This window comes from Rhinatrema bivittatum, chromosome 13 (genome assembly GCF_901001135.1).
Source record: "Rhinatrema bivittatum chromosome 13, aRhiBiv1.1, whole genome shotgun sequence".
NCBI classification, from domain to species: Eukaryota; Metazoa; Chordata; class Amphibia; order Gymnophiona; family Rhinatrematidae; genus Rhinatrema; species Rhinatrema bivittatum.
Genome location: NC_042627.1, coordinates 21,017,689 through 21,089,777, shown reverse-complemented (window position 1 = coordinate 21,089,777; position 72,089 = coordinate 21,017,689). Strand labels below are relative to the sequence as shown.

Below are 72,089 nucleotides of genomic sequence, written 5' to 3'. Positions count from 1 at the left end.
ATTTTGTACCCAAAGTATAACTCGTATGCCTTCTTAATGAGTGCAGTCATACTCCTTTTCTGTGCTTTCAGAGTAAACTCACCACAGATGTAACAAAACGTGTCACGGCTATTACGACATTGGCGCAACATTTCATAAAGTATATGAAACTAAATCCACAAGCTTTAAACTCAACAGTTTTAGCGCTAAGATTCGCTCATTCACACAGACGTTGCATAGGAGACTACTCATTGCTGCTGCTTATATAAGGGCTGCATCATCAAGGAAACAAGTTGGAATCTTGCAGCCGAGCTAGGGCTTGCCCAAGCAAGTGCTGGCATGATCAGGCAGAGTTTCTTGGTGTATTTTTTAAAAGGTTAGTCTGATACTTTGCTTATGGCCGTCAAAAATACGACATGAATTTTAAAAATCATAAAAACTACTGTCCAGCAAGAAAATATATGTACGCGAGATGAAGTTTTGAAATTTCACAATTATTATAACACAAAATTGTCCGTTTCTCAAAAACCTTACGTGATGTACAAATTTTGAAGTAATATCTGTGATCAACATCAAAAAAATCTATTTGGAACACCAAAAAGCCTGAAGGAAACAAAAACTTTGTTTACCAGTTTAATGTTCCATACATGTGTGTTACCCTTGCGCTTCAGGACAGGGACACTTACAAACCAGGCTGGACTCTCTGGATGGGTGTTTAAATTAAAGTTTACTTTGAGTTCAAAATAATCAAGAGGTGTAGCAAACAAGATGCCCCATTACATCCAGGGTCTTTAGATTTACATGAGCCAAGATTTAATTGATCTCTAACACTGTGGATGTGTCCCTCCAGGTAGGGAGTGTGAAACTGGCTTATCCTCCATGACCGGGAATAAGTGTCCCAAGAGGGCTGGGGGGGGGGAGGGGGTCCTAACCTTGATGGATACCCCACCCAGTATCGGAGGTCCTCGAAGAATCCCATACTCCAACCTGGAAGTGTCCCGTGTCCCGGGGTGGAAACTCTGTTTTGGGTCTCCAGCTGTCTGATTTTCGACCTCCAAACTCCTCTTCAAAACAGATGCAGCTTTCTGAGAGGAAAGGCCAGCCACTGAGAGCAATCCTTCCACCTTTGGGCAAAGAAGCGTGGCAGAAACAGCTTCCTTCCTTTTTGGTAAAAAAAACCAAACAAACAAAAAACCTAAATCTCTGATCAAGACACTTCTCTCTGTACAGGCATGCGGCCTTAGGGTTGCCAGTTTTTCCATGGAGCAGGACCAGACAGTGGCTGCTGTCATACTCTCAGGCTAATGCTATATTGTGCGCTGAGCCTAGCGCACAGGTAACGAGCTCTTGGTCGTGTGTTTTGGACGTGCTAGCCTGACACCCGATGCAGTAAGGGGATTAGCGCATAGATGAGGCTATTAGCTATTAACCCCGATGCACAAAATCACTATGTGCTTGATGCACGCACATGTTTTAACAGGAAAACCTAATGCCAGACCCAGCATCCCGATTCTAACTAGGAGGAACCACAGGAAGCAGCATTGATTTTTTTCTTAGGCAGCTTGTGCCTGCCAGGCCTTGGTTCGACTCTCCTCTTCCTCTGCCACTCCCAGGAGGACAGCACAAAGCAGCAAACAAGTGCAGCACAGCTGTGGGAGAGGTAGAGGAGACAGGAAACAGAGAGTAGGATTAAATGGGCAATTTTCTCAGTGGAAGGGAGTGGACAGTGGAGTGCCTCAGGGATCTGTATTGGGACCCTTACTTTTCAATATATTTATAAATGATCTGGAAAGAAATACGACGAGTGAGATAATCAGATTTGCAGATGACACAAAATTGTTCAGAGTAGTTAAATCACAAGCAGATTGTGATAAATTGCAGGAAGACCTTGTGAGACTGGAAAATTGGGCATACAAATGGCAGATGAAATTTAATGTGGATAAGTGCAAGGTGATGCATATAGGGAAAAATAACCCATGCTATAATTACACAATGTTGGGTTCCATATTAGGTGCTACAACCCATGAAAGAGATCTAGGTGTCATAGTGGATAACACATTGAAATCGTCGGTTCAGTGTGCTGCAGCAGTCTAAAAAGCAAACAGAATATTAGGAATTATTAGGAAGGGAATGGTGAATAAAACGGAAAATGTCATAATGCCTCTGTATCGCTCCATGGTGAGACCGCACCTTGAATACTGTGTACAATTCTGGTCGCCGCATCTCAAAAAAGATATAATTGCGATGGAGAAGGTACAGAGAAAGGCTACCAAAATGATAAGGGGAATGGAACAACTCCCCTATGAGGAAAGACTAAAGAGGTTAGGACTTTTCAGCTTGGAGAAGAGACGACTGAGGGGGGATATGATAGAGGTGTTTAAAATCATGAGAGGTCTAGAACGGGTAGATGTGAGTTGGTTATTTACTCTTTCGGATAGTAGAAAGACTAGGGGGTATTCCATGAAGTTAGCATGGGGCACATTTAAAACTAATCGGAGAAAGTTCTTTTTTACTCAACGCACAATTAAACTCTGGAATTTGTTGCCAGAGAATGTGGTTAGTGCAGTTAGTATAGCTGTGTTTAAAAAAGGATTGGATAAGTTCTTGGAGGAGAAGTCCATTACCTGCTATTAAGTTTACTTAGAGAATAGCCACTGCCATTAGCAATGGTAACATGGAATAGACTTAGTTTTTGGGTACTTGCTAGGTTCTTATGGCCTGGATTGGCCACTGTTGGAAACAGGATGCTGGGCTTGATGGACCCTTGGTCTGACCCAGTATGGCATTTTCTTATGTTCTTATGGTCAAACCGAGCTCTGAAAAAGGCAGGTGATTGTAGCACTGCCAGGCTGCCACCACTGATTTGCCCCTGGCCTTGCCTGATCGGGTTTTACAGTGTCCGGTTACCCTTGTAACCGGACACTGTACAACAGGCTGCATAACCAGGTAGTTGGTTACCCTATGCAGCGGCCTCCTCTTGGACTGGGCAAAGAGGCACACAGCTCCCTCCTGACCCACCGAGCAGGGGGATTCTCAGGGCAAAACTGTGAGAAAGCATCAGAAAAACTGCAAAGATCCTTCTTCCTTTCTCTCTCTCTCCCTCCCCCTACAGTCCACTTCTGGGGACCTGGCAGGGCAGTGTCTCTCCCTCTCTGTGCTAAGCTGAGGGCCTGACTTGGAGGGCACACTGAAAACAACTCCTTCTCCTTTGACATGAAATCTACACTGCCGCCCTCTCACAAGCAGGGCCGGCGGAAGCACTAGGCGAACTAGGCGGTCGCCTAGGGCGCCAGCTTCCCGGGGGCGGCACTGCCCCGGTAAAATTGAGAGCCACGCTCAGCCGCTGCCCCAGTAAAATTAAAAGAGCTGCATTAAGCCACCGCCCCCCCCGATAAAAATAAAAGAGCCGCTGCTGGCAGCCCGCCCCAAAAGACCCATCTGACCTCCCCCAGCGGTTCTCAACCAGTGAGCCGCGCGCTCCCGGTCTCTCCCTTCCCTGCTGCAGTTGCCGCCGGGCTATCAGCACGTTCAAGCCCAGCGGGAACGGCAGCGGTGCAAAAAAAAAAAAAAAAGCTGTGGCATCCGCGGCTGCCCTTTTCTTCTTCCCGCCTCCCCCCCTTTGAACCGGAACAGGAAGTGATGCGCGGGAAGAAGAAAGAGCCGTGCAGCATGAAAAAAATAGCGGCGACAGCAGCATCGGCCCCCGAGCAATTGAAGCAGCCGGTAATCGGGAAAGGAGTCAGCAGCACGAGCCTCCCGCGGCCGATGGGATTCTTCCTTTTTGGCCTGCGGGGGCTGGAGGAGGAGGCTGTTGCAGCTACCATTTGTGCTGGGGGGGGGGGGGGGAGGAAGTGAGTGAGAGAAAGAGAGAGAAGCAGCCTGCCTGTGTGTAAGTGAGAGAATGTATTTGATCGAGAGCATGTGTGTGAGTGAGAGAAACTGGTCAGAGAGCTGATGTATGTGTATATGTGAGAGACAATGAAAGTGACTGCTCAAGGAGATGACTGATGTGTGAGAGTGTGAGACAGTCAGGGATGTGACTGATGTGTGTGTGTGAAAGAGAGAAAAAGCATGGAAGTGAGAACTCTAGGTATGTGAGAAAGCATGGGAGTAAGAAGCCTAGTGTTGTGGGGGTGTATGTGAAAGAAAGCATTGGAGTGAGAAGCCTGATTATGTGAGAGAGAGCATGGGAGTGGGAAGCCTGTGTGTGTGTGCATGCATGAGAGAGAGACTGGTTGGTAAGGTGACGGTGTGACTGGTGTGTATGTGAATGTGAGAGAGAGAGAATGTGATTCAGGGAATGAGAAGTCTGTGCACCTGGAGAGCGAGCATGGAAATGAGAGAGAGACTGGTGTATGTGTGTGTGTAACAGAGAGAAAGTGATTATGGGAATGAGAAGTCTGTGCATGTGAAGAGAGTGAGCATGGGAGTGAGAACCTGGGTGTGTGTGAGACACAGCATGGGAGGGAGAAGCCTGTATATGTAAGACAGAACAGGTGACTGGTGTGTGTTTGTGTGTATGTGAGAGAGAGAAAGAAAGTGATTATGGGAATGAGAAGCCTGTGCATGTGAAGAGTGAGCATGGGAGTGAGAAAGCTGGGAGTGTGTGAGATACAGCATGGGAGTGAGAAGCCTGTATATCTGAAAGAGAACATGGGAGTGGGAAGCCTGTGTGTGTGTATGCATGAGAGAGATCAGGTGACTGGTGTTTGTGTATGTGTGTGAGAGAAAGAAAGTAATTATGGGAATGAGAAGCCTGTGCATGTGGAGAGGACAAGCATGGGAGTGAGAGACTGGTGAGTGTGTGTGAGAAAGAGAAAGTGATTATGAGACTGAGAAGCCCGTATATGTAAGTAGAACACAGGAGTGGGAAGCCTGTGTGTGTGTATGGCATGAGAGAAACTGTTCAGGAAGGTGACTGGTGTGTTTGTCAAAGACTGTTTGGGAGATGATTGGTGTGTGAGAGACAGAAACTGGTCATGGGGGCATGACTGGTATGGTGTGGTGTGTGAGAGACATGGGCCTTAAGGAAGAGGACCATGAGTATAGAGCTTAGCCACTACTGCTGCTTCTGGTGTGTGCTACAGCCTGCATGGAAGAGGAGTAGGAGAGCTGCTGGAGGGGGTAAGTAAAGATGGCTTTTTAAGTTTATTTTTCTTGATTGACTGCCATTTTAATTATTTAATATTATGTGATGTGTCTGCTTTTTTTGTTTGAGCAACAAGTATAGCTTTGGTTTATGTTTATTTTATTTATTTTTATTTATTTATTTATAAAAGTTTCTATACCGTCGATAAGACAAATCATCTCAATGGTTTACATGGCATAAAAATGTCAAATAAGTGTTCTGTTATAAATACAGACTTCATTATTTTCATTAATGCACAATGTAAGTTAATTGTGCGTGGAGGCGGGGGGGGGGGGGGGGGCGGCATAGCTGACGTTTCACCTAGGGTGCCTAATACCCTTGCACTGGCCCTGCTCACAAGGGCCCACCCCTTGTGGTTTGGGAGATCATCGTCCATAGGCAGCCTGTGGGGGAGGGCCGGAGCAGGAATGCCTTCTCCATTCAAGCTGATATAAATCCTAAGGGCTAGGAGCTATGGCCAATTAGTGGCTGACCAAAGGTCCAGCCACACCTGGTTTTCTTTAACTTCTTCTCGACCATTATATTCTGTGATTTGTAGCACAGGGGAATTTCTTAGAGGAAACCAAAACCAATTCTGCCATGAGATAAGGTTTAAAAACAAGAGGCCCGAATCATTCTGGCTTAGTCCATGTACTAATTTAAATAAATGCCCAGCCCTATTCAATAAAAACAGTCCCTTCCCCTCCCTTTCCCCTCCCTTTCCTCACACTCATCTAGTATCTCTTTCCCCTGGTTTTAACATTTCCCACTGTGTCATTCAACATTAATGGATCATAAAAAGGGAAAACACCCTGCCCCCTCCCTTGCTACTCACAATTAAACACATTTTCCCCACACATCTTCTACTACATAAACCAAAAAAGGCCACAGCTAAGCATTCTAGAAATCCATTCACCTTACGATTCTCAGAGTAACACTGCCCCCTGCTGGTTCAAACGCGGACGTGTCAGCAACTGAGACTTAAAAACAGATCGGCCGATGCAATAATTGTCTCCCATATAACGGGTGTTCATGATTGAGCACCCGCTCTAACGCGCGCCCAGCCACCTCTCCTGGTCACGCGATGCATTATTTAAATTTATTTATTTTATTTATTTATGTATTTATTTATTTTTATATACCGACATTCAATCTCAATTGAGATATCACACCGGTTTACATTCAGGCACTGTAGGTATTTCTCTATCCCCAGAGAGCTTACAATCTAAGTTTTTGTACCTGAGGCAATGAAGGGTAAAGTGACTTGCCCAAGGTCACAAGGAGCAACAGCAGGACTCGAACCCTGGTCTCCTGGTTCATAGTCCACTGCTCTAACCACACGGGGTCGTGCTGAAAAGGATGCGCTAGGGATAAGTTGTGCATCCCTAGCGTGTCCATGGCATCAGGTGCCCAGGAGGAGCGGCTGTGCGCTGGCTAACCTAACCTGATTGCCGGAAAAAAAAAATGTTTTTATGCTGCTTCATGAGGTTCGTCCTAGTTAGAATCAGGATGCTGGGACTGGCATTAAGTTTTCCTATTAAAGCATGTGCATCAGGCACACAGTGATTTTTTTTGCATCGGGGCTAATAGCCTCATCTACGCGCTAATCCCCTTATTGCATCGGGTGTCAGGCTAGCGCGTCCAAAACACACATCCAAGAGCTCGTTACCTGTGCGCTAGGCTCTGCGCACGATATAGCATTAGCCTGAGAGTATGACAGCAGCTAAACACTGCAAGGCCAGTCTCCTCTACTCCTTTTCCATTCCTATTGCAGTATCACAGAACCTACTTGATCTCAGCTGCTTTCACAGCCTCAGAGCTAGGGATCCTCTGTGCCTATCCCATGTTTTGGTTTTTTTTTTAAATTTCTATCACTCTTCTGGCCTCCATTACTACTCAGGAAGTTTTTCTCCATGCCTCCAAAACCCTTTCAGTGAAGAAATATATCCTTATGTTGAGAAATACTGATCCAGGCTGCCTTTATACCCTTTCAGCAATATATTCTGATCCCCTTGTTCTAGAGCTTCTTTTCCACCAAAAAATGCAAACACTGCAGCTGCTGGCAGACAATGATAGACGTAGTGCAGGACGCCGGATCTCCCGTGATTCCACAGCCACATATTTCAGCCCTTGCCACGGAATTGGCCAATCATTGCCAAATTGCTATGGGAAACCAGGAGCCAGGGTACATCAGGAGAAGCAGCAGCAGTGGTGGTGGGAAATAGCAACATTTTTCCTTTTCTCCCCGGTCTCCTCATTCACCCTCAAAGGTAAGAGGTCAGCAGCACCTCAAGCTTTGTCCTCTGCTGCTGCCAGGACTGCACTGAATGGCAGAGGAGGAGGATGCGGCCTGAGGTGCGATTAATGCCATTGTCCTCCTCCCATTCCTGAGCTGACATGGGAGGGTGAGGGATGTGAATGAGGGAGACTGAGGGGAGCATGGAAGTAGGGAGAGCAAGGGGATTACAGGGGGGTGGGAGAAAGTGAATGATGGACAGGGAGGGGATTGGAGGGATGAGTTGAGTGTCCGAGGGAGAGCAAGAGGATCACAGAGGTTGGGTGGCAGAGTAAGAGAAGGAAATGGCTGAGGGATTGCAGGGGCTGTGAGAGAATGGCATTGAGAAAGTGAAGAAGGAAATGGAGGAGGGAGAGTGAACAAGGGATTTTGGTAGGTGCAAATGGAGGGAGGAGCCTGGAAGGGGGTGTAGTGTGGTGGAGCGAGAGAAGATTCAGTGTCAGAAGGAAATGGGATCTTCCCTACTTTCCTCTTGTGATCTCATATCTCCTTGTTGTTGAGCCAGGATACCTCTGTCTTTTGTCTCTCCCTTTCCTCCTCCTCCAAAGAACCAAGTAAATTAACCAGACAAGAAATATCAGAAAAAAACTTTTTATAAAGTAAAAGATAAAATTAGCATTATGTAAATCAATTCAAATTTATGCAAATATGCCTCAGAATCTCTACACTTGAGCTGCCTCAGGAAAGTAGGTGGTCTGATCCAGTCTGCCCAATTTCATTCTTGCTGCAGTGCCACAGACCCAGTCGATCTTTGGTTTCCCCTTCACTTCTGTTACTATTTTGTCTTTACCTCGCAGTGGGAGGCCATTCCATGCATCCTGCACTCTTTCAATGAAGAAACATTTTCGGATATTGCTCTGGCCTCTAAAAACCCTCGTGGGGGGGGGGGGGGGGGGGGGATCTCCTATTGAGACTTTGCCTTCTGAAGGTTTGCTTCTTGTGCTTATCTACCAGCAGTGCTTTAGAAATGATAAATAGTAGCAGTAGGTATCTGAATATCTATCATAGGCCCCATGGCCTCTGCTTCTTGTACATTATTTATATGTAGGGAGTTTCAAATGTATCATATCCCAACCTCCCCGTCTCCTCTCTGGTATATACATATTTAGGTCCACAAGTCAACTAAAAAAAAATTAGCATAGTACATTTTTGGCAGAGGGCATCATGGGAACTCTTCCTAAGACAAAGGATGTTTGCCAAACCAGCAGATGCTGCTGTACCCTGGCTTGCTACAGTGAGTTTGCAGCAGAACATGACGCGGCTATGCAAAGACAATAGGAGAAATGCTAGTGGAGGCCAGTGCTCCCTGCTGCTACCTGTTCCTGGAAATGTCTTCACATGGCACGACGACTTCAACAACTGGCATTACTTCAACTCATTTATTATGGAGTTTATGCACCATTTGCTCCCAGTAGTTCTGGTATGCGTCAGATCTGTCATGGAGACGCAAAGTTCAAGTGTGCCACATTAACAAAAACAATACTGAAAATCACCAATGAATCATCATGAATCTCATGTCTGGAGAAGCACGCTGGGGTTTACTTTGATTTTTTAATGTATGTTAATGCATGTGTGGGTGTTAGTTAACTCCATTTAGTTCTTTAAATTACGAAAATGTATTACGATTACAAAATAAAATGAGTCACACGTCCAAAATAAATAATTTTTTTTTTCAGTCTAATGAATGTATTACGTTCAGAAACAGAGAACATGATGGAAGACAAGGAACCTAAGGCTCATCCAAGTCCAGTGTTTCTCAAGCTGGGCCTGGAGTACCCTTCTTAGTCAGTCGGTTTTCAGGATATGCACAATGAATCTGTACGAGAGAGATTTATATGCAAGGGAAGCAGTGTATGCACATTACTTCATACATATTCATTACTGACATCCTGAAAACCAGAGTGGTGAAAGGATATTGAAAAGCACTGATCTAGTCTGCTCCCTCCCCCATTTTTTTTTTTTTTTAGTGCAATACTAGGGGCCCCAGCTGATCTTGGATTTTTTCCCTTCACTTTGTCACAACTAAGAATCCCTCTGCGCTGTTACTATTTTTGTCTCCATCACCTCTGCTGGAAGGTTTTGCCCTTTCTGTGAAGAAGTATTTCTGTTCTATTCACTTTATAAACGCGCACTCTCGCGTCATAGGCATCAGCCAGTCACTCACAGAGAAGGCTGGTAACACAGGAACGTTGCCTGTTAGCAGCATTTACAACACAATTTGGATCTGGCTGCTTCTCCTAGTACTCCCTGGTGGTACAGCCTACACTTACAACGTAATTCTCTCATGACATCCGGTAATTGAATGTCTCTGCTCATCTTTGCCTTACTTTTTAAACCTCAGTTGTCATGACTTGCTGGACTATGGTCTCCAGTAATCTATGAAAGTAACAAAAAGCCAGCAACAGGCTGAATCAGATTCAACATTTGTTTTTTTTTTTTTGGTTTGTTTGTTTGAGAATTCCTTGGTATTTTTCTCCAGGACTGCTTGCAAAGTACCTAGGAGGTAATCCTTTAACTCCTGGAGGCTTGGCAATCCCAGCTGAGACACCACCTTCTTTTCCACAGCTTTCTGCAAGACACACCAGGAGTCTGCATACAGTGGTGCTGACAGGAAAAGGAGCAGCTGGAAGTGGATCTCTAAATATATGGAACAACATTAGGACCAGACCATTAGGATGACAGATATACAACCTGACCCAATAGGTGGGTGATCTGCACAGAATTAGACAACATAAAAATGTCAATCCAAATCTTGCCTTCCCATCTCCCCCTCAAAAAAAACAAAAAAAAACAAAACCCAAACAAAAAAAAAAAAAAAAAAACTTACAAAAATTCATATAATGTAAAACTGTTCTTCAAGTTTGTCTTTATTGAAATTATATATTGCATTATCAAGACAGGACATGAAAGTCATGCTTATGCATGGATTTTAATCTCCTAGCACTTTTCAACTTTAGCACTATTAAAAATGAACTAATCTTATTGCACTGAGATCATTATTAACTGGGTCAGTGCCAGGCCCATCTCCCGGACCCAAAATTTGGACCCAGTTAAAGAATTTTCTGAAAAGGTATTGTGTCACTAGATAGACATAATACTAGACAGACTGACAGATTGAATCACTGCTGTAGTGTTTTCAGCCCTGGCTGAAAAGTGCTAAAAATAGTGCATACAAACATTTATTCCTATCATCAATCAATTCCAAAGGCACCATTAAGGAAACAGTTTTAGTAGGGTTTTGTTTTTTTTGGGGAAGAAGGTATCAGTAAATAAATTTAAACTATATATTGCACACAGATAGGGTTAAAATGTCTTGCAGGGAAGAAGGAAGGGAGCAGTGCATAAGCCAGCAACAAAATATAGCACAAGAAGTTCAAGGCAGGAAAAAGATAATCAATCTGAACACCTCCCCGCAACATAAAAACAAAAGATTTTGATTGCTTTTTTAAAATTATCAACTGCTCACTTCCTTCTCCTAAACTGGGAGTGAGCAAACTGGGGGAGGGGGGGGGGGCAGGAGCCCTAGGGGCCATGAACAATCCTGAAGGGGTGCACACTTGGCAGCCCAATCAGGGAAGGAAAGAATTGGCTACACTATCAAGTTTTCTGCCCTGGAGGTGCTGCAAACTCAGGAGAGGAGTGGCCAGCCTGTAGAGACTTAATTCTTCAAGGCCCGATTACACCTCATCTGGACAACCCACTTACAACACACCTGTAGGGAAAGCCTCCCGCGTGGATGCACTAATTCTTTAGTTCATGCATTACTGATATCTAAACACATAAACATTGGTCACTGTTCAGCTCATCATTTATTTTAGTTATCTCCACATGAATCCACGTTATTTGACAGCCCACCTGTTTGATTGTTCCACTTGTGGATGCATTCATTCTTTAGCCCATGCATTACTCATAACCAGGCCCATAAACATTGGTCCCTGATACCTGTATATCCCAAATTAACACATCATTTATTCTTAGTTATTCTCTACATGTTTTCACGTATCATAACGAGTTACTGTTGTCTTTACATATATATTTTATACTATTCTATTTATTATTTATTTTATTTCAAGTTAGTTATTTACACCATTATCTATTTTATTACATGTTATTTACTATATAGATTCTCGTCATTTGATGAGTCACTGTTGTTTGTTTAAGATTTATTCTCATGTTCTGAAACTCCGTTTATTGTAACGCCCCACCGCGATTGTTTTTGTTTTATGTAAACCGACCTGATTTGATATTTGTATCGAGAACGTCGGTATATAAAAATGCTAAATAAATAAATAAATTCTAAGCATGCCGCGGTTTAGCCACAGGCTGCTGCTGTCACTGCAACCTAAGGGGCAGATTTTAAAAGGCCCGCGTGCGCCGGCGCGCCTATTTTGCATAGGCCGCCGGCGCGCGTAAAGCCCCGGGACGCGCGTAAATCCCAGGGCTTTCGAAAAGGGGAGGGAGGGGGCGTGCCGCGGCGTTTCGGGGGCGGGCCCGGGGGGCATGGCGCCGGCCCAGCCCCCCGGGCCCGGAGGACGAAGCGGGGCTGCCGGCCGACGCACGCAAAGGTAGGGGGGAGGGCAAAGAGAAAAGTTCCCTCCGAGGCCGCTCCGAAATCGGAGCGGCCTCGGAGGGAACAGGCAGGCCGCGCTGGGCTCGGCGCGCGCAGGTTGCACAAATGTGCACCCCCTTGCGCGCGCCGACCCCGGATTTTATAAGATACGCGCGGATCTTATAAAATCCAGCGTACTTTTTAAAGATCTACCCCTAAGGTTTTGGTTTTTTTTTTTAACATTTTCCAGCCATTACTATTGTGATGTATGGCCTGCGAGTCTGGGTATGGTGTGCAGTGTTTCTCTCTGTCTGATAAGCTTTAGTCTGTACTTGTAATCAATGTGTGTCTGTGATGTGGCCTGTATTTCTCTCCGTCTTGGTATGGTGTGTCTGCCTGAGTTATGCTTATGCCTCTCTCTCTCTCTCTCTCTGTCTTCTTTCTGGGGGCAGCGTGTCTTTCTGTCTAGGTGTAGCATGTCTGTCTCTCTGTGCCTATCTGTGTTGGGTTTCTGTCTCTCTGTGGGGTACCTGTCTGCATGTGGGCTGACTGTCTCTCTTTCCATCTGGGTATCTGTTTCGTGCTGTTGGTCTGGATGTGGGGTGTCTGTATCCATCTGGGTATGGGATGTTTGCTTCTCTGTGCCCGGGTGTGTGTCTCAGCTTACGCCTTTCGGCAACTTGAAGAGAAACAAAATGGAGGCTTTGAGCCACTGGTTAGCAGTGTCGTTGCTGGTGAATACCCTTCAGCGCTCTCTCTCTCTCCATATAATATATCCATATTTTATTTATTTTTTATATACCGATATTCAACAAAAGTCACCATGTCGGTGTACATATAACAAAAAGTTAGGAATGTTACATTGTAATAAAAGCAACAGTGAAAATATAAACAAAATGAGGAAAATAAATTATTAAAAAAGATAGAGGAAAAAGAGTGAGAAATACTTAAATTGCAATTGGAAGATAAATTGTTTTATCATGTTAAAAATGCTTTTTGAAAAAGCCATGTTTTTAGTTCTTTTTTTTAAAAGATTGTAAAGATGATTCAAGTCTTCGATCAAGTGGAAGGGTATTCCATAGCAGTGGGCCGGCTATTGAGAAGGCACGTTGTCTTGTTGAGATGAGCGGAATTTCAAGGAGACCAGTGTTTGTGGAATGTAAAGTTCTTCTTGGGGACTGAAAAAGGAGTATTGTTATCCATCCAATTAGTCTGGTTATTGTACAAAGCTTTATGAATAAGAGATAAAGTCTTGTCTTGTATTCTATAAAATACTGGTAACCAGTGAAGATCTTTGAGAACTGGAGCTATGTGATCTGATCTTTTGAGGTTACCGAGTAATCTTGCGGCCACATTTTGTAAAAGTTGAAGAGGTGTAATGGTGGAAGCAGGTAATCCAAGGAATATTGCATTACAATAGTCTTGGTAAACAGTAGAGCTTGCAGAACAATATGAAAATCATGGTGGTGAAGGAGGGGGTGTAATCCTTTTCAAAATCTGAAGTTTGTAAAAAACCTTCTTTTATGATGTTCTTAATGTGTTGCTTAAAACAGATTTCCGAGTCTAAATTAATTCCAAGGTCTCTTACGTTAAGTAAAATTGTTTTGTTAGATAAATAATTGTTGAGATGGAAGTCAAATCCAGGTGAGGATTTGTTGCAAATATAGAGTATTTCAGTTTTAGTATTGATAGATATATAGATAGATATATAGTCGCAAAAAAAAAAAAAAAAAAAGGGGCAATCCACTTCAAAACAATGGAAAGGGACTACTAATGAATTAAACGCCTCTATAGGAATGCTCCAATTCCCTTATTGCAAAAAACTATTATACATATAAATGAAACGCCATTAAACAGTGAAGCTATGTTCTGTATAAATCAGTTATTTTTGTGTGTTGTGTTGAGGATTGTACTAGGGACATTATGTTTCATAAGGTGGGATACATTGTTCTTTTTTATTATGAGATTGGGATACTTTGTTTCATCACCCAGCTCATTAGATTTTAGCATTGTTGTGAATGTGTGTGGGAGTGAAAGTGTGAGTGCTTTTAGATAGCTGTGGGTTTAGTAAAATCTTTTTAGAAATGATGCTTAATTGAACATTTTTTGATATATTATGAACATTTATTTAGGGGGGGGGTGGTCCTTTATTCAAAATGTTTGCTCACCCCCTGGTCCTAAATGATGCCTCAATCAAACACATCATCACACTTTCCATTACATTTTTTTTTCTAAATGTGGCACGCAGGCACATGAAATCCAAATTCAGAAGAGGCCAGAGATAGCAAAACGTGATTTTTTTCCTTTTTCATAACCTTTCGAATTCTTGGTCGCAGAAACCGGTATAGAGAGGCTGTGCTGCGATACCACGTCTGAAAGAGAGAAACCCCACTGTAAGGATAAGAATATCACTGCGCCTCCTAACCTGGGCAGAGCAGCTGAATGCTTTCCCTTTTTGTTACCAAACAGTAGATTTTTAATTAGGCAGGAGGACTGAATAAAATAGTTGTATTGTTCAATGTCAGGCCATGAAGAGGCACAGGACTGGACTTGCCCGGCCCTCTGTCCTAGCTCATTAAAGTTTTGTACTGCATGGCAGTGTTATTTACCAGAGCCCCCAATACTGCAGCCAGGGGAGAAACCGCATAATTAGGTGGCTGCTGCATTACAGACAGCCCACCCCCACGTTCAACAAACTTCTAAGATCCCCTACTGTGTGACTGAATTACCTAAAGGAAGCCTGATAGTGCTTGCAGAGCTGCTTCAAGGCTGTTCCTGTCAGCATGCAAGACAGAGCTGTCACTAGGCCAAAACTGGTTAAAAAGAGAAACAGGCCTGTCCCAGACCCAGGATTCATAGTTCTGCCACCATCTTCTAAGGAATTGCCTGCTTTCACTGCTATACTTCCTGCTGCTGTCCTGATTCCAACTGAGAAGTATGCATTACAACTTAAAATAATTTTGCTGCTGCTTTCTTTCTTTATATAAATAAATGTAAATTTATTTGGAGTATTTTGATCCCATGTCTTTTTTTTTTATCTCTATCTATCTATCTCTATATGTATCAATGGCAATTTTATTTTTATATACCAATTTTCAAGTACAATTCAAAGTATACAATACAAAATAATATAAAACAGCAATAAAAACAATACAAAATTACATAGCATTTCAAACTATGCTGATGTTGAATGTAGCTTAGCATATATAAGTTTATATATTCAGAAAGAAAATTAGGACCTTCTCAAGAAAATATAAAAAAGATGGTTGTACTATATTTCAATTCAAAACAAAAGCGATAGTGCACAGCTAAATTTTAACTTCTGTCTACTTGATGAATAGATTTTTGTAAATGGTGCATTTTGTCTTTGTATATAGTTTAACTATTGTTTAAAAATGTAAAAGTTTTCAATAAAGTCTTGAATTTTGTCTAGTCAGAGCTATCTTTATGAAAATTAGCCAAATTTGCCACTTATCTTTGAAAAAAAAACCTACCACAGATTTTGTTAACCCTTGCTACAAAAAAAAATAAAATAAAATAAAAAATTGATAAACCTGCCGCAGGAAACCGGGAGCTCTGGTTATCATGTCATGAAGCACATAAGGAGACTGTGATTCTTTCCATGGGACATTATACTGAAAACGTGTGTGTGTGTGTGTGAGATGCTATAAATATTACGCTGAATCTTCAGTATACAAGAGATGTCTGAATCTATAAGACTAATCTGGTGTCCCATTTTTTTTTTTAAACCTATACAAAATATTTTGTTGATGTAAAAAAAAAAATAATTTGGTAATTTATGACAAGCGTGAACCACTAAATGGAAAAGTATTTCCTAAAATGCACTGAAACTATTACTGCCAAGGTGATGCAAAGTACAATTCATTAAGGTTCAAAACTAGTGCCAAAGGTTTTAAATATTATCTTTCAACCATTGAAGATCGGTATAGAAAAATGCTAAATAAATAAATAAATAAATGGGTTTGCAAGCTCCTGTCACAGGAGCCCTGACAGTTTGTTCACTCATCTCAGCACTTGCAACATCTCTAATCCAGTCACCATCTTTTAAATGTTAGGGTTACTCCAGATTCATTGCAGCCCGAAACACTGCAGCACAGAGACAGAAATGTAAACCCAACAGCTTCCAGCACCCTCTCACAGATGCTCAAATCCTGCATAAAAAGCATTAAAATACCTAAAGATAATAGGGGACATTTAAAAAAAAGGGACACCAAAATTTGATTAACAGCTGCTCTGACGGAGGATTTGTTTTTTCTTTCATTCCTGGATGTAGGATATGAGAAATGATCAAAAAATACTGTCATATGCACAACCAAGTAGGCTGAAAGTTCCTTCAGACCAGTCCATTTTATAAATAAACATTATCTGCACAAGAAGGGGAAAAATGAAAACTATTACCGAAGTAGGCTACACCGGAATTCAGAGAGTCTGTCGTAGGCATCCTGCAGATCTCTCACCGTTGCATTGCTCCACAGTCTCTCAGCTATTGCTCCAGCTCTGGGCCTAAGAAGAGCACACATAGGTCAGTGGCTCGACGTCGCGCCTCAAGGGTGACAGCAAACGTCTTGCAAAGAGGGTTCTATGACACAGAAGCAGCCACCACCACCACCGTGACAAATGTGGATCCACAGTAACTGTCTCTTTACATGAGCAGAAATCGTTATAATTTTATAAACAGAAAGTAAAGTGGTAGTAGGGCTGTTTTTTTTTTTCATTTTTAACAATTAATTTGTAATGGGTAACAAAGATGGAAAAAAAAAAAAGAGACAGTTTACTAAAAGAGAAAACTATGCCAAGACAAGTGGAGTCATGTGTCATGGAAATTTACTAAAGATTGTATAACAAAAGAAAGGAGAAAAATTGTAAAAAAAAAAAAAAAATATATATATATATATATTTAAATTAAAGTCACGCCTTCCTGTGTGCTGTGCAGTATATGTAAGCAACATTCCACCACTACAAATTTTACTAAGTCATTAGTTTTAAAATTATTTAAGATTCCCTCCCGCCCCGGAGTCCCTGAGAACCGCCATAGTTATGACAGTCAATTCCAAAATGACAGGGCAGACTGGATGGGCTGCCGTCATCTATTACATCATGTTACTTCTCATTCACTGGATCGCACTGGTCCACACTGATTGTGGTGTCACAGAAGGCATCGACTACATGAACCAATCCAAACAAGATACAGGAAATTGCAGAAAGCTACATAATGGATTTAAGAAAATACTTACTTTGCAGGAAGTAGACTTAGGGGCAGATTTTTTTTTTAAAAAGTACACGCGCGCGTACTTTTGTTCGCGCAACCAGCGCAAGGCTGCGCAAAATTGGCAGCCTGCGCACGCAGAGCCGCGCAGCCTGCCTCCATTCCCTCCGAGGCCGCTCCGAAATCAGAGCGGCCTCGGCGGGATCTTTCTTTCCGGCGCCCCCCACCTTCCCTTTCCTTCCCCTAACTAACCCGCCCCCCCGGCTCTAACTAATTCCCCCCCCCCACCACCTTTATTTCAAAAGTTACTCCTGCCCAAGGCAGGAGTAACTTGCACGCGCCGGCGCACCATGTTCCAGTCCGGGGGCTGGTCCGGAGGCCGCATCCACGCCCCCGGAATGCCCCTGGGCCAGAATCACGCCCGCGGCCCCGCCCCGGAACGCCCCCCCCCCCCCCCCCCGATGACGCACCGGCCGCGACACGCCCCCCAGGAAAGCCCCGGGACTTAGGCTCGGCGCGCACAGGGGGTGGAAGGGCCAGCTTTTCAGGGGTCACGCGCATAACCCTTTGAAAATCTGCCCCGTAATATATGGAGCAGTACACAGGATGTCAAGCTTTCTTTCCTTTAAGAAAATACTTCTTTAAACTCCACTCCCAATGTTACAGGTTTTTCCTCCTCTGCACATATCATTCTTAGACTGCACTTCATTAACATCCATTAAATGCATGTTACATTTAAAAAAAAATAAAAAAAATCCATCTAAAACCAGAAACAGTGAAATAGTTTCAGTAGCTCTGTCTTTGAGGCCCCTTACCACAATCTGGGGGTGAGGTTTGTGACATCAACATATTCTCCCCACATGCAGGCTTCCCCTCCAATCACCAAGGCCTTCTGTTCTGGACTCCCTGCAACAAGAAAATCATTGCTCGTGTTTGGTTTTCTTTCAATGGGTGACAGAGCCCTGCCAAAGAAGTCTGGTTTCCACTATAGAAAGAAAGAGGTCATTAATTTCCTTCCTTGAAGATTCCAGACACGATGGATCAGCTAATAAGCCTCAGCAGTGTTTACCTATAGACTTTTTATATGAAACTTGTAATCTTGTTCCTTAGATGTCAAACTTCTTACACAACTGCGTTTAAACAGAGCTCAGCCAATGAGAACACCCTGAAGTCCATATTCAGACGCAGTCCGGATAGCAAAGCCAGCTGTATAAACGTATCCGGATAACTTTAGAGGAATATTCAAAAGTGTAGCCACACTATGGAATATACTAGACTATCAGTTAGTCGGCTAATTTTTAACCAGTTAACTTTAGGATAACTCTTTGGCTTGACCGGACTTATCCAGCTATATTAACCAGCTAACTGTTTATCGGAGTTAGCTGGTTAACATAGCCAGCTAATTCAACTCCTCCCAGTTAAGCACCTGGTACACCCTTTATTAGCGGCCTACCATGCGGCATGCAATAAAAAAAATCCTAAGCACAGGGCTTAGCCCACCAGGGGCCACTCAACCCACCAGACTGCCCAGTTCCCCAACCCCAATGGGAGCGGGAACAAACATCGGTACGGCGCACCGAGCATGGAGACCGGAGGAAGTCCTGAAACCCATCTAACTGTCTCCGATTCAAAAGGTAACATTTTTTTTTTTTAACTTTACCTGAGCTTAGCGCTCACTGGCTGAGTACACAGACGGTCTCCAACTACAGGGGGGACAGGGCATCTGCCGTCACCACCACGCTTGGCCTCCTGCCTTTCAGCTGAACTAGCAGCTAAATCCACGCCGGGAAACTCAGCTACTGGACCAAGGCACATCTCTGAGGGACCATGGAAATCACCTCAGGAATTCTCAACTGGGGGAGGGACCTTTAGGAATCACTGCAGGAGAGCGGGGCTGTCTTTTCCTTAATTTAGAATTTCAAATTTCTCCTTCCAAAAAGTTCGAAGCCATCCCCATAGGCAGATGCACGTCCACCATCTGCTGGAGACGGAGAATACTGGCAGGCTGGGGTCATTGCAGAGTTATATATACTGTGACATTAGCTTGCTCTGTCTCCATCTGCTGGCAGGGGAGCATAAACCCCACTTGTCCTGAGTCCATCTGTCTACACGCTAGGAAAACCTCTTTTAAACCCCTGGATGCTAGTTGCCTTGACCACATCCTCTGGCAAAAGATTTCACAGCTTGATTGTGTGATGAGTGAAAAAGTACTTTCTACAATTTGTTTTAAATTTATTGGTTGTCAGATTCCTGGAGTACCTCCTTGTAATATTTACCAGTTCCACCACACTCATGATTTTGTGGACTTCTATCTATCCTGTCCCTTCCCAGCTATCTCTTTTCCAAGCTGAAGAGCCTTTCATCATAACAGGCCCGTTCTCAATAATTATCATCCTTGCATCAGGTCTCTGGGATGCCCAAAATGTCTATATCTCTGTTTTCTGCCATATATTGTAACTCGCCAATCTTATATTTCAGACTTCTGGTATTCATATACAGACATTTCAAATTGTATTTGTATTTCTATTACTTGTTTTCACAGCTTGCTTATTAACAGATGATACAAGCAGTTAAGAGTCATTCATATCTGTTTGCTCTTTATTTAAATCCTTCTGGGAGACGTCAGCCTTTACCACAGCCTATCAGGATATTCTAACTTCCCTGTTATGCCAGCATCCTCTGAACTATGTACTTCTGAGTGACTATCAGTTTTCCCCCCATGATCTAGTTTAAAATCCAAGATGGTCTGATGTTCCAACTAGATGAATATGCCCTTCGAGACGGACATTAGGTTTTAGAGGGTAATTTGCAAAGCCAATGGCATGCATAAAATCCAGCTTTATACATATAAATGGTTGTTGCAAAATTGATCTTGGCTCAGTGCATGTAAAAATATGCAAGTAACCCAGTTTTATACTTACTTGTGCATGCACTGAGGAGAGGCATTCAGGTGGACGGAGAGCAGAGTTGGGGCAGGGTCTGCATTTACATGTACACTTTTTAATTGAAAAGTATGCATGTCATTGTACACATGTAAGTTATGCCCTCCAAAGTTATGCAAATGAATGCATGCACATACTCAGCCAATTACCCATGCAGTTTCAAAGCAAAACTTGCTCACATAAACTGGCTTTGAAAATACTTGGTAAAGTCTGCCTGTACAACCAATATGCAGCAGGTTGCTTGGAAATAACTCTTTAAAAACTTACAGAAGCATGCAAGCTAACTTTTTGAATCCTAATTGACTACTGCTGTGATGGCCACAAGCACATGTCCCCAGAATGACATGAGATATGCAGACATTGACTGTCCTGTTCCTACTGATTCAAAATGGATGCATCCAGAAGCAAATGGGAGCCATCTCCATGGCTTTACAACCAATTACCCAGTCAAGAGGCACTGCCTCCCAACTATACACAAGCATTCCCTATGCTGGATAAACTGTTGGTCCCAGTAATGTCTTTTGATACATTCTTACTTGGAAACATTGATGTTGCCTTACTGTTCTCAATAGCATGCAAGTATCAAAATATAAGGGGAGATGGCAATAAGGAAGTCTATGAACACAGTGAGGTTTGTGTAATCAGGACAATAGGAGGATCAGGATTCGGCCCTTAATTTAACATAGGGAGGTTTGAGATTTAACATCAATCATCTGATTTCATAATCATATTTGCACCCTTTCATCTCATACCAAGGTAAATATTCATAAAATACACATTTATTGGTGAAATAAATAAGGAATAGCAGGGAAAGGCATATACCAGCAAACTGCAGTGGTTCCACCAAGTAGGCTTGTGTCCAGTCTTGCCCATAAGCAATGACATTGAGGTACCAGGGAGAAGAGAGTAAGGCCCTGTAACCAGCCTTAGTGACAGCTGCCAGCTCCTGCAGGTACATGTTTTTAGTCCAGCCCTTCCACACATGGACCACGGTGTCATTTCTCATCTGGTATGCAAGCAGAAAACAGCAGCATCGTCAGGGTGTGCAGGCCAACAATGCACAAACATTTTATGCCCAGCAGGCATGCAGTATTAGAGCAAAACAATAGTTTTCAGCCTGAGGGTATGGAGTCCTTGCAGAGGGATACAAGATGGCCGTTTGCCTCATCTCTGAACCAGAAGAAAGGAGCGAAGGGGATTAAAGACCAAGGAAAGAGAAAATCTTGAGGAAGGTCCAGAAATGAGAGGTAAGATTAAAGAGGGGTGAATGATAGGGGTGGGCACAAGGGAACACCAATGAGAGGAAAATTTGACAAATACGAGGGAACCGAGAATGTAAAAAAAAGATGATTCAGAAAACAAGAAGTGTGCACGCACGTGTTAAGAGAGATGGACAGACGTTAAGGGTGTTTATGTGATTGGCTGGATGTTTGTGTGGGTTTAGACTGGAAGTGAGTGTGAGGACATGAAAAGCTTTGATTGCCTGTGGATGTGACAGCAAGAGAAAAGTTTTCAACATTTATTTAGACATTTTATATACCATCGTTCCAAATATAGATCACAATGGTTTACAAGATGACATTCATAGTTACACATTCAACAGATAAACAAAATGATTGGCTTCTGGGGCAAAGAGAATTACGACCAAAACATAAGGCAAGGAGAGTTGGTAACACAAATAACAAGGCGGTTTTCTTCATACTGCGATTATCATTTGACTTTCTTGTCTTTTATTGGGTCCGTATATTCTGAGTTTTAAGTTAGATTGTATGAATAATGAATAGCCATGTTTTTAATTCACATTTAAATTTCTATCTGGTAGCATAGATAGGAGTTTCTGGTAGAGAGTTCCAGAGTTTTGGACCTGCTATGGAGAATACTCTGTCTCTTATTTGCGTCAAATGTGTGTTCCGGATAGTGGGGATATTCAGGAGACCTTTATTTTGGGATCTTAGAGTTTGTTTAGGGTTGTAGGGGTGTAGTGTCACTCCTAGCATTCTGGTGTTATTGGCGTGTACGATGTTGAATATTATCATTATTACTTTATAGTAGATTCTGGATTGCACTGGAAGCCAGTGCAGAGCCATCAGCAAGGGTGCAGCATTTCCATCTACTGAGCAGAAAGTGGATTTCATAACATTACTGAACAGATATAATCAAACCTACAACCAACAAAACAAAATATACAAGCACAAAAAAGAACATTGCTCATCACAGACTAAGTCTAATTTATACAAGCAATGAATTTATATTGGCAGTAACACTTTACCACCTACGGCTGGAGAGATCAACCATAGATAAAGGTGTGTGTCGTCATGCTAGGTTTAATTGACAATTATCCAAACCCTTAACTACTTAGGTAAAATCTTTGTAAAAGAGCTAAGATGTAAACAGCTTTCTAAAAAGGTGAAAGAGCAGGATTCTAAATACAACTCAGGAGGAATGAAATTCCTTAATTCAAGTGAAAACAATGCTCACACACTGCCTAGTGTGAATGGCTTGTCGGGAGCACCAAATTGTCCCGCCCTGGCTTGTGAGGCAACAAACCAGGTCAGATAACTGAAAAACAAGGCACAAGATCTTAAATCTTATCCTGAATTCAGAAGGCAGCCAAAACGAATCAAGTGCCCTAGGCCCAACTAGAAGCCTAGCAGCTACAGGCACTTTTATACACAGCGGAGTATCCCGATACAGGGAAGTGCAGTAATCTACACGATCGATAACGAGAGCGTTTACCGTGGTGGCTAAATGGCACTTTCTCTAGAGAATGGCGCAGTTGTTGTATCTGGTGCAGATACAAGAAAAAGAGGACATCACCACCAGTGATCTTATTCTCTATCAAGAACACAGGATCCGACAGAACTCCTAAACTCCTAAAATTAAAGACCTCCCCTATCAGCTCTGATTTAGATTTGGTCAACTTGCCACTTCTAAAGGCAACGAATGAGTTTACCTGGAAGGGAGGAGAAACAAGGGAGATAATGTTACAGACCTTTAATTACATGAAAGGAATTAGAGATGCGCAAACAAAAACCCCCTCTTCTGATAGAAAGGAAGCTGTAAAACCAGAGGTCACGATATGAAAGTTCAAGGGGAAAGACTCAGGAACAAATGTCAGGAAATATTTCTTCAAGAAAAGGGCGATGAATGCATGGAGGGCTCTCCCGTAAGAGGTGGTGAAGAAAAGAACAGTAACGGGATGCAAAAGAGCATGGGGCAAAGGCAGAGGATTTCTGCTGGCTTGAGATTGGAAATGGAGAATTGAGTTAACTCTTCCGTTACACGTACACGGGAAATTTCAAACCAGGGCGTGGCTACACCTTGGTGCTTGTATGTCAGCCCACGCCCAGGGATGTGGGGCATGTTATAGGAAAGCCCGGCAGCCTGCACATGCACGCCAAATTTTAAGCGGATGCCGCATTAAGTGGGCGCAAATGCCACTTCTACTATGTTAATAGGGGGCATGTGCCAGCACTAATCCCAGTTTTACCAGTTCATCCCCAGTTCGCCCAGTCAAGGGAGGTCCTCCAAACCCCTCTAGTTTAATAGCCTTCACTCCCCCCCCAGTTAGCCCTGTCCCTTAAAACCCCACAGATCTGCTTATTTTTCTTTGTTTTTTTTTTCTTTTAATTTTTTTTCTTTATTTATTTTAGCTCGCGCGTGATCCATAGCAGAAGCAAAGCCGCGCGGCAGTGGGGCCTCAGCGTGCCCTGGATTGCCTAAGCGTTTACACGTACATCTCGGGTTCACGCCCCGAATTGCCCAAGCCTTGGTCCAGACCACATCCACACACCGCCCCCCTTTTTTGAAAATCCCCGAGCTGTGCGCGCTCCGGTAGATAACACGCGCATCTCGACAGCTTTTAAAGTCTGCTTGGCGCGCGCGCGCGCGAGTCCAACATTTTCGCATCCTTAATTAATGCGCGTGTCGGGCTCTTAAAATTCACCTTTTATACTTCAATGTAGACTTGAGGGGGCCTGCACAGAGCGGCGGTTGCTGCTGCCCTTAACGGAGGCATTATCGCTCTTTGCTTTGATGGCAGGGGTGAGGGGTGAGGGAGAAGGGAAATTGGATTCAGAGACAGCCAATGTTGGGCCCCAACTTTCACAGTCTGGGCTACTAATGCGCAGATATTAGAGAAAAAGCACAGGACCACTTCTATGGCCAAGTCCAAAAGCAAAGCATGTTCAAGCGGCAATGTCTGAATTATCAGGAAGGCTGCTCACCCGTAAAAAATGTTGCTAGCAGTAATTGTGTTATAGGTTTTACAGTTGCTTGGTTTTGAATGTAAATATTACTAACCTTAACATAAGGTTTGGGGTAACCTGCATGGAGCGTCCGTTACTACCCTTGACAGAAACATGGGGAGTAACCTGCACGGAGCGGCAATTACTACCATAAGAAACTTGGTGGGCAGACTGGATGGACCAATTGGTCTTTTTCTGCTGTCATTACTATGTTACTTAGAAATCGCCACTATCCTGCAACGCACCTGGGTGTCTTCGGCCTTGATAATCTGGTATGATCAGACCTGCATAAATGTTAAAGAGCCCCAGTGACAGCACCAAACCCTGTGGTACGCTGCAGATGAGCTTCCCGAGGGAAGAATTTAAATCTGTTCTCGTGAATCAGAAGTTAAAGTAATTGAAACAATTTCAGTTTTTATAAAATAAAGAATGGGGGCTTGTAATCAGAGTGAAGAATGATTCACTGAATAAATCTGAATTATTATGACAGGTTAACAGTACTGGATTAGTGCATCTTCCTCTCAATTCTGTTCTGCAGTACAATGTGACACTAGGACTTCACAGAGTCCGGCCTATCTCCCCATCATTACTGACGTTGCAACCATGAGAGGGAATATCAAGGAAAAGGAGGGAAAACAAAATCAGAGGGCAGAGGAAGAGCACAAAAGAGAAGCAAATAGTAAAGACATTAGGAGAGAAACAAGGAGAAGAAAGTAATGGATGACAAACAGCGAGAGAGGGAAAGGATCCATCCAAATTAGGTTATCTTCGTTAAAACACCAGAAAACTTCGACAACGAAGTTCAAAGCTGCAGCTCTCACCTCCACGCAGTTATCAAAGACTTCCTGCCACACCAGGTAGCCTTTACCATACCAAGAGATAATGTCCATTAGCCTAGAGTGAAACATGTCAAAGAGAAACCTATAAATCCAGGGTCTGGAATACATAAAATGACATTCCATGCTTTCTGTTGGAAAATTGTTCCCTGTTCTACCACCATGGCACATAAGGCTAATGCCACTGTTAACCTAGCAGCTATAAGATAGGGAAAGGATGAACTCTACCATCCTGGGGCTCATTACTGCTGAATTGTAATACTACTGACATGAGAAGGGCTGGAAGAGTAATCCTCCAGGAGCAAGTCAGAATAACTCAAGCTCAGTTCTCCTGAACTATCCTACATATGTCCAAGTTTGGGTCGTGATGGCATCTTGGCAGGGTCATTATTCCATTTCCATAACACATTTGCACATAACAGCACACATATGAAGCGCCCAAAGCAGCAGTGGATCTCATAGGCACTGTCCATTACTGAGACACTTCCCGCAGTCATCATCAGCAGAATGTAATGCAAAAGCATGGATTTCCCTTACTAGAAAAACCCAGGGGGGGGGGGGGGGGGGACACGACCATAGAGCCTAAAGATGGAAGGGAACAAGAATCAAGAGGCAGGACTGGATTTCTGCACTGGCCTACGCCTAGGGTGGCAAAGTTTTCCTGTCACCAGCACCCCACTATCAGGCCCAGGATCTCTAAAGGCACCCCCCCCCCTCCCATTGACCCTGCCCACTCTGAAGGCCCCCCTCCCCCTCCAGTTACCGCCACCACTGCCCTCTCCCCTAGACCTCAACTCCAGTGACAATCCTTACTTACAGCAGCACGAGCACTAAGCCCGCAACCACCCAGGCTTAGTCCACCCGCTGCGAGGATTGCTGCTGGAGGCAAGGACTGGGGGAGGGGGGGGCACCAAACTGAGGTGTGCCATGGGGTGAAGGGGTTGGGCCGGCAGATGCAGATTTTATTCAGCGCTACCAGGAGGGACAGAAGACAGAAGCCATGTTTCAGCTTCTGCTAAACAGGGTTGTAGGGACAGACACCTCTGTTTGCCTCCTTACTTCTTTATGTAGAAAGATTCCAATTTGGCATAGTCGTCTCCAAACTTCATCATCTTCATAAACGCCTGGACATGTGGATTCGACCTCCTGATGACAAACACCCGGACAGAAACAAAGAGAGGAATCAAAACTAAGCAAGTGCTGAGCCCAGGGTTTCATGTTTCAATTCAAGTTGTTGTTGGTTTTTTTTTAATTTCGTTACAGTTACTGAACCGAAAGAGCTCTGCTGAGGACTTATCTATCCTTCCACCCAAAATAGCCTCTTTCACCATCATCATCCAATACTTGAAGAGATAAAGAAATGCCAGCATGCGGTGCAGTGGGAAGCTCTGACCCAGTCACCTGACAGGACTCTTCATAAGAGAAGGCTGCAAGACATTGCTTTTCTGCTAAATAAGACCGAACAAAACTCTCTCCACAGCAAGGAGTGCGTTTGGCTGTTACAACATATGCGGGGAGCATTTTGAGGCCTGAAAGCTGGAGGCAAGGTGACCCCTGAACCTAGGAAGAGTTATAACACCCAGGTGTAAAGACCGACCTAGAACGCATCGGCAAATGCATACAGTTTTATTGATTTTCTTGGCTGCAAACCTTTGTAATGCTGCATCTATTTTACCCCTTTGAAGTAATCTTGGTGGCCAAATATATTTCGGCTACCATTTATGTAAACCATGGTAGGACAGAACAGTCTGCTAGCTGGGGGGGGGGGAGAGGGAGAGCCCTGATGCTTTCTGTCACATCAGGACAGAACCTGGCCAAGATTGCTGATTATTCAGGAGAACATCATCACATTTATTGGTGTAAGCTAGACAAAAACTGCACATTTTCACAAGAAATACTTTGCAAGTGGTTTCAGAAAAAAAAAAAAAGTCCAAACAAACAGAGACCGGTATTTAAAAGCGATAGGTCCCCTACATTTGCTTTAATAAAAATTCCAGTCTAAATTTAAGCACTTTAAGAGGAGGTGTGAGCCAAAGGCAGGGCCAGGCCAGCAGAATGAAGTTAGGTGCTCAGCGCTGATTTCCAGTGCTGGGCATCTAACTTAAGGGGAGGCCGTATCTGACCTCAGTTGAAGGCACTTAAAATTAGACACCTAGATTCAGCCTGAAATTGTGGTGCCTTAGATCGGCTGAATATAGGCACCTATGCTGAGGAACTCAGCATGTTTTAAATGTCAGGCTCTTAACTTAAAAGAAAAAAAAACAAAACAAAAAACAGGACATACCACTTAAGATATTAAACACATTATACCGACATGATTTCGGTTTTATTTAAACCTTCATCAGACACCATGATCAGTATTTAACAAAACCAAAACCTTGAGGGTATAACATTTGTCGGTGCAACAGCAGGAGAAAGAGCGCTGTTATGGGGGGGAGGGGGGGTGGAGAGCTTGGTGGCAGAGGAACATAGAAACATGAAGGCATGGACAGCTCTGGGGTCGGAGGAGCATACCAACAAGTGAAGTCGACCTCATCACCTCCAAGGTGGATATAGAAGTCTGGAAAGACAAAACTGACTTCGTTAAAGAACTCGGCCATGAGGTGGTAAGTGCCATTTTGCGTAGGATTCACTGGTCCATATGTGCCCGATGGCTCTACTCCTCTGTAGCATGGGGTAAGCAACCCAGGTAATCCTAAACGAGAGAGAGAGAGAGAGAGAGAGACACGCACGCATTTTTAAAGGGTTATTACCAGAGTTCTGTGGATCCAGAAAGAGACGCCATCATCCTGTGCCACACTGGTAGTAAACAAAACTGAAAAACCAACCTCCAGCTACATTATCTGCCCCACGACCTGCAGCGAATAAAGCCTTCCAAGTTTTCTGTTAAACGTCTTTGGGGTAGATTTTTTAAAAAAGCGCGATCGCGTACTTTTGTTCGCGCAGCAGGCGCAAACAAAAGTAGGCTGGATTTTATAAGATACGCGCATAGCCGCGCGTATCTTATAAAATCCTGGATCGGCGCGCGCAAGGCTGCCGATTTTGGGCAGCCTGCGCGTGCCGAGCCGCGCAGCCTGCCTCCGTTCCCTCCGAGGCCGCTCCGATTTACTTTCTTTCACCCTCCCCTTCCCCTCCCTTCCCCTACCTAACCCACCCCCCCCCCCCCCCCGGCCCTATCTAAACCCCCCTTTGTCCTTTGATTTACGCCTGCTAGAAGCAGACGTAAATCTACGCGCGCCGTCATCCGACTCGGGGGCTGGTCCGGAGGCCTGGACCACGCCCCCGGGCCGGCGCCCCACCCCCGGTCCCGCCCCCGAAACGCCGCATCCCGCCCCGACATGCCCCCCTCAAGAAAACCCTGGGACTTACGTGCGTCCCGGGGCTCTGCGCGCGCCGGCAGTCTATGCAAAATAGGCGTGCCGGTGCGCGAGCAGGGCTTTTAAAATCCGCCCGTTTGTGCGCAAGGACTTTCCAAGTTTTCATGGTTGCATTCATCAAGCTTCAACTAGAACCCAAAATACGCTACCTTGAGCTGATCACTCCTTGCAACTGAGAAAGAGCCTGGCTTCTTCTGTCAGTGCGGCTCTGCTTATAAGCGCAACCTACAGCGTCTAACCTGGCTCTTGCAGCAACCATTTTTGTCATTTTTACAACTGCCAGCTTTACTGCTGCTCATCTCTGGGCTTCCTGCACAGGCCCACCCTGGGTTTTGGAAACCCACGGACAGCTACCAGGAATTTTATTTTGTATGAACGCCCTCCCCAAGCCTGGCCCTTGCAAATATAGGCTTTGGTTGACAAAAACCATTGCTCCCTATGGAGCGTGTGCTCTGTAGCCAAGCTACTAAGTGTCCCTATCAAGCAATTTATGTTTCCATTTTATGTCGCTTTTCCAGTAGTAGCTCAAAGTGGTTTCCATCGATAAAACCAACATAAAGATAAATTAGCATAATCACATATAATAAAATACAAAAGCAATTTGAAGTAAAATGCTAACACTGTAAAAACAATTCCCACCCAACAAAATATATTCCACCAAACATCTTTGTAATAGAACCACAGAAATTACACAATTTTCAATATTGGAAAAATCATAGGTTAAGAAGTTTGGGTATTGGGGGGAGGGGGGTAGTCCTTCGATGGCTCGTATCATATCTTGAGGGGGCAGTATCAACAAGTTAGGTTTAATGATAAAAAATCCAAATTGGTTTCCTCTACAGCATGGGATCCCTCGGGGATCTGAATTGCCAGCTACACTTTTTAACATTTATTTAAGGCCTCTTTGTTTTTTTATTAGATCAATTAAAAATTGATTTTATGTTATATGCACATGATATACAGCTTTACTTCCCTGTGAGGAATTCTCTGACCTCTGAACTTTCTCATGTCTCAACTTGTTTAACAATGATCAATTCTTAGATGTGGTCTGACTCATTACTTCTCAACCTATCAAAAAGTGAGGTTCTTTATTTAGCTCACCAACCTAGTCCTGGTAATCTTTCTTTATCCATTGATGGTGTAGAGATTCAAAGTAAAGACGCTGTCTGTAATTTAGGCTTTCAATTGGATTCCCGTTTTAACATTCAAGCCACAAATTCAATTACTTTTAAGGTCAGGCTATTTAAATTATGGTTGTTATATCATTTGCAATATGCTCTAGATCAGAAAGATTTCCATACTATTGTGCAGGCTTTTGTTCTTTCAGCCTTAGATTACTATCATTTTTTAATATGCTAGACTGGCTTTACGAAGTTTAAAGGCTATGCATGTCCTAAAGAACTTGGCCGCCCGCTTTGTTTTAAGGGGCAGACCCTGGGAACACGTAACCCCTCTGCTTCACCAGTTACACTAGCTCCCCATTCAACAATGGATTACATTTAAATGTACTCACTTTGGTATTTAAAGCTATGAAAATGGGCAAACCTTCTTATGTCCATTTTACTTACTAGTTATAACCTTTCCTGGATTTTTGTGGTCTCAAGCTACGGAGTTACTTGCCATTACTCCAATTGAATTTGGTCAATTAAACTAGGAAATGAGTTTTCTCAATCCTAGGGACCAACATTATGAAATAGTTTACTTGCACCTTTTTACAGGATTTTTCACAATTCCATAAGCAATTAAAATCTTTACGATATCAGGAAGCTTTTGAGATTGGTTAATTTTGCGGGGTGTCATCAGGTTTATATATAAGGGATGTATGTTCTATGTGCTGTTTGCTTGGTTTAACTTTATAACTTTGATGACTGTAATCCGCTTAGCACCGCTGGTCTGATATAAGCGGAAAATAAGCATTTTAAATAAAGCTTGCCACAAAACCTCATCCATGCTAGAACAAACTCTGAAATCAAGATCTCCCTAATAGAAGACTAACCTAATAAAATGCCACAAATGAAAAGCAGACGGGAAACACAAATTCTTGTTTAGCCTTTAAAAGTGCGGTAGATCAATTAGTCAGCTGGGCTTTTCTACAGAGTTGCCTCCAGAGCCTTGCAGTTAGCTGAAGAAATGCTTCCTTCTAGCGTCCAAGCAATTGGACCAGAAAATATTTTACCAGTTTCTTTCGCATATAATGGACCCTGGCTTCATAGGGTTTTAAATGTGAGCAGCAAAATTTCTCAATTCCATTCAAAATTACTACTTACCTGATAATTTCCTTTTCTTTAGGACAGACAGATTAAATCCAGAACCAGTGAGTTATGCACCTCTACCAGTAGATGGAGACTGAGCAAACTGGTGTCACAGTATATATATATACCCCTGCAATGATATCAGCCTGCCAGTATGCTCTTCAAAAGCAACTGTGAACAGACTAGCAAAAAAAAAAAAAAAATTTGATTAAAAACAGAAAACCAATTCTGAATTCAAACAGATTGAGCTCAGACAAGCATGTATTAACATTAGTCTAGAGACTGGATTAACATCTACCAGTAATCCCTGGAAACTCATCCATGCAGGACGACCATAGCCCAGCCAAGGGCGGGAAGCTGGATTCATCTGTCTGTCCTAAAGAAAAGGAAATTATCAGGTAAATAGTAATTTCTCATTTTTTAGTGTCCAGGCAGATGAATCCAGCACCAGTGGAATGTACCCAAACTCCTACCAAATAGGGTGGGAGGCTGCCCATGGTCCGGTCAAAACTGCACGTGCAAAGGTTGCATCCGCCCGGGCTTGAACGTCCAGACAATAATACCTGGAAAAGATGTGTAAGGGCCACCACTTTGCGGCTTGGCAAATGTCGATGGGAAACATCAGTCTAACCTCCGCCCATGACACTGCCTGAGCCCTAGTGGAATGAGCCCTAACCTGAGTGGCAATGGCTTTTCAGCCACCACATACGCGGCTGTGACCACCTCCTTAATCCAGCAAGCTATTGTAGCCCGCAAAGCTTGTTCACCCTGTTTTCCTCCACATTGAAGGACGAACAGGCAATCCGTCTTTCAGAAAGGTTTAGAAACCTCCATATATCTCACATGATGTCTCTTGACATCCAAGGGATGCAGAAGGCAATATTCCTCCACATCTCTTTCCTTATCCAAGGACGATAAGGAAATGGACTAATTCAAATGAAAATCTGAGACTATTTCAGACAAGAAGGAAGGAACAGCTCCCAACAAAACAAGGCCTGTAGCTCGGAAATTTGATGCGCAGAGCAAATCGCCACCAGAAACACTGTTTTCAAGGTCAGTAACCACAAGGAAAGGCTACGCAGAGGTCAAAACATATGGCCCGCCAAGAAATCCAACACCAGGTGAGTAACAGGTAACCGCAAGGGAGGACGAAGATGTTTTACTCCCCTCAGGAAACAGGCCAAATCAGGATGAGACGGTAAGGATCCACCATTCACCTTGCCCCTGAAACAAGCAAGAGCCGCTACCTGTACCTTCAAGGAATTAAGGGCCAACCCTTTAACCCATCCTGTAAAAACTCCAAAATGAGCGGGATCCCAAATGAACAAGGAAACGTTCCTCGATCTTCACACCAACCCTCAAACACTCGCCAAACCCGCATAAAGGCTAAGGAAGTGGAGAACTTTCCTGTTTGTAGCAAGGTGTCAATCATTGCAGAAGAATATCCACACTTCAACAAGCAAGCCCTCTCAAGAGCCATACCGTAACACAAAACTGAATCGTATCTTCGAGAAGGACAGGCCCCTGCTGCAACAGGTTCCTGTACGGTGCAAAACAAAGGGGGGTTTCCACCAGAAGTCTTCGCAGATCTGCATACCATGGTCTTCTGGGCCAATCCAATGCCACAAGAAGCACCATTCCGCTGTGGCCTTCGATCCTTCGAACCATTCTTCCCAATAGGGGCCACAGGGGAAAGGCATACAGCAGCTTTCCTTCTAGCCAGACCTGCACGAGAGCATCGGGTCCCTAAGACTTCGGATCTATCCTGCGACTGAAGAATCGATGAACCTTTGTATTGCGAAAAGTTGCCAGCAGGTCTATAAATGGAAGCTTGCCTTTCGTTTTGCATGTATCAATATGTGTTTTTGTGTGCACCGTCGGATTCAGCATTACACGGAGGCTCGACGAGCACGGAGCTAAGAAGGAAGAGCTGCGGTAGATTGCATAAGATACTGTTTGTGGTATTTAAAAAAAAAAAAAAAAAAAGCAAAGAAAAAAAAAAGGGGGGAGACAATCCCCGAGGATTCTTCAAACGCAAGGACAGATATTTTAAGAAGCTTCGAACCATTTATCAACTTGGACACTTTAAACGCAAGCTAAGTAACACGAAAACATATATTGATACATGCAAAACGAAAGGCAAGCTTTAAAAATAAGCAGGGGTAACTCCGTTGCCAATCTCTGAAAGTTTTTAAATAAATATTGAAATAAAAAATGGAGGTCGGTGGGTGAGTTAATGATTAAAAAGTAAGGCACCAAGGTGGTTGCCTAGTGACAAGCATATGAAACCATCCCCTGCCCTCATAAATTTATTGAGGTGCCATTTGGTACACCAATATTGAGTATGGCAACAGTGTGTACCTAAAAAAAGATACACGTAACTAATGTGAGAAGCAGCACAGAGAGAAAGGCGCTTGGGTTTCTTAGCCACTGGCCCAATTAATCCATCAGTACGCTTAACAGGTGACTGAAGATGTGCGTCCAGCCAAAGCCCCAGGGAAACAAAATTTGTGTGTATAAATTTTATGCACACAAAATTTAAGCGTCTCAAGTTTGTGCACCAAACACTAAGCGCACCGTTACCGCTCCAAACCTTGGCACACAACCAATATATGAGAAAGTGCACGCACAGGCAGTGCGCCCCAATCAGACACGCAGGACGCACTTGTGTGCACCGACGATCCTGTAGAGGGCAGCCGGCCATGCAGAAAAAAAGAGCGAAAACGCCACCGTGGCCTACCAAGCAGCGCACAAAAAAGAAGCATAATGGCAGGACCTAGCCCAACAGGCCTGCTCCACTCACCAAGCTGCCCAGTTCCCCTAACCCCCACGGGAGCAGGAACGGCGCGCCAAGCACAGAGACTGGAGGAAGTCTTAAACTAACCCCGCCACTGTCTGTTTCTTTTTTTTTTTTAAATATAACCCTTATGTGAGCTCACAGCGCTTGGCCACCTGCACCTGCTGCCTTTAAGCCATACAATCAGCTAAGTCCACACCTGCCAAAAAAAAACAGCTACCGCACCAAGACATACATCTGAGGGACCACGGAAATCACCTAAGGAATTCTCAACTGGGGGAGGAACCAATTGGTATCACCGCAGGAGAGCAGGGCAATTAATTTTCCTTTGCAAATTCTCCTTCTAAAAGTTGAAGCAGTCCCCAGTAGGGAGATGCACGTCCACCATCTGCTGGAGACGGAGAATATTGGCAGGCTGATGTCAATGCAAGAGTATATATCCTGTGATGCCAGTTTGCTCAGTCTCCATCTGCTGGAAGGTGCGCATAACCCACTGGTTCTGGATTCATCTGTTTGGATGCTAAGAAATCTAAAATTAATCTGTAACCAATGTAAATGTTTCAGGCACAAGTACTTTCCCTTTAAAAATTATCCCACCAAAACACACATACGCCTGCTAATGGCGTGCATACAGTCCAGTTTTATAAAAGCATGTTCTGGGTTGAAGTCCGCGAGAACATAAGAAATTGCCATGCTGGGTCAGACCAAGGGCCCCATCAAGCCCAGCAACCTGGGCACATGTGGACTTCAGCCTGAGTGTTCAAAGGAGAGTGCAGTTACAAATATTCATGCAAATACCTCCTGCCCCTGGGAAAGCTTCTTTCAAGTATGCGAAAAAGTGTGCACAAAATTGCTTCCACGTGCACTCTCTCGCATACAACCTCCGGGGGTGGAAATTTTCAAAAAACCCATTTTATGTGCATACATGTTTTTGTAAATTACCCTATAATCTTTTTTCGTGGAAAAAAAAATGTGCGCGCAGTTTTCAAAATGCAAAAGCGTGCACCTAAGTGCAATCTCATCCCCAACCCGACCCTCGGAACACCTCTGCTCACTGTAGGGCCGAGCACACTGTTTAACCCACTGTCAGATGCGGGTTAAATAGGCGCTAATCCACTAATTAAATATGCAATAGAGGGATTAGCACCTATTTAACACATGCACAAGTGACCCTAGCGCCTCCTTCCTAGCGTGACCCCTTGCGGGTGCCATGCGTGCGTTAAGTCAGTGCCCGCTTTCCGCGAAGATTATTGCATCGGTCCCTGTGGGTAAAAATATGTACATTCATGCCCTACAAACAAGCTTTTACTGCAGTCAGGCGGGCAATTCTGTAAAAGCCATTTCTGCAGTGCTGTTTTTGAAAACTACCCTCCCCAAACTCTACCTATTAGATTGGACACCTCAATGAGATGAACAGAGACTTCTGAATACCTGGTGCAGTAACATACAGACATCTAAGAGATTGAAAATCAGCTCCGTTATCTTGAAACTGAAATCATGTCTGACATGCCCACTTACCTGGATGCCTAAATTTGGCTCTCTAATAAACAAGCCACACAAAAACTGGCTTTTAAAACTTCCTTAGATTCCCAATGTTCAGATTTATGCACACGAAGGGCAAAATCAGGTGCTTAAGTCCCGAGGTTGCTGAAAGGTGGAAGGCATTAGTGCTGGGAGAGTACCCTTTTGAAAGGAAGTCATGCTGAAGAACACCTTGGCATTTCAGTAGGGATTTTTCCATCTAGTTTGTGTCCCTGCCAGCCTCAACTACAGATGCCCGGACTGAGCTTTGCCTCTCCTGTTGCCAGTATCACCACTCCCCTGGCAACATCAGCGTTGCTGGATTTAAGCTGAGTGGCTGCTGGGAAGGGGAGGGGAGGAGTCACAATACTGGGAATTTAATGGATAATTTAGAGGCAGGCTGTGGTGACTGGGGGTTTGTTGGGGGGCTCTGGTAGTAGAGGAGAAAGATGTTTCTTCTTGTTTAGATATGAGATGCAGCTCAGTGCCTCCCCTAGTGACAGTGGAGTTGACAACAACTCGTATTAGGGTTTTGATATTACTTTTTATTCTTACTGCACACTGCATTTGATAATTATTGTAAACCATGTTATCAGTATTTGTATTTTATATGAACCATAATGAGATTTAAGAAATTTTATGGTGTTAGAAAATTTGTGTTAAAAAAAACAAACAAACAAACAAAAAAAACCAACACTAAGTTTTTTAAAATTCAGTTGTGTGTCTCTAGATTTTCCTGCTGGCTCCTTAAAGTCCGCAGATTCACACAACTGGACTGCCGAAGCATTCTGATCATTTTCAACAAGAGGCAGCTGGACTGGCAAGAGGTGCGCAGGCCCAAAAAAAAAAAAAAAAAATCCATGTGGTTGGGCAGGTTCTGGCCTGTGGGCCTTAGCTTGCTCACCTCTGTTTAATCCAGTCTCCCTTCCCACCAAAGAATTTATCACGTGTTTGCTTTTTATTAAAAGGAATGGTGATTTTTGACCATCTCCAGCATTTTGGACATTTTCAGTGATTTCCACCAATAAAAGACCAGTGCCCTTGTTTCAGTCCATTTGACCAATATACACTTATTAGCCAATGCAATTGCTGCTGTTAGAAATTACTTTTGGCATTTTAGTGGCTCCACTAATGCTGCTGAAATCTCCACAAAAAATGTATTGTTATAAATCCATTCTAAATGTCTCAATGCTTTTGAAAATGCAAAGTTCTATATTTAGCCTCAGGGTAAGCAGCTCTAATACTCTTTGTTCTTCTCTGCTTCCTCCAAGGGCCAGGAGCTAAAAATGGACCATGCAACTATTGGTCCTGTTCTATTTCCTCAGGGGAGTGAAAACAGATATAAGCTGCAGGCTTACTCTCATTCCAACTCCCTTAGTATCCTAGACTTAACTACGAACTCAACAAAACTAAGATGAAGGCAGCAGTCCAGCAGCAAGAGGGGGGCTTTCCAGTCTTTTGCATTGAGTGTCACATGTATGATTTTTTACCCGCCGATGAGAGATTGTATGTGTGCACTCGGTGCAAAAAGCTCCTGGCTCTCAGGGAACGAGTCCGATCTCTGGAAGCTAGAGTAGCGGACTTGGAGGAGCTGAGGGAGACAGAGAGGTACATTGATGAGACCTTCAGGGACATAGTAGCCAAGTCCCAAATCCAGTCTGGCAGCCCTAGTGCTGCCTTGGATCAGAAAGGTCTCCCAGCAGGAGAACATCACCCTGGTGTAGCAGGAAGTGATCCTGTAGTAAGGACCTGCTCTCCAGATGATGTAGTGTCCTCTCGCACTGAGGACAAGTCTCCCAGGGCTACTGCCCAGGAGGGAAGGGTTAGGCTGGCCATCATAGTTGGTGATTTGATTATTAGAAATGTAGATAGCAGGGTGGCTGGTGGACGTGAGGACCACCTGGTAATTTGCCTGCCTGGTGCGAAGGTGGCAGACCTCACGCGTCACCTAGATAGTGTTATAGACAGTGCTAGGGAGGAGCTGACTGTCGTGGTACATGTGGGCACCAACGACATAGGAAAATGTGGGAGAGAGGTTCTGGAAGCCAAATTTAGTATTAGGTAGGAAGCTGAAATCCAGAACCTCCAGGGTGGCATTCTCTGAAATGCTTCCTGTTCCACGTGCAGGTCCCCAGAGGCAGGCAGAGCTCCAGAGTTTCAATGCTTGGATGAGACGATGGTGCAGGGAAGAGGGATTCAGCTTTGTACGGAACTGGGGAAACTTTTGGGGAAAGGGGAGACTTTTCCGAAAGGATGGGCTCCACCTTAACCAGAGTGGAACCAAGCTGCTGGCACTAACTTTCAAAAAGGAGATAGAGCAGCTTTTAAACTAGAAAGCCGACAGTCACTCAGCAGTGCATGGTTCGGAGAAATGTATCCTTGAAGGATACTAATGAAACAGGAGAGTTAGGGCATCCCAACAGAGAGGTTCCATTAAAAGTAAACATAGTCCATATGCCTATATGTAAAAAATCACCAGAGCTAATGATTTCTGAATTATCCCAAACAACTGAAAAGCAGGTTGTTAAAACAAACAAAAAAAAACAAACACTTTGAAATGTCTGTATGCCAATGCCAGAAGCCTAAGAAGTAAGATGGGAGAGTTAGAGTGTATAGCAGCAAATGATGTAATCAACATAACTGGCATCACAGAGACTTGGTGGAAGGAGGATAACCAATGGGACAGTGCTATATCAGGGTACAAATTATATGCATTGATAGGGAGGATCAACTTGGTGGGGGTGTGGCACTTTATGTCCAGGAGGGTATAGAATCCAACAAGATAAAGATCATACAAGAGACTAAATGCTCAGTAGAATCTATATGGGTAGAAATTCCATGTGTGATGGGTAAGAGTATAGTGATAGGAGTATACTACCGTCCAGCTGAACAAAATAGATGGACAGATGATGAAATGTTAAGAGAAATCAGGGAAGCAAACCAATTTGGCAGTGCAATAATAATGGGAGATTTCAATTACCCCAATATTGACTGGGTAAATGTAACATCAGGACTTGCTAGAGACAAAGTTCCTGGATGTAATAAATGATTGCTTCAAGGAGCAATTGGTTCAGGAATCAACAAGAGAGGGAGCTATTTTAGATTTAATTCTTAGTGGAATGCAGGATTTGGTGACAGAGGTAACAGTGGTGGGGCCACTTGGCAACAGTGATCATAACAATCAAATTTAAACTAATAACTGGAAGGGGTACAATAAGTAAATCTGCAGCTCTAACACTAAACTTTCAAAAGGGAAACTTTGATAAAATGAGGAAAATAGAAAAAAAACCTGAAATGTGCAGCTGCAAAGGTTAAAGTGTTCAACAGGCTTGGAAATTGTTTAAAAATACAATCCTAGAGGCACAGAGGTGCAGTCCATATGTATTCCATGTATTAAGAAAAGTGGAAGGAAGGCAAAACGATTACCATCATGGTTAAAAGGTGAGGTGAAAGAGGCTATTTTAGCCAAAAAAACATCCTTCAAAAATTGGAAGGATCCATCTGAAGAAAATAGGATAAAACATAAGCATTGTCAAGTTAATTGTAAAACATTGATAAGACAGGCGAAGAGAGAATTTGAAATGAAGTTGGCCATAGAGGCAAAAACTCATAATAAAAACTTTTTTAAAAATATCCAAAGCAAGAAGCCTGTGAGGGAGTCGCTTAGACCATTAGATTACAAGGGGTTAAAGGGGCTCTTAGGGAAGATAAGGCCATTGCAGAAAGCCTAAATGAATTCTTTGCTACCGTGTTTACTAATGAGGATGTTGGGGAGATACCAGTTCCGGAGATGGTTCTCAGTGGTGATGAGTCAGACGAACTGAACGAAATCACTGTGAACCTGGAAGATGTAGTAGGCCAGATTGACAAACTAAAGAGAAGCAAATCACCTGGACAGGATGGTATGCACCCCAGGGTTCTGAAGGAACTGAAAAATGAGATTTCTGATCTATTAGTTAAAATTTGTAACCTATCATTAAAATCATCCATTGTACCTGAAGACTGGAGGGTGGCCAATGTAACCCCAATATTTAAAAAAAGGCTCCAGGGGCGATCCGGGTAACTATAGACCAGTGAGCCGACTTCAGTGCCGGGAAAAATAGTGGAAACTATTCTCAAGATCAAAATCGTACAGCATATAGAAAGACATGATTTAATGGAACACAGTCAACATGGATTTGCCTAACAAATCTGTTTCATTTTTTTGAAGGGGTTAATAAACATGTGGATAAAGGTGAACTGGTAGATGTAGTGTATTTGGATTTTCAGAAGGCGTTTGACAAAGTCCCTCATGAGAGGCTTCTACGAAAACTAAAAAGTCATGGGATAGGAGGCGATGTCCTTTCGTGGATTACAAACTGGTTAAAAGACAGGAAACAGAGAGTAGGATTAAAATGGTCAATTTTCTCAGTGGAAAAGGGTAAACAGTGGAGTGCCTCAGGGATCTGTACTTGGACCAGTGCTTTTCAATATATATATCAATTTTTATGTATTTTTAAATCTAATTTTAATTTGTTTGTTTTTATACTTTGTAAACTGTTTTGACAAAATCTATTTTTAAAAGCGGTATATAAATACTTTTAAATAAAATAAGTAAAATATATAAATGATCTGGAAAGGAATACGACGAGTGAGGTTATCAAATTTGCGGATAATACAAAATTATTCAGAGTAGTTAAATCACAAGCGGATTGTGATAAATTGCAGGAGGACCTTGTGAGACTGCAAGATTGGGCATCCAAATGGCAGATGAAATTTAATGTGGACGTGCAAGGTGTTGCATATAGGGAAAAATAACCCTTGCTGTAGTTACACAATGTTAGGTTCCATATTAGGAGCTACCACCCAGGAAAAAGATCTAGGCATCATAGTGGATAATACTTTAAAATAGTCGGCTCAGTGTGCTGCAGCAGTCAAAAAAGCAAACAGAATGTTAGGAATTATTAGGAAGGGAATGGTTAATAGAACGGAAAATGTCATAATGCCTCTATATCGCTCCATGGTGAAACCGCACCTGGAATACTGTGTACAATTCTGGTCGCCGCATCTCAAAAAAGATATAATTGTGATGGAGAAGGTACAGAGAAGGGCAACCAAAATGATAAAGGGGATGGAACAGCTCCCCTATGAGGAAAGACTAAAGAGGTTAGGGCTGTTCAGCTTGGAGAAGAGACGGCTGAGGGGGGATATGATAGAGGTCTTTAAGATCATGAGAGCTCTTGAATGAGTAGATGTGACTTGGTTATTTACACTTTCGAATAATAGAAGGACTAGGGAGCATTCCATGAAGTTAGCAAGTAGCACATTTAAGACTAATCGGAGAAAATTCTTTTTCACTCAACGCACAATAAAGCTCTGGAATTTGTTGCCAAAGGATGTGGTTAGTGCAGTTAGTGTAGCTGGATTCAAAAAAGGTTTGGATAAGTTCTTGGAGGAGAAGACCATTAACGGCTATTAATCAAGTTTACTTAGGGAATAGCAACTGCTATTAATTGCATCAGTAGCATGGGATCTTCTTAGTGTTTGGGTAATTGCCAGGTTCTTGTGGCCTGGATTGGCCACTGTTGGAAACAGGATGCTGGGCTTGATGGACCCTTGGTCTGACCCAGCATGGCAATTTCTTATTGTTCTTATGCACTGCTTTCTCAGGTCCCAGAAAAAAGGTGGCAAAATGCCATTCTGGGTTGTTCTGCCAGAAATTAAGCCCTTGGTAATGGACACAAAAAAAGGGGCTGAATTAGCTTAAGTTTGAAAGTTGTGAACAGTAGTCCCATTCATGAAGACCAGCGTTGAAGCCTTGACAATTGGCACCACTGCTCATAACTTTCAAACCATTGTTCTGCAGTGTCTGCTTCAAAATCAGCCCTTCCCCTTCTGTTCCCTACATTACAGGAGGAGAAATGAGGAGGAGGGGGAAGAAGAGAGAGTGGCTGTTCTCTTCTCTGTGTGCTTCAGGCTCAACCCCTGCCCTTCTCTTCCCTGCAGGCTGCCTGAAGAGGAGGGACTGGAGGAGAATAAACCCTGGCTGATCTGCCTCTTAAGCCTGAAGAGAAGTGCAGGAACTGCATCCCACTCCATTCCCCCACAAATGAAGCCCTGTGGATAAGTTTATCTGGCTAACTTCAGGGCAACTGAATAGCAGCCCTAAAACATATCTGGCCAACTAAGCCAGATGGCGTGGAAGAATATACCTAGTGTTTACAGAAGCAGGCTGCGAACCAGGGTTCAAATCCCACTGACACTCCTTGTGATCTTGAGCAAGTCACTTCACTCTCCAGTACAAAAACTTAGATTATTTATTTATTTATTTAACAGTTTTATATACCGACCTTCATAGTAAATAACCATACCGGATCGGTTTACATTTAACAAGGGGTATAACTGGAGTAACAATTCAAGTGAATGAAGATAACAATAGGTAGGAATAAGTCAAAGTTACAATCAACAGGGGAAGAGAACTTGGAAGCTTGCAACAAGCTGGAAGGAAGATAAGGCAGGAAATAAATATAACGTATTACAACGTATTACCAAAGAGCGTACGGGTTAAAGCTTAAAAGGTGCTTTAACCTGGAAGTTTAACCTAGAAGTTTCAGAGTCCAGATAATAAACCCGTTGGGGGACAGGGAAATACCTACAGTACATAAATGTAATCTTCTTTGACGGGTCATGAAAGGCAGAAAACAAAACAAAAAAATTATTATAAGGCTAAAAATCAGCACTTACCCAGCTAGGTAGCTCTGTGTCTGAATGCTCCCAGCCCACCCCTCATTTATCTAGCAGTTTTTAGCTGGATAAACCGTAAGTGCTAAGTGACTCAAATATTCATACAGCACCACTTAGCCGGCTAAGTCAGAACTTAACAGCTAAGTGGCACTAAATATTGACGTCATAGTACCAGTCAAGTCAGGAATCTCTCATGTCTGGAAAATGTAGCAATTATCTTCCATTCAATATGTAACAATTATTCCATTCCAGAAAACCTCGTTCATATCCTTGAGATGGAGACAAGGTATCTGTGCAGAAGTTTTAATTGTTCTTCTACGGAGAAAGGATGGCAGAAAAAAAAAGACCATTATGGCCTATCTAGTCTGCCCATCCACATCAGCCACTCAGCTTTATGATGGCTGCCACTCCTCAGAGATCCTCTCTGTTTATCACGTGCCTTCTTGAATTCACATACTATCCTCGGCTCTTCCACTTCTACAGGGAGGCTGTTCCATGCATCCACTACATTGACCGTAAAGAAATTATTCTCTTAGGATTATTCCCGAGTCTATGCTTTTTTACCCTCATCCTGTGATTGCTCATTCTAGAGCCTCCTTTCCATAGAAAGAGGCATGCAAAATACAGCTAAAAGAGCTTTATATATATTATAGTAACTCAACTGCGGCACCTCCTCTGTAACTTTATATTCCATTTCCATAGCATTTTAGACGTCTGTCTTTCTGACCATTCTTTACAAGGAAGCTATAATAAAACTGCAAGCTGCCTACCAGTTTCCTGATTTTATTAAAATATCCACTTGGGAACCTCTGAAGACTGTTTTAATGATGGCCTTGTACATCATCCTACAAATATCATACTTTGAAATACATTCAACGTGAACTGCACATATGCACTTTCTAGTCAGCTGTTTTGTTAGGGTAAGGGGTAAAAAATAAAAAAAACCCCACTTTGGCTAGTCTCAAACCAACATGGTGCAGGGATGGTAGGCTGAAGCTCTCACTTTGTGCCAGTGAGTATGAACAAGTAGGAAGGGTCTGTTGGCTGCCCAAAGCTCACAGAAAGGGGATTGCTGGTAACTATTCACTGTTTCCAGTGAGAACCCGGAGACCCGTGATGTCTTGTATTTAAACGTCAGTGGGCTGTGTACACTGGAAAACTGGAACTTGGACTGTGATTGTCACCTGCTTAAGATGCTTGAACCTAAACCCTTGTTTTGATCCTGAGGGAAAGAACCGGTGCCTCGTTTAAATCATGCAGAGTATAAGTCAGGACCTGTTTACAATTTTGTCACGTGCTTGCTGAATTTAACCCTGCTTATAGTTGCAGGAGCCTCCAAACCAACATGTTATTATGAGAAGGCCCTCCACAATTGCATCTATAAATTATGCACATTTAGGTACACTTAAGAGTGAAGTCAGGTACGCAAACATTACATTACAAAGCACGATCTTTCCCTTAAATAACTTAGAGGTGACAGAAATATAGCTCCAAAACGAAGCCCCCTTCTGTGGCAGAAGTAGGTCAGCTGGAGTGTGCTTCAGCCGCTACGTCTGCTCCATGTTCCTGGGTATTTCTGTAAAATTCATGGATTTCACCAATAAATGGGGTTTACTGGGGGGGGGGGAGGAAACAGCAATTTTCCCCTCTGCAGCTCATCCCCAACAGATTACTATTTCTGGTCTGAAATGAGCCAGGAAGAGTAGCAGGTAAATAAAAGAAAAATAAACAAACAAACCTTGTGTATCAGCTTATTTGTGTTTCCTTAAGTCTCGGTATCCTGCTACCTGGTGACATGGCAAACTAGCCAGCAAAAGGCGGGCTAGATGAAAGGAAACCAAATAGGCGGCTCTGAACAAACTTTAAGATCTAAAAGCATTTTGACTGTAATATTCATCAAATTCTTCCTGTGTTATAATTTTTGGTTAACATTGCCTTGAAATATTTTGAAATTATACAGGAAGCTCCTAGGCATTGACAGATACAATTTTCACTCATGAACTGCTACTAGTCCTGGGGGAACTCTCTGCTGCCGCAAGCGCAGAATTCCCTCCCTGTGCAGAATTTGAGTGGGACAACCACGTGCCGCGAGCAGTGGTTGTCCCGCTCATGGGGAAGATGAAGCGGGCCCCGGTGAGAGTGAATGCATGTGTGTAAGACCGCAAGCCTGGGGCCTAGGAGAGGAAGAGCCCGTGCGCAAGGGGATGTGAATGCGCACTAGAGAGAGGGAGCCCGTACGAGGGAATGTGAATGTGCACTAGAGAGGGAGCCCGTATGAGGGAATGTGAATGTGCACTAGAGAGAGGGAGCCCGTACGAGGGAATGTGAATGTGCACTAGAGAGAGGGAGCCCGTATGAGGGAATGTGAATGTGCACTGGAGAGAGGGAGTGTGTGTGACACAGAGACACAGACAGAGACACCCTGTTTGAGCAGCAGTATTTAGAGGGGTCAAACTCTGGGAGTAAAGATAGAGTGGAAGGGGTTGAGGCCTGAAAGGGCAAAGTGAAAGAAGATTGGCCAGGGGAGTAGGGTGGAAGAGACACTCTTACGGTGAACTTCTAGGGAAATTCTGCTCAAAATATTTAAAACCCTGCATCTTTTAGGTAATAATTTGTTTTTGTATTACATCTAAAATTAAAGACTGTCATGTATATTGTGTTATTTTGACCAATATAAAGTATGCAGAAAATTAAAGTTTTTGTGCACAGAATTTTAAATGTTTTTGCACAGAATTCTCCCAGGAGTATCCTACTACATACTGCACCATAGTGGTCAGGCACATTGCTGAAACAGCAGTAAAACTGACTAGAGGTGCTAAGGACCCCAGCAGAAGCAGACTGGCTAGTCTCTCTTCAAAACCCAGCTACAGCAAAAGCTCCATTATCTGGCATTCATGGGGAATAGGCCATGTCTGGTATCTGACAGTGCTCTCCCATTCCTCCATGCTCTTTGTCTACTATTTAAACCCTTCTTGGCCACGGTCCCGATTATCTTCCTTCACCCAGCACTCAGCATGGAGCTGTAAAGGGGTGCATGCGTCATCCTGCAAAAGCAGTAAAGAAGGAAAAAAATCCAAATTGCTAGATACCTGTTACTTTAGCTTTCTGGTTGGTTGAGTGCCAGAAAATGGGATTTTACAGTACATTTAACATGGAGAATTGTTTTTGGAGCAACAATACATACAAAGCGTAAAAGAGCGAGCAAAGCTCCTAACAACACAGAACATGATGGCAGATCAGGATAATAAAGGCCCATCTAAAACAATGTCATAGAACCCCAGTGCTTAAATCATACTCATTACCTCTGCCCCAGGACTGTGTGTGCCCAGGGGTGTCAAACTCAGGAATCACCCGAATCCCTCGCAGCCGCGCATACTCTAGCACTGCCTTCACGTCGCTGGCAGTATAGACATGGGTCTCAGGGTGGTATGCGCCCTGGAAGCACAGTTCAAGTTGCAGAAGTCATCTTCCAATGCTTAGGTCTTGGACTCTTCATGTACAGTTGGGTTCCAGAACAGGGGAGAGAACTATTGATTCACACACACATATAAATCAGGGTTCCTCATCTGCCGCGACTCCTTGGCAGTTCCCACAGAATGTGCTCCCTGCTGTAGAATCTCAGCAAAGTAAGTTGTTGGCTTACTGCTGCAAATTCTGTCCGACAATCATGCCAACGGCAGGAAGAAGGGAGCAGAGAAAGAGAAAAATTGAGGCAGGTGAGAACAAAAAAGAAAAAAATACAATCCTGAGAGAAAGGCTACACAGAGCTGGGGTAAGAAGAGAAAAAAGAAGAAAAAAAAAAAAAGAGAAATCTAAAATAAGAATGGAAAAAATGTTACAAATCTTCCAAACACACAAAAAGTATAAAACCAATTTAATTTTTTTTTAAAAGGTAAATATTAAAATAAAAATATTCAATAAAATGTGTGTTTTTTTGTTCAAATTCAGTAATGTAAACATTCCGACAGAGAAGACATTATGGACAGCAGCGAATCATTATGAGAAGCTTAAGTTGTGGCTTAACTAAAAGATTTCTGAATAACCCCAACTACGAGCTATGGGCCGAACAGCCGGAGGCTCAGTTAGAAAATCAACCCAAACCAGATCAGAAGCCTAGTGTCCAGCAAACCCAACAACAAGAAATGAAGAAAGCAAAGTCACTTTACCCTCCCAATGCCTCAGGCACAAAATTAGATTGTAAGCACTCTGGGGAAGGGAAATACTACAGATTCCTGAATGGAATCTGCTTTGAAAAGTGGAATATAAAAATCTAAAATAAATAAATGTGCAAATGTACCACAATCTCAAACTGTGCCAGAGAATGTCCTAGACCTTGAGCTGTCCCAGAAAACCAGGGCTCCCACACACCCCAAATTCCCCTTCTGGAGTCCTGTTTTCCCAATAAAATGGTATCTCTATTCTTTCTTCACCCTGCACTAGAGACACAACATGGCCAATGTAGGAACAAAATGATCTCTCATTCATCTTTTGGAGTCTCAACTGCTGCATTTTTTGTCCAGTGCCTCTTGACACCACAGTGTGCAGAAGCATACAGTATGATTCTCTGCAGACCTGGTTCTTTCACACAATGTTCTTGACATCGGAGGTTTGACACCACTGTATGTGCTCCCTTTAACAATGCAGCTATTGTATTCTGCTAGTAAATTCCAAACCTGTGAAAATATTCTCTCATCTTCTCTTAGTATTGCCAGGAAGCAAGTTGGCAGTCATTTGGAAAAAGCACTCATGAAAAAGGAAGATTAGACAAAGAGAGAGAGAGAGAGAAAAAGAGAAGGTAAGAGCTTATTCACAGCCTGGTAGCTTCTGGGCATGGCTGAAGAATCACAAGTAGAAGAGGGTTATGCAGTGGTTAAACACGTGAGGTGCGGGGTCCCATGGGGTTCCCAAGGCAGCTATAACTCAAGTGCCCAAGTGGGCTACACTGACTGTGTCGATGGCTATCCTGCCTCTGTGCCATTAGTGTGGGACAGTCTGCAGGAGACAGGGTGGCAGCCGACACATGAGAAGCAAAGAGGAGGAATGAGAAACTACTGACCTGATAATTTCCTTTTCTTTAGGATCGACAGATGAATCTAGAACCAGTGGGGTTATGCACCTCTACCAGCAGATGGAGACGGAGCAAAGCTGACATCACAGTATATATACTCCTGCAGTGACATCAGCCCGTCAGTATTCTCTGCAAAAGTCAACTGTGGACAAACTAACAAAAAACTAGATTAACACCAGATAACCCTTCCAGTACTCAGTCAACAGGAAACACTGGGCTCAAACAAAGAATATATTAACACTAGTCTAGGGACTAAATTAACACTTACCAGTAACCCCAGACCACTTAGCCCGGAGGCAGCTGTCCTGAGCCCACTGACGAACCAGATAGAGGAACCCTAAGATCAGGCGACCCTTCTGGCAGCTCTTTCTCCATTCCCACACAAGGCTGGGAAGAACAGGCTTTATAAAAATCAGAGAGGAGTAATTCCCCCTGAGCCTCCAAACAGTGCTGACACAAGTTAGAAGGAACGCCAGGCTGAGATGCCAGAATATGACCCACCACACTCACAGGGCAAGGCGCTTAGGTTTCTTTGCCATAGGCAAAGGCACAGCACACTGTGTCGAAATAAGCATCCAACTTGAGCTCCGACAGGACGCTCGGGGAAGGTGCGTAAAAATAAGTGCATGCATATGTGCATAAAAAGGGTGCATTCGTGTGCACACAAATGGGCGCCCTGGTAGGCGCTCCTATGCACCTAATTAGACGCCGAACTAGGCGCCCAGCTAGGTCCACAACCAAAATGCACAAGCCGCACAGTTGGATGCAGAATCCACGATCTGACGGAACTGAAGAGGGCAGTATACAGTGCACAAAAAGGCGCCGCCACAGCCTACCATGCAGCGAACCAGCCAAGCCTCAGAGCAGGGCCTAGCCTCAAGGGCTGCTCAACCTGCCAGGCTGCCCCCCCCCAACACACAGAGACGAGAACGGCTATCAGATCGCTGGCTGAGCATGGAGACGTGGGGGGGGGGGGAATCTCCTCTTCTCAAGAAATTAAAAAAAAAAAACAAAAAACTTTACCTGAGCTCAGCCCATCCCGGCTGAGTACAAGCACGGCTTCCAGATGCAGGGGGAGAGGGTATATAACCTTCACCGCCGCACTCTGCTTCCTGCACCCACTTGCCTTTCAGCTTTTTGTTTTTGTTTTTTTACAGCTAAGTCTACGCCAGCTCAAAAGGCAGCTTATCTGAGGGACCACAGAAATCACTTCAGGAATTCTCAACTGAGTGAGGGACCTTAATTAATCACCACAGGAGAGCAGGGCAAATTAATTTCCTTCTTCTTTTCTCCTAAACTTTAAAGCAATCCCCAGCAGGGACACGGAGAATACCGGAAGGCTGTCACTGCAGGGGTATATATATATATATATTGTGATGAGTTGAGCCAGAGCGGAGTCTCTGTGCTGTATAACTTTGAGGTGTTTTCCTCAAAGGGACTGTTACTTTGCAGGAAGGAAACTACATTTCCCAGGTGCCCTGGTAGTCAGCCTCAGGAAGGGTTGGGGGCAGGGAAACACAAGGGCGGTTTCTTCCTAGGGAGGGGCACTCTATCTGACATAAAGAGAGTAGCCTTCCAAAAGAGGAGAGCTGGAGGGAAGGCAAGGCAAGTAACATCTAAAGCCTGAGGCAGGGGGATGGTGCCCAGGTAGACCCTTTTCCACTAAAGGCTACGTCAGCTCTAACAGGATTCCTTCACTCTTAAGGGCTGTGTAACAGGGGATATGCATAAGTGTCGTCAGCAGTGCCTTGAGGGTTAATTAGAGGGATTAGCTCCGGTGGCGTTGAAGAAGCTGAGGTAGGAAGGCTTATGCAAATGTGGAGAATGCTTATTGTGGGGTTTGGAACGAAGTATAAGGTAAAAAGGAAGAATATAAAATGGTGTTAGGACTGTACAAGCCAGGGGAGCTTGTGGCAGTGAAAAGAGTAGTTTTACTTAATGAAGTCAGCTGGAGGAAAAGAGGTAATTAGGACCTGGCAGCTGGCCTAAGGAGACGTTCCTGCAGTGGGGGAGGTTTCAGTACTGTGTTATGCTTGGGGGAAGTATAAGGTACTGGGGGAAAAACCTACTTGCCCACATGTTGTGCAGGGGAACATATACTAGAAAATTCAGAGTGAGAAGCTTGGATGTTTTGGGGGATTAGTGAATCAGGGCTCTTAAAGGGTATCAAACCCGCAAGCTCCCAGTTACTGCTTGGTAATGCAGGTCTGGTAATACTGTTTATGTGAGTGTTTTTCCTTTCTGTGGAGTTTTGTTTAATTAATAAACTTCAATACATAAGAAGCTTCTGCCTGAATGTAATATGTTGTTTTAAAGGGCTGCCCGGGGGGGTGACCCTTACTCTAGTGGAGAATGGGGGAAGTTTGGTCTCAGGGGCCTAGGTGTACGAGAACCTTCCCTCACAAGTGGTGCTGACCCATAGCCTCCTTGCCTTATGGTTATCCTCTACTCCTGTCTCCTGGGAGAAACTTCAAGAAGGGATCTGCTATAAAGGACTTTGTGGAAGCAGTCCTTGATAATTAGCCCCGAGCTTGAAGTCACCGCTGAGGACCTGCCACCAGGGGCACCATCATCGCCACAATATATATATATATATATATATATATATATATATATATATATATATATACACACACACACACACCATGATGTCAGCTTTGCTCTGTCTCCATCTGCTGGTACAGGGTGCATAACCCCACTGGTTCTGGATTCATCCGTCGAGTCGCTAAGAAAGTCAGGGTACAGCTCGGTTTTCATTTCCTGATGTCATAACACACAGATGTTCGTCTCTCAAGTTTACAAAACTGTTTTGCTAGGACTTGTTGTTTAGACCCGAGCAGCCTAAAAAAAAAGAGGAACTGAAAGAGCTGGGACAATCAACATCATTTTGGCAGTTATTCCTAATGCATTTCGTTTTGTAAAATAGGAACAATGAGGAAGGGCAGGTACCTTCTCGCTGAGCTGAGGGAACAGGACACTCTGGTATGGGAAAGATGGATCATCCACGATGTGCCAGTGAAACACATTGAATTTGGTGTAAGCCATACCATCCTGCAAATGGATGCAAAAAAGCATCATTAATGCGCAGCCATCACAAGCCCAGGCTAGCAGAGGCACCCAAGATCAAAAAAGGCTCAGATCAGTTGGATATATGCACAGCAGGCACTTTGGGGGAAAAAACTCTAGTATTCAACCTGGAAGGCTCTCACAATAGGCTGGACCGCCCTTTCGGAAGTGTGATGGCGTGACTGTAGGCCACATTATGATTTGGTAAGCACAGTTCAGGTTAGATAAGGATTACACCTGTTTATGCTGTGAATGTTTCTCCAACTTTTTGCAAACTCAGGGCACAATATAATAAGGGAAGCATCAAACCCAAAACGCTGAAATTCAACATACAGTTTCTTAATGCACTTGATGATATATTTGTTTTAAACTCCTGATAAAGTAAGCTTACGGCATGCCCATCGGGAATGAAGTGCATACGGCCTTTTGCACAGGCTGAGCACTCCAATTAAGAAGTTTCTATTATAGGCACAAATCTAAAATTAAAACGTGCAAATCACGTTTTGTGTGTATAAAACATGATTTATGTACACAAAAATGCTTCCCGTGTAGAAAACATTTTTATACACAGCATGTTTTCTGCACGTAAATCCTGACTACAGGTTCCAGCATCAAAATTCCTGCTTCTGCCCATACACCAACACTAGTGCCGGAAGCTTCACTCCATCTGGGACCACAAGTTAAAGGTCCAGCACTAAGAAAACCCGAGTTAAGCCAATGCACCTCTCTGCATTAGGTGGGGGGGGGGAGGAGTAGTAGCTAATGCCTTCATTAGCATGAAATTTCCATGCTAGGGCTCTAAGCAATGCAAAAACACCTTGCTGCATTGGTAGCAAAGTTTGCACACAAAAACGGTGCACACAACTGAGCATACATTATTACCAACAGGCCCTCACAGCCTAAAACTGGGCAAGCCAGTTTGTTCCCAAGAATTTAGGAACCACCTATAAAATTGTTCTGGTGATTTTTATAGAATTCTCTTTAACTAGTTGGCTAGCTTCAGTCCCCCGAGGGCTTTGTAGAAAAGAGGGTTGAGAAATCCAGAGCAAAACTGGGTGTTAACATGGAGAGCCGAAGGAAGATGAACCTCACTGGGAATGACTAAGACTGCTCCCTGTTGACACCCCGTATTTTCTTCCCTGTTCAGAACCTGCCCCCTCCCTCCCAGGTGCTCTCTCAACTTCCTGTGAAGATTACCACAACAAGCAAGCAGAGAAGGAAAACAAATACAAGAAACAACGAAGCAGAGAGAAGGTGAGAATGCTGCAAAATAGAGCCATTAGTCAGATGGACTTTCAGCTCCTTGCAGGGCCACAGAGCGGTTGATTACATCATAACTGACCTAGACGTCTAAGAGATACCTGCACCGATAGCAAGATCCCAACCTCACCTGTCAGGCCATAGCCAAATGCTTCTGTACAGTGACAGATCAGAGCAAATCCTACTACCCGGGTTTACATTCCAAAATCTTCACACGTTTCCCCTCAGAATGCATACAGGCTCACAAAAGTAAGGGAAAATCGCAGAGAACTCGAAAACTGCCCAGCAATACAAAACAGATCACGGCCCTGATTAAAAACTACAGCCAGAACACACAGGACGTCAAACAGTAAGAGATTCAATGCCGTTTTCCCCAAAGAGCAGCAAGGGAACTGCTAACCACTGCAGCAGAAATAGCACACGTGACCAAATAAATCACATTTAAAGTAGCCCAATTTGACAGGGAATAAAGAAGCTTAACGAGAAAGGATAAGAAAATTATTTAAGCTAAAGCACAAACAGCCTCTCATGGAAGATTTAGGCAGCACCTACCAAAACACAGTCTGGGGTTACAAAGCAATCCTCAAACAGAAAAAGGCAGCAAACGAACAGAAAGCTGTCTGAAAATGAGGAGGCTGGAGCTAATGCCTTCTGGGACATGAGAGAGAGGAGGGACTTGGGCCCAATATCCAATCTAATTTAGCAACCCAGGATAGTAAGATCTAAACTGATCACTTCCAGCACCCTTATAAAGAGAGATCAAACCTGAAGATAGTACACAACATTAAACTCACACCCAAGAGGATTTAAACCTGCTGGAAAATATAATCAAAATTACCAAACACCATTAGGTGCCCATTTAACTATAAAAGAAAAATCAGGGGCTGCCGACACATGCAGTACAGAAGCCCGACAGGGTATCCAATGAGATTCTCAAATGTAGCAGTCAAGGGGAGCACTAGTAAAATGGTATTTTCCTGAGACATGGTCAGAAGGGATAATTATACCAATCGGTAATAGGGAACTGTACCAATAGGAATACTGGTACACTGTTGTGTAGTCTGCTAAACAAATGAGGGCTACAATCCCTAAATAGCAAAACTCTGCCCAGATGCCAGATTTCGTTCTTCCCCAAGACCAGGACAACTGGCCACATCATTACTGTAAAGGTACTGATTAAAAGGCAAGCAAAACACACACACACACATATATATATATATATGCCTCAAACAAGTTACTGCAAACTGGAATCGGGAGAAAATAAAATAGGGGTAGAAACTTCCTGGGTTCCAGGTCATGCAGGTGGTACCAGGAGGAGCCACCACTGCAAGCCTGAGTCTGAAAAGAACCACTAAGTCGAGGCAAGAAGACCTGCTCCTCTCACAACAGGCCCAGGACTGAAGCCCTGCAGCCTGAGGCTACTCCCTACCTGCAAAAAAAAAACAAACAAAAAACAAAAAACTTACATGGAGAAGGAAGAGACAGAAAATATAGATTTAAAAAAAAAAATCCCAAAATGACAAAACAAAAAAAAGATAAAAACAAGAATAAAAAAAACTTACAAAACAAAAGAGTGAGAAAAAAAAAAAAAATGCAAAGAAAATAATTATTTTGCCCTGGCTCCTAAAAATGGTTTGGTTGGCACCCAAGTCATCTACATACTTTTTCACCTCCAATTAAACTTATAGGTGTAAGGTAAAGATAAACACCATGAGGCCAATATTCAGTAGGCCATTTAGTGGACAAGTTATCCGGTTGGGGAGGTCAGCGTCAGCCTTTCCCCTCCCTGCTCAAGTTCCAGCTTTGCTTTTTAAAATCTTAAAATCTGCAGGCCCCCTCCTTCTTCTTACACCCACCCTTAACCTCCCTGTACCTTAAAAAGAGTGGTTTCTCCTCAGCCTGGATCGCGGTAGCCTCCTACCACAACTCAGGCCCAGCATGTCTAGTGTGTCTAAGGAATTTCATTGGAAGTTGGCCTGCTCTTGATTCCTACACAGAACCTACACGTTACCAGAAAAACTTCACTGCCTCACACGCAGAACCTCAAATTCAGAGTGAGTGACAACAAATTATATTCAGAAGCACGTGGGCCAGCCTGGGGGTTCAGCACCAGTTCACACCTGGATTTAATTTACAGGACGAGGGAGGAGAAACCCATTCATTGTGCAATGGTGACATCTAGTGGCTGGATTTTTAGCCCAAGACTGCTGGGTTCAGGGAGGAGCCCTTGTGTATGGCCCAAAGCAAAGAACTAGCACTATAACGACTGGCTCAGTATATAACAGAAAAAACATTCCTGGGTAGCTGGGGATGAAGGCTCATTGCACCACAACCTAACACAAACCTGTTCCGATTCAGCAAGAATTCCAAGATAGCAGGAGGAAACTGCCATGCCAAAATAAATCATGGACATCCCAAACAGCCAGACTCTGCATGCAGTGAAACACGAGAACTAGAAACAAAATTGTTTCCTTTTGTACCATGCAAAATGCGTAATCCCCAATCTGATAAGGAAAACAGGAGACTTCCCACAGAAGAACAAGCAAGAAAAAAACTCAGCATAATCTTTGGAGAAAGAGGAGAAAAGGCAGCCAATGCAGCAAGATACACTGTCTCCTCACCTAGGCCAGAAAACAATCTGACCAGAGACAACAGTGACTACCAAGAGTCTTGGCAGAGAGAAATTACAGAATCTGTGTGGCATTTCTGGCACATACTTTTGTACCTACCTCAATGCAGGCACAAAAGAACATGGGTGCCATGTACTCCTAATTCCACACACGGACCACGATTTTCAGACTCTCTCTTTAAAAATGAGTTTGCAATCCTAGGGGTACAAAGCACCTAAGAGAACACATCTAATGTGGGGACTTTCATCACTGACGTCCCTATATATTAGTTAGATGTGTACAAATTGTCATACCAGTGAAGTTTCTTGAATCTTGAGACAGACAGGGGTGGAGGAAGAATAAAGACAGAGAGAGGAGACAGAGCTTACCAGAGTCTGGAGAATGGTTTTAATGGGCAGGTAATGTCGGGAGGTGTCCAGTAGCAGCCCCCGATGAGGAAAGCGTGGGAAGTCCGTGATCTCCGTTTTGTTTATGAAGCGCTGCATCAAAATGATAAAATAAATAAAACTGCCACCGACCAAACTGACAGAACTCAGCTACATCTAAAGCAAAACACATCCCTCCCCCCCCCCCAAAAAACAAAAACCCCCACACACACAAATCCATGGCAAGTCATTTCAAAATCAGAAGACATGTTTAGCTTATATTTCCCCTCATTTGTTTCTCACACAAGCATACCCCGACTAACCACCTCTGCCTTTCCCTAGACCATTTTCTTTCCTCCCCTTAGCCTGCTACCCCCTATCCTTAACCCCATGCAAATCTGTACATCTATGCACTCCTATACATATTGTATATAATTAACATATGTTTATGTTTTATTGTTATCTACCTCGATATACATTAATATTTGCAACGTTATGAATCGGCACTCTGAACCTTATCTTCCTAGGCTCTGAACCGTTCTGACAGTTACTCTGTATTTCTATGCCTCTCTACTCGTTCACATGGCCCATGCCTTATTACTTCCCTGTTTTAATGTATATCCCTGTTCTATGTATTTTCCAAGCTATTGTTATAATGTAAGCCGATGTGATGTACACACTAACACCGGTATATAAAAAAAATCTTAAATAAATAAACTGTCCACTCCAGACAGCATTCCCAGGCAATTCCAGAAACCCATGCCTTCCCCGAGAGCTGCAGGAAAATCTCCTCTAAAACAATCCCTCAGCTGAAGCACCGTGAATGCCTCCGACCTTCTACCCTTCCCAGTCAGTGGTGCCAAGGCATTGCATGCGCTCCCAGCTCCCTCTCATGCACCGACATACTCTTTTGCTGAGATGGCAGTGCCAGGGCACAATGTATGCCCCATGGCGTAGCTGGCAGTGCCTCAAGACTAACTTTCCCCCGTGAGCAGGCACCTGTGCAAACATTTGTGCTGGCATGTGTCTTTACCACCAAATGGGCAAATCCTAGGAAATACGAACTCTGACTTGTTTCTCAGGTGAGAGATGGGGGGGGGGGGGGGGTCATTCATCCCAATTGGTGACCCGATCTGGAATGTGAGAATTGCTATTAATACGCACCCTGCCATCTGCTGCTCGCCATACAAGCTGGCTGAAGGTCTCCAGGCCTGGGAGGATAAAGCAGACAGGAGATCAGATTTCCCCCTTTCCTCTCTGCTCTACCTCTGCCCTTCTTGGCACCACACAAGACAGAAAACCAGCAAAGGGGGTTACATAAGGGAAGTGCAGCTGGGAAGATTACTGCTACTACTGTGGCATTTATCTAGCACCCTAAATCAAAACATTTCCAACAAATTTCATGCAGGCAGAACGTATTTCTATCTTGGTCCTCATCTAATTTATAAGAGAGACACATTGTGTGGTAGCATATTGCTATTTCTCTTTATTAAAAATAAAACCACAAAATACTGTCAGCGCACAATAAAAGCACAAGAGGTGTGGAATTCTGCAAAAGAAAAGCAGGAGCACCTCTCATTTGTTTACACTGTAAACATTTGGTATGAAGCGTGTTTACAGATTATAAGCAGCTGCCAACGAGCCTGTGCGACTGGATCAGTGACCTGAGGCCCAGACCGCCCTCCCGTGTAAGACCAGCTGCACGTGAAGCGCAAAAGGTGTGCTCGCCCCAGCCACCCAACATGTTTTCAACTTCATTAATTAAAAAAAACCAAAACTATAATTTTTACAACTGTGACTCTCTGCTCTGAATTTCCCCATATAAGAGGGTCAGCTCTGTGTAGTCTGTAAGACTCCCAGTGAACACAGGGAAGGCATTAGGACACACTGTTTTTATAGGGAAAATTCTAAAGCTAAAATATGGAAATAAGGCAAGATGGTCATGAAGCAGAAGCCTTTTATGAAAGGGAAGGCGTCTGTCAGACACAGGACTCATTCAGAAACCTTTCTACCAAGAAGCCAGCTCAGAAAAGAAAATGCTAGAGTGTGACACAGGTGGGCACTTTACATACAGTGGCCCAAGGAGCTGGCCCCACCATGCAGTCCTGTTCTTAGCAAACTTCTCCTGTGAAGGTAAACAAACTGCTTGCTGTGCCCCTTCTTTGCATAAGTTACAGCTAGCGTTTCCACGATTTAAATTTTCTACATCAGAAATTTCTTCCTGCTGACAAACTGAGTACACTTGATGATCCTATCATGTGGATTTTAAATAGATATTTTGTACTCTTTGCACTTCTACATCAATTCTGGCATTTGTACATTTATTTATTTATTTGTCGATTTTTTTTTTTTCACTGTTCCTTCTTATCCTTTTCTTATTTGCATTGCTTCCATTGTATGCACATTTATTTCATGAACATTCGTGATGGATATCCTGAAAACCTGACTAGCTAGGGGGCCGATGCAATTGATGTGCGCTGAAAGCGGACACTGAACACTCAGCGCCCGCTCTCCTAATGTGCCCCCAGACACCGCTCCTGGGGGCGCCATGCAATATTTAAATTAGGGGTCACGTTGTCAAGGAGGCCCGTGAGCGGTCGGCCGTCCGCCGGTTAGGAAACGGATGCTGGCGTCCGTTTTCCTAATCAGCGCACAGCCAGGTGTTCAGGAAACGGAGGCTCGTGAACTGTTCGTCCGTTTCCTGAACGCACCTGCCGGCACTTTTTTTTTTTTTTTAAGACTTTTGTCCTATTTAATATCACAACGATATTAAGTAGGAGGATGTACAGAAAAGCAGTTTTTTCTGCTTTTCTGTACAACTTTTGGGAGAGCTCAGCAATTAACGCCTACTCTGGGCAGGCGTTAATTGCTGAGCAGAATAATATACGTTTTTAGATGCACTTTTTTTTTTTTACATTCGGAGTGAATAACTAACAGTCTTATTCACATGCCTTTGCATATGATGAACGCTATTAGTTTTGCCCCATTTAAATTGGTCAAGAAATCCCTCAAATATTTGGGTGTTCGGATAGGAGCTGATCTTGGGGACCTTTATTCTTTAAATTATAAGCCTACATGGCATAACATCAAATATGACCTTCAGAAATGGGAAAGGTTAGAACTCTCCTGGTGGGGGAGGATACCGACAGTCAAAATGAATGTCCTACCTCGGCTCAATTATCTATTCCAAACCTTACCAATTCCAATACCGGCAGCGGATCTTCGACAATGGCAGCGACACTTGCTTCGCTTCCTGTGGAAGAGACGGCCCCCCTCGGGTGAGCAGCCGGGTTTTGCAGTTGCATAGGGATAGAGGGGGGTTAGGGGGTACCCTCCTTGCAATATTACTATGCAGCCGCCCAATTACGTTACATCATTGATTGGCATGTAGTGGGACATCATAAAGAGATGGGTGCAACTTGAAAGGGATACTTTAGGAGGTATTGCCCCAAAAAAGCTAGTATAGTTACCTCCCCAAGCACGGATCGTGCCATCCAATATTGCTCCCTCTATTGCCCATACTTTACACACGTGGGATGTCTGGAGGAAAGAGATTGTGGGAGATAGAGCTGTATATCACAAATCCCCAATTTTCTACAATAAAGCATTTCCACCAGGCATTTCCAAGTCCATAGCCTCGAGGTGGGAGTCCTTGGGCTTGTGCAACCCTTGAACAGCTGTGGGGTAGGGGGAGAATTAAGGAATTCTCGGAGATATCTGAAGAGTTATTTATTTATTTAGTAATTTTTATATACCGACATTAGAAAGGCACATCATGTCGGTTCACATATTAACCAAAGCGAGGAAATTTTATGTATTTGGAGTTTCTTATATACCGATAGCCGTTTGCACATCGTATCGGTTTACATACAACTAATAACTTGTGGGCATAGCCCTTACATCGAACAGTAAAAGTACAGTGGAAAAACAAATATACAAGAGATATGTGAAATTAAAAGCTCTAGGAAACAATATACAAAGGTCTAAGTAACAAGCTCTATGAAACAATATACAAGGGATATATAAGTATATAATCTCGGAGAATGAAAGAGGGTTTCTTGGACAAATATAATAATAAATATATCTTAGAGAGCAATTTAGATGAAGGGGACATGATACTAGCAAAAAACAATAACCTTAAACTAAAAGGTTATCCTGAGAAAGTGTAAAACAGCCGTGAAGAGCTGAGAAATTCAGATATTCAGGAAGGTGGGTCGGTGAGGAAACAGCCTAGTGTAGGTAGAAGGGTGTGGGAGAGAGGAGGAGGGTGAGGGAGAGAGGAGGAGGGTGAGGGAAAAATACAAAGAAGGGCGTACAGAGGGAGGGAGAGAGGGGTGGGTCATAAGTTACAAAGGAGGTGGCCAGAGGTTAAGGGAGTAGCAGAATACGCTAAGGAGGGTGAGAGTCAGATGTATGGATATCCTAACGATATCCTGTTGCAGGGTCTTCTTCATTGGGGTATCCTGTTGAAGGGTATTCTTCATTGTGATGGGGGAGCATGTGGGTACATTATAACAGGGTAAAAGGGAAGATGACTGAAGAGAATAACTAAAGCAGAGGCAAGAAAAAAAAGGAATGTAAACATTGGTTAAATAGATTCAACAACAAAAGAGGAACAACTGTATATATATAAATAAACTATATCTAGAGGGATAAAATGAGTTCAAATGGCAAATGGTAAGTTACATAATCCAAAGGGGGGGGGGCAGGGTTAATGCAATGCAGGGGGAGTTACAAAAGGTAAGTTGCATATTCCAGTGTCAGATCAGTATTTTTACACTCAACTCAGACACTATATGGCCCAGAAGGTGATCAAGCTAGACTTACTGAAGGGAAAATGTCTGTTCGAGGGTTATTGTGATTATGCGGATAAAATTAAGAAAGCCCTTTCAAGGCTTTATATCCTGCTTAATAAGGATCTGGATGCCCCACCATCTCATATTGTACAATGGGAAAAAGATCTGAGCCAAACGCTACCTCAGCAAGCGTGCTATAGCGCGGCTAAGAAAGGGTCAGTATCAGCTTCAATTATAGAACAAAACTATAAAATGTTGTATCGTTGGTATCTGACTCCAGTGAAAATACATAAATTCTATCCAGCGGTGTCTGACCAGTGCTGGAGAGGATGTGGTGCTAGGGGGTCCTTCCTGCATATTTGGTGGGAATGTGGTTCCATTCGGGATATTGGGCTATGATTAGCGGTCTTATATACGAGATGGTGAAGGCATCAGTCCCCTTGCAGCCCAAAATCTTTCATTTGAATATATACCCTCCTGAGTTATGTGACTAGAACACTCATTTGATACAACAGATTTCTCAGGCAGGTAGGGCTGAGATTGCAGTACTGTGGCGGCAGAAGGAGGTGCCGTCGCGAGCCCGGGTACTCCAACGCTTGACCAAAGTCTGGTACCTCAACCAGTTGACGGCTATCCGATGGAAAAATCTCAGGAACCACCGACTTCAATGGTCATGTTTTGACACCTGGCGGCAGGAACAGGTGGTTCCGACACTACAAGCCACTGGGGATTCTGAATGTTAGATACTCAGAGTATGAGGAAGATGTATTGTACTCCTGATGGTCTCCTTTAATGTGCATTATCATATACCACCACTGTCTGCATGTATAGTAGATCTGCTGAACTTTTTATGAATATCCACTCATTCTGCCTTGTAGCTTTGACTTGTAGCTTTGTTTAGCTTTATTTCTGTCTATCCCAAGGTCAACGGGGATAGGAAGGGGGGGACTTGGGTTTAAGGAAGACACAAAAATTGAAAAATCAAGCATTTTATTTAATTTAACTCTGTTGTTTAATCACATGTTTATTGGCACGGTTTGCTGTAGTACATACAATTCATGTACGATGTGACAGTTCTGTATATTTAAATGCTTAAAACTATAAATAAAAAAAAAATGAAAACAGATTTTTACCCCAGTTCTAGTGATTTTCTTTCAGCATTGTGATTGTTGCTTTAAGCTTTTAAATGAAAGTTAGAAAGTTGTAGGACCACAATATGTCACATCACAGTGGTAGGCATGTGTTCACAGCTGTGGTGCAGCTGCAAGGATATGCAAATAAAGGAGCAGGACTATGCTAATTTTGCTGCTCCGATTAGTATATCTTTATCATTACACAAGGCTGCAAACACGTCATCAATTTTCAGACATTTTAGTTAACTCTGGAGCATCTCTTTACAATAAGGTATTTTCAGTAAGACAGCAGCAGAGAGGAGGATAAGCCCAAATTCAGAAAGTGTTAAAATGCCTCCCCCCTCACTTCCTGCCAAGCACAAAATAAAAAGCCACATCACCTCTGAGAGCTCCCCAGACAGCATCAGCAGTCAGCAAGAATCTCTGGTCTGAGATACTCAGCTTATCTGAAATATATAACAAGGATTCAAGTGAATACAAAGCATTCAGCTCCCTGCACAGAGAGAGGGCAAAGCTGTAACCCCACAGGGAGGCAATTTTCGTACTTCCATCACTGCTCACTGTGCTGCAAACTCATTTGCAGAGTTTCCCTGTGAAAATATGGCCATTCAGATGTCTAGTTCCCCAGTCTCTCACATTCCTCCTGCAATTCCTCACAGTCAGCTCAAGTTTCAACTATTTTGAATAATTGTGTCTCATCTGCATAAAATATGATTTGTGCCCATAACACAGGATTGGTGCACAAATTGTTTTATGTGCATACATCCAGAGTACATGACTCCCACACCATGAACTCCAGGCTCAGTCCCATAGGCAAACACTAGGCTCAGAAACTTTACTCCAACTCTGACCAGGAGATAAGTTTCCCATTCGAAAATACGAGTTAAGCCTATTCACCTTTCTACACTGGGGTGTAATAGCTAATAAATTTATATTTAGCCACTATACAAAATGAAAATCTAATTAATCACAAATTATACAAATCACTTTGAACTAATGCAACTCAATGTTTCCCTTTAAGATATATAGATATAAATGAGAGGAGAGTATCCTACTGGTCCCACATAAATTTTAGTGTTGGTGCTTCTTTATAATCATTTGTCCCCTCCTTAATAAAAGTGAATCTTCACCATTTTTTAAATCTTTTTGAAACATGCAAATAAAATCCTTGGAAAGAAATGCAACATATGTCTGTCGATTTAAAGAACCTTTAGCTTAATTCCATAAAAAAAAAAAAATTGCCATATACATTTAATACTGTTCAACACAAATCAATAAAAAACTTATCTGAACTGTTGACAATCTCATCAACTGATGTTGAAAAATCCAACTCTGGCCATATTTCAACTATTTCTTCATCAGGGGAGTTTGTATTGCTGCTATTTATATTATTCAAAGTGGATTATAAGAGGCAGCATTTTAAACTCCCCTCTAAAGCCCAAATTTTAAAAGCCTGGTGCGCGCAAAAACCGGGGGATACGTGCATGGCCGGGCCGTTTTTAAAATGCGCACGGCCCAGCCACACGCGTATCCCCTGGAACACACGGAAGTGCCGAGCTCCTTGAAAAGGGCAGGCCCGGGGCAGACCGGGACAGTGGCAATTAGGCCCCGTCCCGGGGAAGCGCGCACCGGCAGCCGGCCAGCACGCGGAACTTACTTCATCTATTCAGATGAAGTAAGTTCCAAAATAAAAAAAAAATTTAAAAAGTAGGAAAAGGGGTTTTAGGGATCAGGGAGAGGGGAGAGGGGAGAAGGGAGGCAGAGTAGGAAGGGATATAGGGAAGTTCCCGCCCAGTCCGCTCCTTAATTGGAGAAGACTGGGAGGGAACTGGTGTAGGCACGATTGCGTCACCATGCGTATTTTTAAAAAAAATCCTCCCCCCCCCCCTTGTGCGCATGCACGCACGAGAATCATATTTTATAACATGCGCATCGCCACACACGTTATAAGATCACCAGGAACCGTGCGCACATGGACGCACATGCGCGCCTTTGAAAATCTACCCCTAATTGAACAAAGGCTGACACCTTCGACCTGGTTCAAAATTAAACATAACTTTTGTTATTGCTGCTCCAGTTACAGCTCCCCCCAATCAGGGGTCTAGGAAGAAACTCTGAATTTTGGTGCTACAGCCAGGGCGGGATTCTTACCATTAGATCATACTTAATCCTCCCTCTTTTGGAATAAAAGATTTGTATTCTTGAGTTGCATTTGGCTAATACATACAGTTTTCCTTTGAGTCAAGCTGAGGAAAGTCATCGCATCCAGTTGTAGCAACAGAAATGATCAATGTGGAGAAAGGTGCTGTTTCATAAAGCACATCTTCTGCAAAAAAAATAAATAAATAAAAAGGTAGAATATGAAAAAACCCCACACCACCATGTCTCAAACACAACCACTCTAGGCTTTCATCTTCTATCATCTTACTTTCCAATCCCTGAACCAGGGCCAGTACAAGGGTATTAGGCACCCCAGACAAATCTTACAGTTTGCACCCTTCTCCCCTGGCCTCCATACTAACAATTAAAAATTATGCATTTATAATAAGATTTTACATGATAAAAGGACATTCAAAGTGGTCTTCTGAAGTAAGAATATCACAAATATGTATGTTTACATGCACCTCTATGTGCCAATCAGAAAATCCTGCAAAAAAAAGACACTTGGAACCCAAGGGCCAAATTTTAAAAGGTGCGCACGGGCGTAGTTTGTTCGCTCAACCTGGTGCGAACAAATCTACGCCTGATTTTATAACATGCATGCGCTGCTGGCAAGGTTAGGATGGTACACAGCATACTTTGCATCAAGATTGGTGATGGGATAGATCAGATTCAGACATTGTTCAAATTACTATAGTTTACAGAAGATGTGACTTAATTATCTAACCCCAAATATATTTTACAGAAAAAATAACCTCATTTGTTTGCCCCCTTACAGGATCATATATTACAGGATTTAATGTTTTTCAATATATAACAATCATACAGTAACATAAAACATAGTATGCAGGCCAATGAATATGTTATGTTTGCTTTGGACTGGGTGTGCAGTTCCTAGAAACCAATTTAGGGCCTCAGTTAATGTCTTTTTTTATTTTCCATAAAGACAATGGGAGCAAAGCTTTAGCATTAGATATGAAATGCAGGTAGCAATGAGGCTTATTCCTGCAGCAATTTAATATAATCTTATTCCTAAAGATTTAATGATGTAAGCATAGATTCTTAATAGACTGTGATGGGTATGGTAAAGGACCAACAAAACAGATGATGTGGTAGGTGTGCCTTTGAGATGATCCAATAATGGATGATCCGGCTAATGTCATCATCCATGACGACATGATGACGACATTATGACATTATGTCATCATCCATGATGACATAATGGATCATCCATCCAATAATGGATGATCCAGCTAATGTCCTTCAACTTCAAGTTCTATAACACAACCAGCTCATTTAACTGTTCGTTGTAAATATTTAAAATGCTATTAACCTTTTCTTTTTCCTTCCTCTCCCAGTTTAAGCAGCCCTGTTTTTTGTAACTGCTTTCTTCCGCACTACAGTTCCAGTTTGTTTTTTCTTTCTATGCACCACTGTTTTAATGTAAACCAGCATGATGTGATTTTATCATGAATGCCGGTATATAAAAACCTTAAATAAAAATAAATAAAATAACTGTAGTTTCTGTGTAGATACCTAAAGCAGCTTGGCTTGTTCTGTTTTCATTATAGAAGGTATATTGGGTATTTTTTTCTCTTTTTAACCAGGTTAACTACACTCTATGACTGACTAGCCACAAGAGGCAGAATAGAGATTCTAAATTAAATATGTAATTTATTCTGTGGTTATGGGACCTCTATAAAATATTCCATAAAAATGTCCCTGAATCAGATAATTTTCAAACTGCCTACTCAACAAACTTAGAAAGTTTATAAAAGAAGCCTGCATTACTGCCCTTATCAAGACCATCATGGGTATGCCACAGTGCTCCACAAGGGTAAGGAGTCCCAGGCTGGCCACTATCAGACTGATGTTTATAGCCCTAGACAGACAAATGGTCTGGCTACATTCACAGCAGGCACTGGGCCAAGATAAATGTACCTCCTATAAAAAACATGGAGTTAGCAACAGTGGATTTAGACCCTCTGGGGCTCCTTGGCACGAAGACTTTATGGACCTGTCCTGAGATGGTATTTAAAAAAAAATAACTACCAACTATGAATAATGAAGGTCTAAATGGCCGGTGGGGGGGGGGGGGGAGGGGGGCGTAGATGAACAGTGCATTTGCCACGGCAAAACACAAAAATTTAGCACAGGTAGCGGTGGCTCCAGGGGATAGGGCGGGGGAAAGAGTAGAAACCAGACAAGGAGTTTGTCCCCGCTGCCACCCAGTCTGGTTGGAGAAAAAGGCACTTAATGATTACCCACCCTGAAATTCAATGTGCCCCCTTTATGTCCCCCTACAAAAATGTCTGAAGCCGCCGCTGAACGCAGACTTCCGTGTCCCAGCGCTCCCTCTGACTTCAGCCCTACCCCTTGCAGAGTTTTCCTAGATAACAGGAAGCCCAAACTGGCAGAAGTGGGGGGAGTCGTGGCAGGGTCTGCTGAGTTTATTCTGTTTGCAATAATACAACCTATATGAAAGCCAACCTACTGTGCCCGAGTAACATTGCAGTGGGCATTACTCTCGGGAGCCTTAGCACAACAGTAGCACGGTACAGCCGGCATTCGCCCAGACCGACAGATATTGTGTGACCTAATTGCTATTAGAGAGGGGCAGAGGCTGGCCATGACTACAGAGAATTTCCAGGGCTGCTTTTTTTTTTTTTTTTTACCTGCCCGGGCCCCCGGTTTCCGCTCCCCGACAGGGAAAAGAATGCGGTAGTAGCGACCGAAGGCTTCATCCAACACACTGCAGCCCTCCCTCACCGCCGAGGAGGCCGAGTACTGGAAGCGGAAGGCGGAGATGATCGGATACACCTGCGGGGAGGAGACCGAGCCCTGCGGCAGGGGCCATACAGCTTCGGCTGAGAAGAAAGGGAGCAGCAGCAGCACAAGTTCTACAGCAAGGAGCCGGAGCGCAGCCATTGCATGTTCTCCAAGCTACCGCGAGTCACGTGAGAATCAGGTGACAGTCACGCGCCGTCCACCGCCTGATCAGGTGGGTTCCCGTCACGTGACTTTCCCCGGCGCCGCTCTCATGTTTACTGCCTTATATTGGTCTGGACGGATAATTGGAGCGCAAGCAGGGCACTGTCTGAACGTGCTAAGACGGAAATGCAGCAACATTGGCCATTAAGCCCTGCCGTCACTTGAGTTTCTGTGGGAATAGGAAACCCTGCACTAGGCAGGATCAGAGCCATTGCGGGGGGTCTCTGAGCTTGTACTGACTTTCATCACTAATTCTGCAGTCACGTGTGAGGACCCTGGCCGTAGTAAGGCTCTCCTGCCCTCAGTGGGCCTCAGTCTGGGCTGCACAGGCTTATGTCTTGAAGACTCTCAAGACTCGGCACTGCTACTCCCTCAAAAAGCCTGGTTCATGACCTTGGAGTTAGTTTCTCCTTGCTGTGGCTGCTGTTGCTAGTTTTCTCTCCTTGCCCCTGTCAGATCTTGTACTTAGGCCTCACTTTAGTGGCCTTCCTAGTTTGTGTTCTTTCTTGCTTTGTTTGTGGGTTTGCTCTTGGGTTTAGATTTAGTTTCTGTTTTTGGTACCAACCACAATGCCAGCCTTCTGGTTGTCTGACTTGGTTGCCCCTGTGTCTGTTTGCCTTTGTTCCATTGGCGGAAACCCCTGTCTGTGTTTGTCATGGGCAGCTTCCTGTCCTCTGCATTGTTGCAGTTTTGTTGCCCTAGTGGGTGCTGCTGTCCTTGTGTACCATAACTAAGTCCTTCCAGCTACCAGAACCGGAGAGCTCAACTTGAAGGGGAGGTGGTTTGTTAGGCAGAAGATCTTGATTCCTAGCCAGCTACCGAGGGGGTCCAGCCTACTCCTACCTTGGGACTTATTCAAACACCACCCATCATGGCCTGACAACTTGCAGATTATCACTGAGCTTGGGACCAGCCATGAAAAGAGGGAAGGGCTGAGTGTGCAAGGGTTAATGGCAGTTGCTACTGCGTCTTTCTTCTTATCCACCACTGATCTAACTCAAGAAAATAATATTGCTCAATCATCAACTAGCCCTTTCTTCCCTATCATCTACTGTTATCCTGAGGCCCAAATAAAAATTTTGCCACTGACCTTGACTAGGGGAGGAGGGGCTGTTTGAAGAAGGGAGCCATGCAGGAGGGGTCTGAGGGTTGGATCAGCTGGAACGGGAGGTTTGAGGGTTGGATCAGCTTGAGAGGATTTGGTTGTGGGGTAGGGAGAGGATTGGCTATGGAGGTTTAGGGGGGAGGGGGGATGACAGAAGAGGGTTTATCAGGAGGGAGAGGGGTCCCCTGGAGGAGGTGGAGGTCAATTGAGGTAGCAGTTGAGAATGCAGATTAGCTGGACAGGGTGGAGGTTGAGAGAGGGGATCAGCGGTAGTGCGGGGAGGGGGAATGTTGAGTAACTAATGGGTGGTCCCCCTCCAACAATCTGTTTTGGACATTATCTGGGGTCATGTGAATTTTCATATGCAAAATGGTGTCACATTAGCTAAATATTTGGGAAGCCCTGCCTTAAAACCAAAATGTTGCTGGTTCTCCTCCCAGTTGAAATATTTCCTCACAGTAAGGCAAATTTTAAAAGTCTTGCCCATGCCAAAACCAGGAGATATGCAAATATGTTGGGCCGACATGCACTGAGATTTTAAAAGCCATCCGGATACACACTTTATCTCTCGCTGCACGCACAAATAAAAAGTTCCAAGAATGGGGCGAGGCATGGGCTTTCCTGGATTTCAACTTCAAATTTGCACATAAATACTTAACACACATAGGTGTGCGCTGGGGTCCCTTGCCACCTAGCTTTACTTCTACTATGGAGGACATGTAAAATAAAGATAGATTGGTGGGGTTTTAAGAGTCAGGGCTAACAGAAGAGAAGGGAGGCTACTAAACTAGGGGGATTTGTAAGTCCTAACCCTTAGGGTGAACTGGGAAAACTAGTAATGACAGAGCGTGTCTATTAAAATCCCCCCCCCCCCCAATCACGTGGTAGAAGTAGCATTTCCGCACATAAGCATACATCCACTTAAAATTGTGGGCACATGCGCAGTCAGGTTATTTTATAACATGCGTACATATACGTGTATTTGTTATAGAATGGCTGTGTTACTAGGCGGGGGCCGATGAACGCTCGTGCATGTGTGCCTGCATGTCATCAGTATGTTTATGTGTCAAGAAGAAGTCAGAAAATAAATGTTTCTTTATTGCTACAAAGAAAAAGCAGCACCAGTCTCCCTCTAGTTTTAATAACCTGTTGTTTTTTTATTTCCTTTTGTCCCATAGTGTGCCTTACCTTTTGGATTTCATATGGTCTGAATGTTGCTGAAGACATCCTGGTCTGAATGCTGTAGGCTGCAATGAGGCTCAGTTTATTCTCCATTTATAAATGTATTGGAATGCAGATGAACCCCAAGTGATGATCTACAATGCAGCAAGAGTATAATGTCCCGATAACAAACTCGAAGTTGTTTTCTTTGTTATGCAGAGAGTTTATTATTGTACGAATTTGACAGCCCTATCAAAAGCTATACAAGACTTGTTTTCAATGTAAGATTTTCATGTGTTATAGTGAAGGTTTGCTATGAAGAATGGCTTCCTCTAAAACCTGGTTAATATCATTACATGCAGTTGACAACTTTGGTACAAAGAAAGTACAGGTGTCCTATACAGCAAGCGAGACATGTAATGTTGGCTTATTAACTAACAAAAGTCCTTACCCTGAGAAACACAAAGTTTAAATTAAAAAGGAAAGTAACAAACAAGAGACAGGAACAAGGTATGGTTATGGGTCAACATGGACCAACAGAGTAAAAGATATTTGTGAGCTGAAGGATAGCAATCTGATGCATGATGATCGTAGAATCAAAGCCACTTAATAGTAATAGGCAAGGATGGAGTGATAAGGAATGCTGTCTCTAGTAATATATATAATTTCAGTTTAGGATTCATGCCGTTCTACTGTTAAAGCAGTGTTTACCATGTTACAATGTGGGGAAAGTATAATGCAAAATACATCAATAAATATATGCTATAACAAATTATTAAATAAATAATATCAAATAAAAGATAGTCAACAAAAATATGTAAAACATAAATCATTAAATACATAATAGCAGAGGTCATGTGATGCACTGTGAGCTAGGACGTGTTGTGCCGGAGCTCTGGTGAACTTTTCCCTTTTGATCACTGCATTCACCCCATAATCTTCTTTGTTTTTTCTTATCTTGACTTCTTTGGACTTGGCAATGGTTCTCTTCCCGTTTCTGCCAACTGCAGTTTCCTAGGCTTTCAAGGTGTCCAGTAAATCAGGAAAGGAGGAGAAGGTACAGGATGCTAGGATGGCTCACGTTGTTGAAGAGGGCCTTGGTACCAGAAGAATGGACACGTCAGTGAGCGAGGTCGTTGCGGCAGTAGTAACAGCCTTGGAAATCAGGCTAGATGCTAAATTTGACACAGTTTATTAGAAATGTGATTCATTCATAATGCAGCTAACTGAGGGCCTCATTTACTAAGCCTTTTCCCATAGCCACAGAAAGGGAGAAAAGGCTTAGTAAATCAGACCCTGAGTTTGCTGGGAAGATTCACGAGGCTGAGCAACAGATTTTAAGTACAGAGGAATGAGTTGGTCATATAGAGACAGGGCTTGCTGCGCTGCCAATTTTTTTTTTTTTTATTGTTTATAGATTTTGCAAATACAGAACAAGAAAATCTTGCTCTTGTACAGAAATACAGTAAAAAAAAATTAAGTAACAATATTAGCATTAGCCTACTATTCCAGGGAGCAAACAAATATTGAAAGAAAGAAATATAAGGAAAATGCACAGCCTATCCTGGAACCAAAACATAGCTACAGTCATTAATCTTTAGGGGAAGCAGATGGACCTAGAGACGAAGAACCTAGCAGGACATTAAGCAATTGCCTCTGAGAAAAAAACTGTTGGGGATCAGAGAAAATATATTTAACCCCTTGTAATTTGACCATAAACTTACAAGGAAAATTTAACCAGAAAAAAGCCCCAAATTGCAATACCCAGGTGTCAAAAAGGAAAAATCTCTTCCTCCTTTGCTGAGTTGTTTTAGCAACATCAGGAAAAATATTAACCCAGTACTCCAGAAAGGGGGTTAATCTATTACAAAATAAATATTTAAAAATCAGGTCTCTATCAAAAGTCCACAACAAATGTTGCAACTAATGTTGAAGGAACAGTATATTGAGAAACGAAGCCTTCCAAGTAGTCAGTAATATTCAGGAATTCCAAAGACACTTGCCTGAATCTGAATGTGAAACTTTCTTAGCTTGTGGTAGATAAAAATGCTTTTGCAATGGGAGGCAAAATATGTAGTGCATATATTCCTGACACTGTAGTGCATATATATATATGTAGTGCAGGAATATTTTTCTGGTATAAATTGTAAGCATCCTTTCACTGCATCAAAATTTATTGGAAGAGTTTATTTTGATATAAACTATAAATATAAAAATGGGCAAACATGTTTTTGTTTGTTCAAAAGACCTATCCTTCAATATAGAAAAAAAAAAGATCCAGAGAACTTGAAGTATACAGGCAGCGCAAAAATCTAGAAATGGATAAAGCCATTTTTATTAATCCTAAAAGCAAGTGAATATATTTGAAAGGTAAACATGCCTTTACCAATGGAGAATCCCTTTGGAATTTGCCCCCTTAATTAGCATGAGCTGGCAGTCTCTGAGCTGTCTTCGGGACCGATGCAATAACCCGCAGCTGGACGCCCAGAAGTTGGATGCCCGGGAAGTTGGACGTCCCGCGGTTGGACGCCTTGAAGTTGGACGTCCCGCAGTTGGACGCCCGGGAAGTTGGATGTCCCGCGGTTGGACGCCCGGGAGATTGGACGTCCCGCGGTTGGAAGCCTTGAAGTTGGACGTCCTGCGGTTGGACGTCCCACGGTTGGACGCCTTGAAGTTGGACGTCCCACGGTTGAATGCCCGGGAAGTTGGACGCCTCACAGTTGGACATCCCGAGGTTGGACGCCTTGAAGTTGGACGTCCCGCGGTTGGACGCCTTGAAGTTGGATGCCCTGCCTCGTGCTTTATCGCAAGCTGGCATGTATCAACTGCCCAGAAGGAGCAGAGAACCCTGCCACCTGTATGAGCTAATGCAGCCGCCTCAATAACCTCCCCCCCCCCCCGAGCAGACCGCAATGTAAACCCCCCCCCCCCCCCGAGGGGAACAGGCCCCAACGCGCAACCCACTATTTAAAAAAGTACCTCGCCACAAAAGTTAACAGACCCCCTTCACCTCCCGAATCGAGCTGATCAGGCCAGCTCATCTGTGAAGCATTTGTAATGGAGAAACCAAGTTCTGCTTAGGAAAATTTATTAGTCTTATATTTCTAGACCTAAACACATTCTCCATGGATTCTAATTTACTTTGCCACGCTAGATGACCTTTCGATATTGTTCCAACTTTATCAAGTAAAGAAGTAATCTGGAGTTGAACCTCCTGAAATGTAACCGAAAGCTCCTGTTGTGATTTTTGTAGGGACTTAATAAGATCCTTTTGAGAATCAACATAAAGCCCCAGTTTTGAAGAAAGGTTGGATATTACCTTAGGCTGTATTTGGTAGGCAATTGGTAGGGTTTTGAAAGCAAAAATTCCTGAGTCGCCCTTTGTAGTACGTGGGTCAATGACAAGGAGTCCATTGAGATCGCCATCTTGCCCCATGCCTCCTTCCTCTCCACTGGCTTGTCTCACCCTGATGGATTCAAAGGAAATGCCCAGAATGGAAGTAGTGGCACATTCTAGCTCCGGATCAGACAGAGACAAATTTTAAGGTAACTGTGTCAGATAAGCTTGAAGATTTGGGAAATCGCTCGAGGTTGAATAACCTCAGATTCTTTGGTTTTCCTGAATCAATTGCTGACAGGGAACTCCTGGGGCTTTTGGAAAAAATGGCTTTGTGAGGTCTTCACATTGTCTGGCATTGGAAAGAGCACACAGGAATGGTGTGTGCTCCTCTGACTCCCAGCAATCACGAGTGGTTATGCCCAAATTGCTTAGTTTTGCCTATAAAAGAGAAATTTTGAGGGCATATAGGCAAGCTTCCAAAGTGCTATATGATGGCCATAAACTCTTGGAGTTCCAAGATTACTCAGCTGCAGCATCTGCGCAATGGCAAGCATTTTCCCCCGTCTGCACTCAGCTAGCTAAAAAGAAGCATTGCTTAAATTTGTTATAATCCTGCGTGATTAAGAGTGGTTCACCAGGGGAAACCTCTTATCTTTGAAAAATCAGAAGAAGCAGTAACCTTTTTATAGGCTCTGGAGATTATTGTGTTTTCCATTCTGCTTCTAACACCTAGCTCTTTTAGTATGTCTGGTGGTACTGCAGTAATTACTGTGCATGTGAGTTTGATTTATTATGGGCCACCTCTTTGCTTTTAAACTTTTTTTATTAAGGATTTTTTTAGCATACAAAGTACATACAGCAGAGAAAGAACAACAAAAATACACCAATAAATAAAGCATAGAAAAAGCTCAATAAAACAATATATATATCATATCATCAGGGTACAAACAAAACAAAAATACATATCCATCCTGCATAATTATGAATCCAAGTTGTAATAAGCTCTGTAACAACCCCAGACACTATTATATTTGGAATGCTCACCCTGGGAAACATAGTGAAGCAGTTGAATGTCTGCTGTTTGAAGACATTGAGTTTGCCAATGAGCAATATTCGGAGTATATTTCCAAAACTTTGCTA

At 43.3% G+C, this 72,089-nt stretch overlaps 1 protein-coding gene across 2 annotated transcripts; it reads right to left on the bottom strand.

Moving 5' to 3' along the window:
• Window positions 1-12,130: 12,130 nt before the first annotated feature.
• Window positions 12,131-65,343, bottom strand: HEXA (hexosaminidase subunit alpha). Of its 2 annotated transcripts, none has more exons than XM_029574733.1 (14): window positions 65,028-65,343; window positions 62,420-62,515; window positions 60,573-60,638; window positions 55,428-55,474; window positions 54,267-54,377; window positions 49,892-49,993; window positions 45,177-45,309; window positions 27,719-27,899; window positions 26,264-26,350; window positions 25,190-25,262; window positions 20,944-21,127; window positions 17,995-18,085; window positions 16,372-16,476; window positions 12,131-14,324 (listed from the first exon to the last, which is right to left on the bottom strand). In XM_029574733.1, the coding sequence occupies exons 1-14, from the start codon at window positions 65,278-65,280 to the stop codon at window positions 14,261-14,263; spliced, it is 1,593 nt and encodes a 530-aa protein (XP_029430593.1). In that variant the 5' UTR covers window positions 65,281-65,343; the 3' UTR covers window positions 12,131-14,260. The 2 variants fall into 2 exon arrangements, with proteins under 2 accessions (XP_029430593.1, XP_029430592.1); XM_029574732.1 differs by having other exon boundaries at window positions 62,420-62,518; window positions 65,028-65,341.
• Between the last annotated feature and the right edge of the window lie 6,746 nt (window positions 65,344-72,089).

Excerpts from the sequence above, each read along its gene's own strand:
- HEXA (XM_029574732.1), bottom strand. The coding sequence starts at position 65,280 with ATGGCTGCGCTCCGGCTCCTTGCTGTAGAACTTGTGCTGCTGCTGCTC. Across the intron at positions 45,310-49,891 it reads TCCCTCAGCTCAGCGAGAAG|GGCGCATACCACCCTGAGAC; the intron begins GTACCTGCCCTT and ends CTGTGCTTCCAG. Across the intron at positions 16,477-17,994 it reads AACCTCACCCCCAGATTGTG|GCCCAGAGCTGGAGCAATAG; the intron begins GTAAGGGGCCTC and ends TGCTCTTCTTAG.